We start from the raw sequence: 72,089 nt of genomic DNA, 5'->3' as shown, positions 1-72,089 counted from the left end.
CCATTTATGTGCCCCATTGACTTTGGCACAGCTATCCATTTGGCCTTCATAGCAATGATGGATGGGTCCTGATTCTTAGTTGTAGCAGTAAGGTGAGACGTAGCCTTAACAAACTGTGCCGTCATTTCCATCAAAACTTTAGTGACTTCCTTGATGCTGCCACACTCTTATTCAAGTACCGTATAACGTCCGGCACATAAACGGCCCATTTTTATTCCACCACAACGTACTGCATATAAGCGGCCCTTCAATCGCCATTAAGCGTGACAAATTCTGCGGTGACGGATTGGGCCCGCTATATGCGGCCGCGAGCGGTCGCAACGCTTATATGGAGCCCGAGGCGGAAATGGCTCGAGCGGACGCAACGCTTATATGGGGCTCGACGCGAAAGGCGGACGCAACGCTTATGTACAGAGCCCCGCCTCCCTGACCTTCGCCTGTGTGAAAAGCCACAAATACGTTTTATTTTTAATAAAAATTATGGCCTGTAGCATATCACGACACTGCTGCCACCTACATTCTTTTTGGTTTAGACTGTAAGCTAACAGTTGCAACAGGTCTCGTACTGCCGGAGCACCACCAGCTTCCCGTGAACACATGTGTGCCGCGCTTACATGTTTATCGTGTATTGTGTGCGTTTATTGCGTGCTTATCGTACGCGACATTCGTCGACTGGGCATTTTCCGCGTGTTGGGGCGTTCTCCTGCCTTGATCCAGTGGCGGATGATGGTCGTTGTTCGTTGCCACTCAACACAGCCTCACGGGACGCACAGCTTTGTGTCCGCGCTCAAAAGTGCTTTCTTGCTTCGTTCATCGATTACTCACGTTGATCGAGTGATCGAGTGTACTTCCGAAGACAATCCGCGTCCGAGTGTTTTGACAAGCGGCGACCGCGGTTCCACAGGAGCGGAAGCTTGAGCCTTTTGACGAGCGACTGTGCCAAACTTGGGTAAGTTGAAGAAGGTCGCTGAACTACGTAACTTTGTTACTTCATTGCATGACAACTGTTTGCAGTAACCGTCGTGTTGGCACAGCGAGGATGATCAACAGATACCCGATAGGCAGGTATGTTTTGTGCTTTGGGTGCTCTTATATACACCACCATAAATGACATGTTTGAAGGATGCGCATTGCGCTACGCAATCTTATGCTTCGATCATGCACGCCTCGTGTCGTTGTGCTGTTATTCCTTGACTGTTTACTGTACGAGGTCATCGCTTGAGAGTGTTTCTAGAATCCCTTGTCGCCGTTAGAAAGTGTGTGCTTTTAAACACATGGGGTCGTCCCATAATGTTTTCACTGTAGTGATGCGAGAGTTCACCAAACTCGGCAATAACACGCAAAATTATCACAAGACTGGGGACGTGATACAGGGGCGTAGCCAAGGGGGGTGTTGGAGGGGTTCAACCACCCCCCCGAAATTTTTCAGTTTTGCTTGCGTATATAGGCACGCACACATACAAACGCACGCACGAACATACATAAAGTATGGTTGACCCCCCCCCCCCCCCCCGAAAAAAATTTCTGGCTACGCCCCTGACGTGATAGCAAAACACACAGCCCTGACACGCGCACACGATGATGGATATGTTTTCGTGGTTGCGTCCCCGAGCTTTTCGCCAGAAATCCATGCAGTTGTTTTGTGGTTAGGATTTTAACCTAGCTGCCTCATAAATGTTTTAAAGGAGCTCACTCGAAGTAATGTATTTGAGTGAATTACGTTACGTACTGGTACTAAGTGCACACTCCAAATGCTTACTTAATGTGAAGAAGCACATGTTTATATCAAATAGTGTTAGTAGACGAATATGTCAATTCAATTAGGTTAATTAAGCTAACACATGCTACTCTTTGTTTCAATATTGTGTGTTTGAGAAAATATGCGTGAGCTCATGTTCTGCCATTATATATTTTTTCTTAGCATCTTTAAGCACACGAGGTTCTCTATCACAAATAACTTAGACTGTGCTCATGTTGCGAGAATGTTGCTTTATTGTGTGGTGCTTTAAGTTATTGTATTTTCACGCTTTTTTTTTACTTAGCATAGTACCAATATTGCTCTCTTACTTAAATGCATAACCAAGGTTTAGTATGCAGTGATTTAGGGTTTATTGAGCTTTGTAAGGTCATAAATTAAAAGAAAAAGATCTCAATTCTCATATATGTTTCCAGAAGTTCACAGAAAGTTGGAAAATATTATCGGTTTTGTGAAGGCCTTACATAACTTAAAATGAAATCAAATTGACAGCTCAACTCTACAAGACAAACTACACGGGAATTCGCTTTAGAGAACCAAAAGTTTGTTCCCTGAATGGCTTACATTCATGATGCAATACAATATGCATGGCTCATTCCCACCTCACACCAAGTGCACATGGACCACGCACGCTCTTTCATTTTTTTTTATATTTCGATAAAAGTGTGCATATCGTTATTTTCATGTGGATCGCCCATAGGGCTATGTGCATATTTCGGGTATTCCTTACAGTCTTGGGCAATAACTAGTTACTAGTAACGCATTACCGGTAACTAGTTACTTTTTTCGGTAACTTGTAACTGTAACTAGTTACTTTTAATTTATAGGAACTTGTAACGGTAACACTGTTACTTTTTTACAGAGTAACTGTAATGGGAAATACCGTTACAGTTACTTTCCCATATCCTTTCCACCTTTCATCTTTCCACAGCACGGCTCCCCTACCAATTTAGGGGTGGAGGTCGCTTAGAGAATTATCTACCCTGCAGAAGACCGAGGTCAGCAGTCAGTCTTTAACACAACTTAAGTTTACTTGTAAACTACATGTCGTAAGTCAATCATGTTGGAACTGAACAACTTGCTAAATTCAAGTAGTTTTTTTTTTTTTCCGGCGTATATATATCCTTTTTGTCACTTGAGCTTCGAGCTCGGTTCTTGGTGTACCGGTGGAACATCACAACGCCAAGTTTATATTCTCCTTCGTCCGAGGCTGCGCAATAATCGTGTTTGACTGACGGCTAGAAAGCAGCAGAGCGCGAAACGGTTGAGAGGCACAAATACTGTGAACTAAGTAATTTTTCAAAACCTCTTTGAAACTAATTGTAAAAGGTTTACTCCAACTTAATACAACAACTATTAACAAAATCACATGGACGTTTTGCCTCCTATGCATGTGACATCCTCAGTATGCACTGGCAACAAGAAAAAGAAAAGGAAAGAAGGAAAAAATTTGCGGAGATCGACCAGTGTCCCATACGTCCGTGTAAACCAGTAGGGGAATGTGGTTGTTGCATGTTATAGTCGGATACAACTTTAGAAGTCAGCGGCATTTTCTCCTCAAAGGCAGATGAACACAAGCCTGCACCAATGGGCGCGCACTCGGGACGGACATCATGAGCGGGATGGCGGTGGCTTCGCCTTTGGAGAACATCGGCGCGTGCATGAGCGGGACTATTTCTTTTCTTTAGTCTCTCCTGACTTCTTAAGTTGTATCCGACTATAGTTACTATATATGCTACGACATGGCTCCTAAAGGTGCCATATGCAGTAACTATATTTCAAGCCGACGCGTCGCGGCGAATGAACCGCGATTCCAGGAGTTCCTTCCCCTCACCTTCGTTCACGAGCCAGCGTCGTCACAGTGTTTACGTCAAAGCTATGCCCTGTTCTCCGGAAGTGTTAAACAAGCTCCATCTTAGAATGCGTTGCATGAGTTGCTTTAACAACATCCCGTTTGCCTTCTTTAAGCCTCGTTGATTCTTTCCTTCCGATTTCGCCGATGCAAGTCGTGTCGCAATGCCCGCATCGGGCTTGTATATCACCCTACTCTGATCGTCTGCAGGTGTGCAATCTTTGGGTTTCGCGAACACATGCCCCAGAGTATAACGGGACTTAGAAACGGTTTGTATGCCCAGCGGACGCAAAGCTAACCTAACAGGGTCTGATACACCTTGAACATATATATGGAACAGACACAATGGACGTCGTCTTCATTCGTCACACACTCTCCGTTGCTATTTGCATGCGCTTCTGGGTGTCGTTAATAAACATCCTATGATACTGCTGTCGTTCTAGTGCATCAACCACATTTTCCATTTTGAGTATCAGAGGACATTTGTTATTATTATTTGCAAATAAATTCCCTTTTTCACCAACGGTGCATGAACAACAAAATTGATGCAACAAAATGAGGTGTACACAACAAATGCTTGTGTTTGGCCCCCTATTAGGTTTACTTCGTCTAGGGTTTTACCACGTGCAATTTTGACTGCCCGCATGCCTTCATACATATTTAATAAATGAATTCTATCGTTTGGTTTGTAATCTATTATTTATTTTATACAGTAACGGAAAAGTAGCGACGTTACTTTGTCACAGTAACTGCAACAAAGTAACGACGTTACTTGTCACAGTAAGTGTAACTGTAACAGGTTACTTTTGGAAACTCTGTCACTGTAACTGTAACAGTTACTTTAACAGAGCCAATGACTTCACCCATCAAGCACTTCCCCGCCTGTAGTTGCCTTACCCACCATCTTCTGCAGCCCTTTGTGAGGGCTAGACATGCCTCCCTTCTGCAGCCTTTCCAAGTGGCTTTCATACTCCACTCTTTTTTTTTTTTGCCTTTGACGGCTCTCGCTCAGTAGACCCCCCCCCTTTTCCATTTTTTTTTCTTTTTTTCTCTCCTTTTTCTTGCTTTTTTTTTCCTTCTTTGCAGCTCCCCTTACTTCTGAGATGAGAGGCCTGAGCGCCGTTGCAAACTTTCTTGAAATGATGTGGCAAGGGCTACACTCCTCTCTCTAGTTTTCTCTTTCCAGGCAGCAATTACCAACAGCGACAAGCACCACCGCTAGACATGACGTCAACACTAACCCTTTAAAACTAACGCGCCAAGGATGACAAGGTGCCTTCGATAAAGATAGGTCCCCCTATGGAAACGTCGGCCAGCCTGTCTGAGGCACTTTCTCCTGTTTGAAACCTATCCCACTTTTTTGGCTTAGGTAACTGTAACACTGTTACATTTTACTGGTAACGTGCCCATGACTGATTGCTTACTGTGTACATGTGTGAATGTTGAACACGCAATGGCACTCTTTCAATAGTCTGCAAGTGGCTGGTCCACTAATACCTGTTCTTATTGCACCCTGATCCCTTCATTCAAGGATCGATCTCTTTAATATATGAATATAGACTTGCCTGAGGACATGTTTGGTACTCACTATCTGTGTGTGGTTGGGTTTGTCTTGAGTGAAAATCAACATTTCCTTGTGGTATCTATTATGCATGTATCAGCGATGAGAGCTGTTCATGGCACCGACACAGAGGACATATTGCAGTACAAGATAGGAGCATACTTCCTGCAAGCCCGGGCAAGCCATAATGAGTGGTAGGCATTTCTTTTCATCACTAGATTGCGACACTTTGGACACATAGCACCTATAGACCTTATGCAAAATCTGCTGCCATCTAGCGGCCGCTGTGTGCATTTCCGCCATGTTGAAGGCTAAGCGCGCTCCGCATGTAGACAAGGAGCGTACATATCAACGTGTGGCGGCTGATAAGAACGAAAATGCCAACATATTTTCGAGTGCTGTGTTGCTGAGATTGAGGAAATTGGGATGCTGAAAGAAGGTTTGCAGGAACCAAGCCTCCATGTTAGTACATTTCCTCGTGGCCGACGAGAATCAGCAGATCGTTCCGTTGCTTCGGTTACTGCTTACGACTAACGCCGTGTTTCCGTTCGCCGTTAATATATGTGGTATGTGACAGCATCGGCACTCATCAGAGAACACTCTTTCATGTCATGCCAGAACAAGAAAGTTTTCGCACCGTGTGCCCTTGCTGCAGGCACAAACCCGCTTCGTGTACGAGCTTCAAAGCTGCATCGCGGCTACTCGCGCATGCCTGCGCTGCTGTTGATATTAGCTTGTTTATTAAATTGCGATAACAATTACATGTTAGACAGATAGCTCGTGCGCGTCATTGATTTGCAGCGGACGGACCGATTGTGCTGGAGCGTGTTGTTTGCAGTTTGTTTTCGATGGTGGAGTTTAACAAGGTAGCGTCTGGTGGGATGCTTTGCGTGCGTATTTCTTCACTATGCGTATTTTTCAAGCATTTCATGTGGTATCACTGCCAGGTTCAGACGGGTTGGACGGATGTCCTGACCGCCCCCACCCCTTACTTTTTTTTGTTTAACTTATACCCCAGGAAGAGCAAATCAGGTTCTCCCAAAAGCTGATCCCCCCTTCGGAAAAATCCTCTGTACACTCCAGTTTGCTATGAAATGTTAACAGGTGCTTCAAGTGCGCGGTACTTTTCTTATGAAACTAAATAAAATGCTGTTCCGGGAAATGTGCTACATTCTACCGTGGGTGCGCTACCGCTGGTTACGCGCTGAGGCGGTTTCAGTCGGCGAAGCAAAACTGCCTTGCCGCAACGGGTTTAAATTGTAAAGCACCAGTAGGCCCCTAAAGCGACAATGTGAACACGAATATTCTTGGCGTTTCCTGTTATATAGGATCACATATCGGAAGGATATTCAATAAAATACCAGCTGATCGGCATCTACTTCTAGGAGACACTACACTTTTCATGTTCACTTTCCACGTGCATGAGATGCGCAATTTTCTGCATTTTAATCGCACGGTAATTCTGTACATAACATAGGTCGGATGACTACAACAGCGAAATAATATTATTTCAAAGATAAAAAGAGGACAACGTTTTATTTAAAATTAGATGGACACTACGTCGGCTCGACATAGGCTGTCATGAAATATGCTTTGAATTGGGTCAACTGCACTTTCGTACCGTCATCGCTGCGCCTAGCCGCGCTAAATAAAGCCTCTTCCCAACCATCCTACATTATACAAGCATGATATTCAGATAGCTAACAACGCTTTATTCGCTACACTGAAAACAGACAGGCCAATTTGTAACCTAGCGCAGAGCTTCATTATCGACGACGACAGGCCTGCACGTGACTCGCAGTGTCAAACTTGTACCTTCTTCTCGCTGTGAGGCGGTTCTTTACACGTAATAACCGTCAACGTAAAAACTAGGAAATGCCGGTAACGTGTACAGGCCCGCCTGACATTTTTATGCCCTGATTGCCGACTACCAAAGCGGATACAAGCAAGAAGTGATAGCGGCGACAGCAATAGAATTCGGGCACAAGCCTCCAACATGGCGCCGAATCGTTAGCTTCGTCAAACCTCCAACAGATGGCAGCAATTTTGCATAAGGTCTATTGATATACAGCATATACTGGCCTTTAGCTTAGGAGTGAGAAACGTACCTTCTGCACTTCAGTGCAATGCATATTATTTAGTTTGCATTCCTTGAACATGGAACGTCGAATAGTTTGTATTGTTGAGCTTGTAATCTTTGAACATGGGATGTCGCCAGAGCCAACGTTTTGAAACTTGGAGTTGTCTTCATAAAGGGAGCAACTGTTAATTCTTGATGTTGCCATCTTGATGAAGGCAAGTCTACTCGTACAAGAGTTGGCTGCAGTGACATACCGTTTGAAGATTTTTTTCGTCTCTTCAAGCCTCCTCCATCTTCCATCGAACATCTGTGATGTTTGTGCTGCCATGAAACTGTGGTGAAACTGTGTGGTGCTGCCGTGAAGAAAAAATTGGGCGTGCGCAGGCACAGCACCATCGAAGAAAAATAATTATTTCTTTGTTAAAGATAGTGAAGGCACACTAATGCAATCTCAGCCAAGATTATTAATAGTTGCCGACTCAATTTTAATGTAGTAGTTTCGTTGCTGTGCATACGCACGATGAAACTCTCATCAAAAAGTGGGAAGCAACCACACATGCTCCAGTGTTCAGCTAACCAGTCATCACTGCCTTTCTTTATGTTTCAGTCTTCCATGAGCCTTTCTTTGATACACTGCCCCATTTGCCCCACATAATGCTTATCCCATCATCTGATAAACGATGCCTTCTTTACAGAGCACATAATGTGTCCTGTGATTCCTATTGCAGCCAAGTGAGTGTCTGGGTTGCAACCTTTTCATAGTTTAGCATGCTTATTTGAGGCCGTGAACACTATGCTGATGATTGCCCGACCACCAACCGTTCTTATATTGTCGGATATCCCGTGCAGGTATGACATAGTGGCAAACATATTTTGGCCATCACGATTAGCCATTTCTTTGGCCTGGCAGCTGGAAGGTGTTTGTTTAGTAGGGCTTCTGCAGCCAATACAGCAAGGGGAGCAGGATATCCTGCTTGCATCCAGCGAGTTCTTGAAATCAAGCCTCGTCCACAAGAAATAGGAACATGATTATTTAGTACAATATGCAAGCACATAAGTTTTTAAATGTTTTAGATATGAGGATGACTGCGTCTTTCTTTATTAAATACCACAAAGGTTCTTTCGAATCTGAAGCCACTAACATATTAACACTGGCACATGATTACTAACACCCACTGGTGCTTACCCACGAGCATCCGGGCAAGGATTGTACCATATCAGGTTCCTGAATGTACAATTTCATTTGCATAAAAAGTGCATGAGCTAGTTATACGAACTGATGGGAAACAAGCCATTGCTGCCTCTTAGTTTCTCCCACTCAATAATGGTAGAAAGGTGCATTGTCCGACACTGCTTGGACAGTGGCGTAGCGAGGGGGTAGCAGACCGGGCCCATGCCCCCACTTGCCCTCTTCCCCGAAATGAATTTCTGTTCCTATTACTTGTGGACAAGCCTTAATTTCCAAAGAACTCCCCTGACACAAGCAGGATATCCTGTTCACCTTGCTGTATCGTTTGCATATGCCCTACCCAGAAAACCACCTTCCAGTTGCCAAGCAAAAAAAAAAAGCCAAATCTTGATGGCCGAAAAATGTTTGCCACGATGCCATATCTGCACGGAATATTCAACAATATAGAAACTGTTGGTGCTCGGAATCATCAGCATAATGTTCATGGCCTCAAATAAGCATGTTAAACTATGGAAAAGCAGCAACCCAGATACTCAGAGGAGAGGCTTGGCTGCAATAAGAATCACAGGACACGTTACGTGCCCTGCATATAAGGTACCGTTTATCAGATACTCCTATCATTGGGTAAGCATTATAGAGGGCAAATGGGGCAACATCTCAAGGAAAGGTTCAGGGAACATTGCAACAATGTAAAGAAACGCAGCGATTGCCTGTTTGCCAAACAGTAAAGAAACTATACTACATTGATTATTGAGTCAGCAAGTATTCATAATCTTGGCCGAGATTGCGTTAGTGTGTCATTACACTACTTGTCAAAGAAATAACTATTTTTCCTGGACGCAGCTGTGCCTGCGCATGTTGAAGTTTTTTTTTTTTAATTATAAATATGTGTGATCTGAGTCCAAAAAACACTTAAAAGATAGCGCCTATCTGTGTCCCTTCTTGTCCTGTCTTCACTTCTCTCTGCAATAAACGTAATGGTTAAAAGGGAGCCGTTCGGCGACCTAACAGCTTGTCACTATTAGTGGGTTAGTAGGCCTTGAGGCGCTCCACGTTGACTATGTCGCGCCCTCGACGGCGCATGTCCAAAGCTGGTTCGATGGGTTCGATCAGGTAGTTGACCGGTGATGTGCGCTCGATGACCCGGTAGGGGCCTTCGTATTTCGGCAGTAGTTTTGAAGAGAGGCCAGTTGCAGTGGTAGGGACCGAGAGCCATACGAGCGCTCCGGCGACTAACGTGGACTCAGAAGTGGTGGTGCCACCGTGAAGGCTCTTCTGCCGCTCTTGTTCGTGCGTTGTAAAGGTCTTTGCAAGCTTGCGACACTCTTCAGCAAGCCTGGCTGTGTCAGAAATAGGCGCACACTCAGATGGATCCGGCTTGTAGGGTAGTATCGTGTCAATGGTGTGCGACGGGTGCCTTCCGTACAACAGGAAGAAGGGTGAAAAACCAGTAGTGTTCTGAGGGGCGGTATTATAGGCGTAGGTGACGAAGGGCAGAATGGCATCCCAATTTGTGTGATCGGCGGCGACATACATTGAGAGCATGTCGCCGAGCGTGTGGTTAAAGTGTTCGGTTAGGCCATTCGTCTGCGGGTTGTAAGCAGTAGTTTTGCGGTGAACAGCATGGCACTCTTTGAGAATGGCTTCGACGACTTCCGACAAGAAGACACGGCCTCGATCGCTGCGAAGCTTCTAGGGTGGACCGTGACGCAGCATGAATCGGTGTAGCAGGAAGGAGGCAACATCGCACGCTGTAGCCGCTGTGAGGGCAGCGGTTTCGGCAGATCGCGTTAGATGGTCAACGGCGATGATGGCCCAACGGTTACCAGCCGAGGTCAGAGGAAGTGGTCCATACAAATCGATGCCCACGTGCCCAAACGGATGGTTAGGGCAAGGTAATGGTTGTAGACCGACTGGTGACACGTGCGTTGAAGGTTTTCGGTGTTGGCAATCGAGGCAGGAGCGGACGAACTTCTGCACGTAACGGTACATCCCTCGCCAGAAGTATCGTTGTCGAATGCGGTGGTAAGTTTTGGATACCCCAGAGTGCGCGCATTGCGGATCAGAGTGGAAGGACTCGCATATTTCAGCACGCAGACTTCGGGGTATCACAAGTAGCCACTGGCGGCCGTTGGCGTTGTAATTGCGTCGGTGCAGTAGGTTGTCACGAATGGCGAAATTGTGGGCTTGACGACGCAACGGGCGAGTGGTTGGTGTTGCCGACGGATCAGTGAGCAAGTCTATCAGCGAGGTGATCCATTTATCCTTGCGCTGCTCGGTAGTGATGGTGTGAACGTCGATGGAAGAAACAGCAATGTGAGATACTGAGCAGGAGGCATTGGCGTCAGGCAAGGGGGAGCGCGAGAGGGCGTCGGCATCAGCATGCTGGCGTCCGTTGCGGTACAGCACGCGGATGTCGTAGTCTTGCAGGCAAAGTGCCCAGCGGGCGAGACGGCCCGAGGGATCCTTCAATGATGACAGCCAGCATAGTGCATGATGATCGGTGACGACATCAAATGGGCGACCATACAAATAATACATGAAAATTTACTACTTTGAAAATTATTAGAGAAATACAAATGCAGAGGTTCATTATTCACATAAAGGCCTATTCATAGAGCAAATATGAACAAACTAAGATGTTCACAGAAGTAACCATAGCGTCCCAAATTTGACTAATTTTCACTAACGCAGCGTTTGTCGTGAATTTTTAAAAATGCATAATTTGCTCAGAATTCCATCAAATTATAAGAGCTATTTCTTCTTCACTTCTACTTATGCTAAATAGAAAGATATTTGTAATGTATAGCTTCAGTAGCTGCCAGCATGGTTGCGAATTTACGAAAACGCACTCTTCGTAAGATGGTCGTCGTCAACCGGCGACGCTCGTCGAATTTTCCTGTGTTGAAAAAAATTTTTATGTGAAAACAAATTGCGATTTCGTGCTGTGCAGTCATATGTGCACAACATACAAAATTATCAGGAAAATCGGAAACATCAAGTATACACCTTTTTTTTATCTTTCGTGGAATCGACCATTGTAAATGATGTTATCTCTGTGAAAACACTTGGGTTCAGGTGATATCTTAAGTATCTGCGTGATTTCTAGAAAAGTTAGTCGTGAGTTCAGCACTGCTATGTGCTCTTTTCTTGAGTAGCTGTGCTATCCTGTCAAGATGTTTAACAAGTAACAACGCACTTGAATGTGGATTCTTCTTTGTGGCAAAAGAGCGCAGACAACGGGACGAAGAACATACAGGGCACAGAGCTGACTATGAACTGATTTCCTTATTGGAAAGTCTGAGAATCTGTAGGCAGGCGAGCAAAAATCGAAAAATGGCACAAATGCTATCAAGTGACTCGGCCGCCCGGCTTTTTTTTTTTTGGATAGGGTTTACAAGATGCGGCAGAAGCCGATTTCATTAAAACATAAACACAAGCAAAAAATGGCAAAAAAGAACAATGACATGGTGGTCAATACCAAACTGATTAAAGCCGCTAAAAGTCTGACATTCATAAATCAACAAAAACGAAGAACCAGGGTCTGAAAAAAAAAGGTTTTTAAGCAAGTGACAGCAAGGCTAGAAAACTGCAACCACTAACAATAAAACAGAAAACAAAACAAGAAAACAAAACATGTGACAACAAGCTTAGTGATCACAATTGAGGCTCATGGCAGCTAATTTCTTCGTCAAATAGTGCTAGTGATAGCGCGCTAACGCAAGCTGCTCCCCTTTTGTGAATTATGTGCGCCTCACAAATTTTGTGAGCACATTACTCCCGATATTTCATGAGAACTTTCACATTGTCAAGCAATGGGGAGCAGCCGCATGATGTACAATGCCAGGTTCCTGCCTGTTGTTGCTTTTAAAGATGTGGCATGTTCACGCATTTTGTAATTTATGCATCGTCCGGTTTGTCCTACATATGATTTTCTGCATGGTAATGGAATGTCATAAACGACGTTCTTCACGCATTCAATGAAATGATTTCTGTGCTTCTTGTCACAGCAAAATGATACTGTTTCATCCCTGTTAACTAGCCTGCATAGGGAGGCCAGATGGTTTGGGATGGAGCACAAAACTCTTATGCCTACTCTGCCTGCAGTCTTCTTCAACCTATGAGAGAAACCGTGAATGTAGGGAACGTCAGCCAAGGGAGAGCGAGTGTGCTTGTTTGGCCTGTTATTTCTGGTCGTTCTAAGAGTGACGAGCATCTTTTCAGCTAGGGAGCTCAAAAGAGCACTAGGGAACCCCGCGCTCCTTGAGCGTTCCACTTGAATCGTAAAACTTGTTTCCGTCCACTGAGGGCATGATCGGATGAGGGCGTTTCTCATGGCAGAATAGCCTATTCCTGGAGTCATCCAGGAGTCATGCATGGAGTACCATTTGAGTAGCGAAAGGATGCTGTTATGCAACGTTACATCAAAGAAGCTGACCGAGCTAATTGGCCTGTATATGATAGCTGGCCTATCTATGACACCACAGCCCTCAGAAGTGCTGTATAGCGGTTTGTTTTCTTATGTTTTTGATCAAAGCAGCATTAAGCCAAGGCTATGGGGTTGGGCATTGAATACACGTGGATTATTTAAGTAAAATGGTAAAAATGATATCACTATTTCGAAACAGAAAGTCATCAATCATAAATTGCAGCATCTGTTGATGTGTTGCGCTAAGCTGTTCGCTTCAATGCCAAACTACATTTTCACACTCTCTCTTGCAGGTTTCAAATACAGCAACTGTACCACCACAACAGTGCAGCACAGGAGAGCCTATCGTCAGTGCCGCGTCGAGAAATTAAATAAAAAAGCACTTACTCCTGGAAACTTCTCGTATCATCTTATTGGTTTGTTTGTGATTATAAAACTGCACTTTCATGGGAATTGAACCAACTAGCCCCATTTATTGTCCCATTGAAACTAAATAAATTGACAATGTAGAGCTTGTTTCCAAATGCCTGCATCATAGGCCTACAAGATTACTTATTGCCTTCAAAATACTCTTACATGTAAAGAACGCTGTTGATATAGTCATTGCTGGAAATGTTCTGCTGATATTTTTGTTACAATCCTCTAAAGCCTACACACTTTCGTATTGTTAACCACAAAAAGATTTATTGACCTGTGTGCAGCAAACATGCTGTTGCAGGCATAAGGCTGCAATACGCTGAAACTCATACATCAGAATTCTACACACTAACAGCAGCCAATTCCTTGTAGACCCTCATTAGGTGTGCATGAGAAAGCGCATTAGACTGGCAAAAGACAGTCTAATGATTCTGATAATAATAATAATATCTGGGGTTTAACGTCCCAAAAGCACGCTATGATTATGAGAGACGCCGTAGTGGAGGGCTCCGGAAATTTTGACCACCTGGGGTTCTTTAACGTGCACCTAAATCTAAGTACACGGGCCTCAAACATTTTCGCCTCCATCGAAAATGCAGCCGCCGCGGCCGGGATTCGATCCCGCGACCTTCAGGTCAGCAGTCGAGCGCCATAACCACTAGACCACCGTGGCGGGGCAATGATTCTGATGTCTAAAGACATTAGTCTCTTTATTGAAATACACTAATTTTTTTTTCTGTGAGATTAGCTGATGCATGCTCCTTGTGTTAAGTAAGATGCAATTTTTCTAGTTCATGAAGTTGACTGACGTTATCAAATGATGTAGCAAATTTTCATCAATAGTTGCTGCAAATAGCTAACATGCACGGTGGAAATTTGCTAACTTACAAATACTATTTTCCTGCATTTAGTAACTAAGTAATAACCGTCGTGGTAGTAATGTTACTAGCTTAGCTTACTACCTTCCAATAAGTAGTAACAGGAACTAGTAACTGTCATGGTAGTAAATTTACTAACTTTCTGTTACTACCTTTGGTATGTAATAGCTGCAGGTAGTAAATGACATGGTAGTAACTTTACTACCTTGCCGTTTACTACCTGCAGTTACTACTTAGGTAGTGAATGTTGTGACAGCAATTTACTACCTCAAAATTAGTAAGTAGCACTACCTTTTCTTTTAAGAGTGTAGAATGATGTGTCTTGTAGTTAATATTGTTTGGGACACAATTGCAAGGAAAGTGCACACGTTCAAAGCCAAATTGCTAAGGTAGCTTGCTAGAAAATAACAAGTGGGCTGCCCCCTTATTTGTTTTGAAAGGATAAGTTCATGAGATTCAATTAGCTTAATCTAATCCAATAGCAGCTTTGAAAACCACTTCAGAGAAACTACTGCCGAGATCCTTTAGGGGGCCATTATGTGCACAGGTGCTGAAGTGGAACACGTGGAGGTTGAAAATTGAGCAATAAAGAATATGGCATGTATTTTAGGGTGATTTTATTTTTACCTTCGTTATTTTGTTCACACAATGCCCTATTACTCCAACAAGAGAGCATATAGGTGAAGAACCCTTGCAATGCATCCTATTGTATATGTAGTGATGCGTGTGCTCTGCAGGTGAGAAAGACAATGGGGACATCAATGAACATCAATGTCTAGTGGGTCTTTGGGATTTTGCCGAAGACATCATGTTTGCCCATGATGAACCGGCAGTGCAACCACACACGGACATAGGAAAGAAGGCACATAATACAGTGCTGTGTTTCGTGTACCTTTCCTCTGTGTGTGGTTGTGCTGCTGGTTCATCATGAAGGACAACCAACTAGCCCAAGTTTCAGTCTTGCTAGACATGTTTGTGCCTGCTATTTTTTTTGTGTCAACAAGCTGTCCTCCTACTCTTGTAGAACTTCTCACTGTCTTGTGTTTGCGTTGTAGCGTGACAATATTCTCTATATTTTCTCTCATGGCTCTAATTCATTTCATTGTTCTGCTCAGTATGCAGCTGCGCAGCAGCATAACATGTTCCTTCATTCACTTAGTGCACTAAATACTGGCATGGGTACTCGAAGAAATGGCACAAAATGTAACAACAATTAGCGGTGCCAGATGGAACACCTAAATGCCACAGTTCTACAGTAATGGGTGAAGGGAAGGGCTTGAAGCAGAGAATGGAAATAAGGGACCCATGCATACATAATTAAGTGCGAGGCTGGCACAGTGATGGATTTGGACTCGATGCCTGACTAACTTATTGCAAATATATGTCTCAACACTGCAAGGGAAAGGTCATGTTTTGAAATGGTACCAGAAAAATAACAAATACATTTCAGGTCTCATCATTTAGTGAAGGACAAATCTTGTACTATATGCAAATACCCTTTATGTGGCACAATGTCTGACAGATGGTGTGCCGTGGTAACTGCACGTAAAGGGGGCTGCACGTAAAGGATAATATTGAAGAATTGATCGCTGGGCAAGTTGGTAATCCATGACTACAAAGAACTGCGCGAAATAAACTGGCACAAGGAAGACGCTTGTCCGTGCGTCTCCTTGTGCCAGTTTATTTCACGCAGTTCTTCGTAAAAAAGAATAATAGCTGCACATTTAGACGTGTATGTCTGCATGCTTATGTGAGCGCTATATGAGCTGCTAATTCTGAAAAAAAAGCTGCAACACTTGCGCTTGAACTACTACAGAATGTTATTGTGTATAGCTAGTGTTGGTACTGGCAATAAATCTTGGATTCTCAAGCACAGTTTGTATTAGCTGCTGTACCAGCCAAAGCTAAGGATGTTGCATGACAGCTTATATTTAAATAAAGGTGCACGTAAAGCTACATGGTATGGAACAGGGGCGTAGCCAGGGTGGGGGGGGGGGGGCATTGGAGGGCGTTCAACCCCCCCCCCAAAAAAAAAAAAATTTCAATTTTGCTTGTGTATATATACACACAGACATGCAAACGTATGCACAAACATACATAAAGCATGGATGACACCCCCCCACCCTGAAAAAAATTTCTGGCTACGCCCCGGGTATTGAACATGAGGGAGGTTGACTGGGACACGTAAAGCTCAACATTTATGGGTGTGCTATTAGTGTGAAAGCGTGCTTTTTATTTGCAGCTGTTATTTGCAATTATGACACCTACTGAGTAAAAGAATTGTTCCTCTATATCTACTATTTAGTATTTTACATTTGCATGTCGTGTCCCATGATCCGAATCAAGCAGGATGCTACTGACTGCACATTTTTAAGACAGGTGAACATTTATTCCTAGAAGTCAAGATTACTGCCCGAGTTCAGCCACTTCTAGCATTCTGCTAGTTTATACGTTTAAGCGTTGTTAAGCTCAAAGCATACTCGACTGGATGACGTGGAGTGAAGTAATACTGGCCCTTGTCGCTCCGATCACATCTCGTAGCCAAGGAAAGAATCACTTTCACTCGTCGACAATGGGTGGAATACGAAAACAACCTTCAACCTGCTATGTTTCCCAACACAGGGCCTCCACCAGATCGCTGTTCGGCGCTGACATGTGGTCAACTGAGGCATGTTATAGAGCTTAACGTTCATGAAGCTTCAAGGTGCAAAACAAGTGCATATTTAATTTGGGGTTATTATTTAGATTTAACAGCACCTATTAAATATTAGAATGTTTCAAGTTAATCTTTGCATCATTCAGTATAATTGTTCACATGATCCTTCTGAATCCTTCAAGCCACTTCTGACTTTTGAAGAAATAGCATGGTTTTATCCTCGAAAGCTGGATCATATTGTGACTTCATTCGATTTCAAGCATTGCTATTTTTGATGCGACGCTTGGCAGGAAACATATGTTCTAACGGGTGATGCAAGCGATTTCATGCGTGCTCTTTCCGCGCCAGTCATGCACTATACGTTTCATCGTTTGTGGAAGCCAAGGGGAGCATCACTTCCAACTGTCAACAACGAACGAACCACGAGAACGAACAACCTCAGACCCGCCGTCCTCCCCAGCATGACAATCCCACGACATCGCTCGTCCGCGCCGTCAGCCTCGAGCTCGGGAGACTGCATTCTTTTTCTGCGAAGGCTCGTTGTTCTTTCGACTCAACAACAACGTTTCTTCATCGCCTATGCTACACTCGAGAGAGAAATGAGCGCGCCCGTTCTGAAAGCTGGTCCGTCGCCTCGTACGCGCTGCACTACACCAAACCCATCAGTTGCGCGAATAAGCGATTATGTGTTTTAATCCGATTCTCTGAGATGAACCTCTACATAATACTGTCCGTATAAACGCACCGACATCAACGCGATGCTCGCGAAGGACGTGGGAGACTGTACTTCGCCAAGTAGAGATGAGATCAGCTGACTTCCACCGCCTGTACTGCGTCAAACATCGCAGAAAACATTTCTTTGGCGGCTGGTTGCACATCAGGGCACGTTCGGCTGCTGTATGATGCCGGCAAATGGAAATGCACTCGGAAACGCATCGTTCATTGTTCACCTCTGTCTCCGTGCGGGATGCGCAAGCCGTCGGACGAGAAACATAATTCCACACACAAACTGACTGTGACTGCCCGCGAGGGTTCGCTTAAGGTCGTGCACACGTATACACGCGCATTATACGCGAACGATGCCTCTCATATATGCAAAATTATAGCGTTGTAGCCGATCGTAAAATCGTCCAAGATAACGTGAAGTGCATATATAAAGCCGCGGAAGTCCACCCAGATCGTGTGGTGCGGTGGCGTAGTGGTTACAGTGTCTGCTTGTCACGCGGTTGGCCTGGGTTCAAATCCCCGTGGTGGAGTGTGTGTGTGTTGATACATGGTTTGTGACTCTCTGTGCAGTGTTCTTGTGATGTGTAAATGCTTATTCATGAGTTGAAAGGCTGAAGAGAACAAAAGAAAAAAAAGAGGTACACTGCACGATCAACTACAACGTAGAAGAATTTCTTTTTTTTTCTAAAAATTTGCGAAAAGTACCGCATATATTTCGACCGCATATTGAGCCGTATATAAGCCGGACAGATTTGACCTGAAATACCGCTTAACCACATCGACGGTATGCGTTACTTTAAGCGGTCACTTTTAAACGGCCTTCTGGCAACGAGATGGCCGCGCATAGGGAAGAGCCGCATAAATTTAGGCCGCATAAGAAAGAGCCGCTTAGCCAGAGGCCGTATAAAGAAGGGCCGCATGAAAGAGCCGTATAAGTAGGCCGCTTAGAGAGCCATTTATAAGCGTCGAAAATTTGACCTACTTTCCGCCTTATATGCGTTGTTTTAAGCGGTCGTTTGCTAAGAGTGCAGGGGGTTTGTCGGCACGGGACTCTGCAAAGTCAGACAAAGCAGCTGTTGCACATGTCATGATTGCGCAACAAAGACAATCGGCAAAATGTGCTTTTTAAGAGCGGTCCTGCAGCTACAAAATAAAAAAGTAAATATTAAGGGTAAATGTGTATGTCCCTACCTGAAATGACGTAAATCAATGGCTTAGCAGTCGTGAAGTACGGGGTACGGCTGCCAGAGTCGCTCTGCACTGCAGAAGCCAGCTGCGTGGTTTCTTTTATAGGCGACAATGATGCCGCCACTCGATGAACTCCAGAACGGTGATGCAATCTTGCTTGTTCGTCGAGTATAGGGTCTGTCAGGATGCGCATGCGTCCGATGAAGGCCTGGTGGCTCGTGCCACCAGGCCTTCATCGTGTCTATGGTATTGGTACATCTCATCATGTATCTATGGTATTGGTACATCTTTTCGATCTAAAGCACTTCCCTGAGCTAGAGTTGAGAAATATTTCTCACAATGCCTCACAGATGGAAGCACATTATCTAATGTTTGCGGCACGTTGGTTTGCGGTGTGCTTGATAAACGCCTCCTCTAGAAAGGCGTTGGCCTGATATGTTTTCCGCTAGATTGGCATAGCTGTCCATTTTTGGAGCTGTTTGAAAGTTTGTGTATGTTTATAGCGGCGATGGCTGCACTATCCCGGCTTTTCAAAAAATGTAGTTTGATGGCCTCGCCAATGCGCCGAATCGTCGAATGGGCTCATTTTCTTCATGACACCTGCCGAACAAAATACGGCGAGAGTCCTTCCACTACATGGCATTTATGTAGTGTTTTTTTTTTTTTTCAAAGCAGATGCAAGTAACATTGTGGCTTTGAGGTAGAACACCTGGTTGCCACGCAAACGGTCCGGGTTCGATCCTTAATGTGGCCGAGGATTTTTATTCTTTATTTCATTTGCATCTTTCTCGATTTTTCGGTCAAGGACAATTTTTCGCTCAAAAGCGATGCCGACATCGACGGCGGAATTTCTGCGAAACGAGCTCTCTAACGCTATCGCGTTAAAAAAGTACATTGCTAGTTGAATTGATGAAATTATGCGATGGGAACGGGCTCAACTCACGGTATTCACTCCGGTATCTTTATGTATATTTTTAGAGTTCATTGGTCTTGATAACAGGCGGTAAGTCGAGGAGAAAGGACGTTAGTCACATATTTTTATGCTTCTCTGTATAAGAGCTAAATAGATAGATGAAACATTTTAATAAGAACGCCCACTACGATATATATACTCTGGGACGAATAATTGAATTCTTGGGGTTTTACTTACCAAAATCGCGATGTGATTACGAGATACGCCATAGTGGAGGGCTCCTCAAATTTCCACCACTTGGGGTCCTTTAAGATGGACCTAAATCTAAGCACACGGGCCTCTAGGATTTTGCTCCATCGAAACTGGCCGCCGCGGCCGGGATTCGATGCCGCGATCCGAAGATCGCGATTCTTTGAAAGCCTCTTTCAAAAGAGAACGTGTGAATTTTTTGTGCGGAGCAACTTTTGTATAGGAGAATTCGTCCACTTGCGTTATGAGGCGTTGATAAAGTTCGTATTATTGGCATGAAGACAGACACAAATAAAAGAAATTTGAGCAGAAGTTTATTCTTTTTCAACATAATCTCCTCTCAGAGCGAAGCGGTTCTGCCAATGATGCATGAGCTTCCCGCAGGCCATTTCGGAGAAACTTTTTATTTTGAGAGTTCAGGAAGGGCTCAACATGAGCGATGACTTCGTCGTCCCGAAACTTTCCGGTGCAGTGTGCTCCTCGTGACAGAAAACAACAAGAAGGCACTTGGTACAAGGTCAGGTGAACATGGCGGGTGAGGCAAGAGTTCGTAGCCGAAGGTAGGCTCCATGCGTCACCGTCACCTGTGCTGACTGAGCCGGACTTTCCCGACCGGTGCTGTCGTTTTTTATACCGTATATGTATAAGTATGTATATATATAAAAAAGCCCCAAAGAAAAAGAATTCAGAAAAATGCTTCCGAAGCGCGGAATCGAACCAGGGACCTCTTGCTCCGCAGCGAGCGACGCTATCCACTACGCCACGAAACGCAGATCCTCCACGTAGCTAACGGCGAGCGTTATATACACCTATTCCACCGGACATACGTCACGAAGATGCGGTGGCGCTGTCGTCGGGCGTTTAGTTTCGCGCGGTAGGCAAAAGCCGCCGTGCCTACCGCAGTTGCTGCTGTGTTTTCGCTGGTGCGTGCGCTGTTTGTCGTCGTGTAAAGAAGAAAAAACGGTGTAACGACGAGCAGTGCCACAATTATTTGCGCAGGAAGGCACGAGAAGGATGGAGTAAGCTTTTTTTTTTCATTAGCTGTTTACGAAGACCATCGCAAGAAATTACGGCAGCTGTAATACGCGAAAACTTGTCTCCGACGCCGGCTCATCGGTTATGTTTTCGGGTGGCTTACCCAGCAGAAAGGATTAGCTTAGTGAAGCGGTTGATATTGTAATGTGCAGCACCGCATTTGTTGGCATAAGCCTTGTGTGGAGGCATAGCGAGCACGTTTACCTCAAAGCACGTTAGCGTTGTGGATAGCACAGTGTTGTACGGAACGGCGTTCCAAGGAACGACGTTCCAGGAACTAGTTCCTTTTTGGAGGAACGGGGGAACGCCACCGTTCCATTTAGTATCGGTGGAACTGTAACGGTAACTCGTTACGTTTACATTGGAACGGCAGAGGGAACGGCGTTCCTTCTGTAAACGTTCCTCGGCATTGAACAGGCTCACGAACGCAGCACATCGTGCAGAACAGAGCGGATGGGCGACCGCGTGAGGCGCAAGAATATAGCGCTCGCCTGTCACTTGACTATGCTGCATCTTGATTTTCACATTAAGGCGCCCGCCGGGGGCGCAGGGAAGCGCACGATACGAATGCCGACCATGTGCGGGAGGAACAGCAGATTTTTTTCTTTTTGTGTGAGCCAGTGTGACAGCAATCAAGGGCCGTTCTGGAGTGTATAGACACACCTTGCAGAAAATTTACTTGACATTCGAGACTCATCGAAACCCATTGCAAAGCCGCTGCCAGGAAACGGCGCGCTATATTTTTTTACCTAGGTTACTTTTTGTTCGGCCAACTCGAACAATATGTGTGTGCGTGCGTGCGTGCGTGTGGGTGAGAGTATGTGTGCCTGTATGTGCGTGTGCGTGGGGGGGGGGGGGGAGGCTGCAGTGGCGCCTGGAATACCTTCAACATGCGAGTTATCTCCGCGGCTACTGGTCGATATGTTGCTTATAGTTCAGTTTGACAGCCGCCTCACCGATAACGTCTGTCCCGCAATAAACGATATTTGTACTACATCTAGAGCTGCATTCTTGTTGCACCCACTGAGCCTGCCCTCGGCCCTACGACCTCTGTCGACTTTGTTCCTATGTGTGTACAACACGGCAGTTCCCTCAAGCGCTTTATGAAACGGCTCTTCAACATTGGCAATGAAGTGCTGACGAGAAAACAGGTTCGTCTGACGGATACCAACATCTAGATGCTAGTCTTGCTGAGTGCGAACGAGAGACTTCACTAAGTTGCGAATACGTAATCCTGGACATTATTTTCTACTCGCAGTGCAATATTGAATCAGCACTTGTTAAGCGCCATGTATTGTTCCTTTCGATGCCGTTTCCTGTGCAAGACTTATTTATAACTTAATTATATTGATGCATGTCTGGAAATTTTTGGTTGAATATCTGAAGAGCACTGTTCTGACTGCGCATTTGAAGATTTACGTAGAAATTGCCCCATGTGTTGCACTTGTGATAGACGAGCACGAAATTGTAGTTTAGTGTGGCCGGGGGTCTAAAAAAATTCGTCTAGGAGCGTTTCTTTAGATCCCTATTATCTACATATAACCTGCTTCCGGCGATGTCAAATTAGTAAAATATGTGTAGCTTGATGTGAGAATTATAATGCTGACCTAACTTCGCCTCAGGATTATCCGGCAGTGACCGGCACTATATTTTCAATAAAAATTCAAATGTAACGGTAATGTAACGACACGTTCCAATTTTCGAAATGTAACTGGAACGAGTTCCTTTCTCATTAGAGGAACTTGTAACGGGAACTCGTTCCAATATTGGGAAGGAACGAGGAACGAGCTTACGTTCCTGTTTTAGAGGAACGTGTACAACACTGGGATAGCATTGTCATATGCGGAGAATTCTTCACGGTTGCCATTGTTGATATATTTTTCCATTGTTGATATAAGTCTTAAACGCGCCAAAAGGATTTCGTTGTACTCGCGTGAACTAAAGTGTGGCTCGGTCATGGCGCATATGTTTCTGCTTGGGCACGGTTCATTAACGCAGCCGCGACTTCGACCATGCTTTTCCAAATCTTATGCGGCTGCGATGAGACACCTGACAAAAGTGTATCGTGCAAGGCTGTTCTGGCAGCGGTGCGCTTCACGATATGTCCATGGCTGTCAGATTTCACACAAAGACAACACTCGGGAAACTTGCAGAGTCTGTTTTCGGGCTGTACGCATTGCGCGGTCTCGACTTGATCGTACGGACGGAGCCGCGCCCCGCGGTTGGCAGACCTGACAGGTACGTAACCACCTTGTCCGCATGGTGTAGTTGAAGCATCATCGCAAGTGTGTCACGGATGAAAGTGTCGCCGAGATCGCCGTTGCATTAGTTAACAAATAAAACGTACACGTGTGACCTAGAGTGTCGCAATGGCGATGATCATTCGCAAATGAGTCACATTCCCGCCGTCAAGCTACCTCATGTTTCTATGAGGTTCTCAGAGCAAGAGCAGCACGTCAACATGATGCTCATTTCAGAGTCCCTCTTACAGCCATTGCAACTTCCTCTGTTTCGTCCGCCGCTTGTAAGCATGCGGGAGGCGGCACCGCGGCCCGACGCGCGCTGCTCGGAGGCAGATTTTGTACCTGCTGCGCCAGTTGTCACGTGATCATAGAGGGCGGTAGCGCGCTTCAAGCTGGACCGGCTGGGCGGAGCCTACGCGCCGTGACGTCGCTACAAGGGCGCTAAATATATCGACGGCGCCTACCGCTGTTTACAAACATGGAGTAGGTCTATACCATGGAGGAAGGAAAAATAAGGAGAGGCCCTGATGTCACATTCGTGAAGCCTCCACATCGCAAACACCCGCATCGCCTCCTAGCGAAGGAGCCTCGAAACATTTCGCGACTTCCGTCGTGTCGTTTGCAAGCGCATGCGCGATTCGAGCTATTTTTTTTTTCGCCGTGCAAGCGGCGCCGCGGCGCAGTCGATTCACGCATGCTGCTCCTTGTGTTTGTTCTTTAGGAAAGCTACGCAATGCCCAGCTGTTGCGTATGGTTGCGTATACCCGGTGCAAATCGCGTGCACTGCGGAAAGTACCGGGTGTCACTTTTCATGTGTACGTACACGTTCGCTTCATTGCTGATCACTAATGTATGGTATTTGCATGCGAAGCTCTCGGATGTGCGCTCTGTTGCTTCTTACTCATTGTGTCAACTCAAAACACACGTGAACTTTTGTTTTTGGCGTCTGACGCGCCGTACGTAACATGCGCCGAAGGCATCGTACGTTTTGAGAGGCTGTGTCGTTGAACGAAAGGGCAATAAACTTATGTTGTTGTTATCGGACTACGTGATGTATGTATTGTGCGGTGTGCGCTCGCTGCGTGCTTGTTGTTGTGTGCGTACTGGAATTACAAACTTTACGCGCACGATCGCGTATACAATATAGCGGTGTCCTTTTCGACGTGAAGTTACGTCAACTATATAGGTTGGCGTACTACGCGCTCACTCCATCTACACGAAGAAAGAACCGCTAATCCGGCAACTGATCGGGAAATCGGGCTACGAGAAAGGGAAGATCTAACGCCCAGCAAAAAGCGTAAGTCACTGCTAGGTGAGTTCGAATACGATGATGCAGGGGCTGAACGTTTTTGATCACGGCACGTACCGGTATTCTGCACTGTTGCACAAAAACGCTCCACGAAGAATTTCAGCACGCAGCGCTTGGGCCTGCCACGCACGAACAGCCTGGTAAACGTCTGCTTGCAAGATTTTACTGCGTGCGAACCGCACAATACGCGCTAAGTTTACGCCGGTACTACAAATCTGCGCAGAAGCAAACCACCGCGGAGAGCACGCCGCGGGGCGTCTGCTGTTTTGTTTGCCCCATACCGGTTTGTTTGCCCCATAAATCTGACGTCACTTCCGCCACACTTTTCGCAATGCATTGAAATACGATAGGGCCTCTCCTTAGTATTCCTTCCTCCATGGTCTATACACACGCTTTACCGCTGGACGGACTCAGAGACGGCAGGCGATAATAAGCGTTTCTTCATTACCAGCGAGATGGCGCTAGGAGCCCGACGGGCGCATTTAAAAGTCGTCGGCGAGCTCGCTCGCTTCTTATATTTGCGCATGGGAGAACCTTGCCCTTCCCCTGTCTGCTCGCGCGGTTTTCTCGTGGTGAGGGGAAGATGAATGTTTGAAGCTTTCACCGTGATGTCCGCGCTCATGTTACGGCGCGTACGAATGTCACTCGAGCTCAGGGACGCCGCTAAACGAACAAACAGAAGATGAGCGCGAACTATCAAGTGTCACAGCTCGGCACTTGAAGCACGATAATTTCCTTCGCTGCTTCGGCCGCCTTTGCAACAGGAGCGCTGTTCAAACTGAGAGTATTCATTGGCGAGCCTCACTTCGTATAGCATTTACTTCTTGCTATCGCATTCATTGCTTCGCCCTTGTTCTGGCATGCTTTCACGTATGCTTTAACGTCTCATTGCAATGGGGCGAAGAGCCGCGCGGCCGTAAGAATAGCCAAGTAAATTGAAAGGACCTAGATATATATTTCAGAATGTAGAAATGCTTAACGATGTTTATAACACCGAATGTCGCGTGATCGAATCCCGGCCATGGCGGCGGCATTTTCGATGGAGGCGAAAATGCTTGAGGCCCGTGTACTTAGATTTAGGTGCACATTAAGGAACCGAGCGCAGAGCGACTCGAGTGCGGCGTTTTGGAGCGCATGCTGGCTTCTACACAGTGGCCAGGCTTGTCTGCGGCCACTTGAAATATAGGACGTGTTGAAAATGCTTTCAACGCTATTATTTGTGCAATTCTTTATTGCACAGTATAATATTTAAAGAATGCAACTTTGCGTGAAATGTATCTTCTTTAAGCATTTAACACGGCGTACTCAAAGGGTTAAGCTGTAGTGTGCCACCGCTGCGACATTGTCTCAACATCTCACCATGTTGCCGGCGCGCGATAAGCCACGCAAACAACGCACGATTCATGAACGTTCAAACAACGAAAAAATACGCGCTGGCAAAGAACAAGTACTGAAAACACCCTAAGGTAATGCTTGCTGAAAGCTTCAGCGTAAAAAATGCTGCGCACATCTACCGAGGATTGAATACCAGAAGCTACCGTCTGTGTCACTGAGATGCTAGACTTCACCACCAACCGACGGCGGTAAGGTGTGTTCGTTTACGGAAGCCGCGCGGATGGCGCCCTCACTAGTTGGGCCCTCATTTTTCCGGTTTTGCTCAATGGCCAGTCAGCGAACACCAAAGGCGATACTTTTGTGACTGTCGCCTTTTGCGATCGTTTGAGAATACGGACCCTGCGGCTAGGCGCTCCGGCATTTGTACATGTGGCATATCGAACGTTCGAGTCTTATCGCTGGTGGCTGCGCTAGTTCCAGAACAAACTCGACTGTTCGCGTTTGCGCGCTCAAACCTATCAGAAGATTCTAAAATAATCTGGAAGCTTCCCAGGCATTCGGACGCGGTTTGCGAAAGGCAGTGGCTATACGTGTAATGGATCGGTTGCATAGAAATACAAAAAGGAGTGCACGTGGCAATATTACATCGTGGCTTTGGGACGTGAAATCCCGACAATTATTATTATTATTATTATTATTATTATTATTATTATTATTATTATTATTATTATTATTATTATTATTATTATTATTATTATTATTATTATTATTATTATTATCATCATCTCGTTTCATGATGTCATGTCTGCTATTGAACTTGTGATATCTTCTCATAGTGGGCACAGAATTATGGTTCTTGGGAATGCACCTGGAATTGACCGGAGCACGCTTACCTTTTCTCATTACAATCATTTCATAGAGAAAAAGTGCAGCCTGCTCTTGTACTTTCTGGCGTTTAATTCCCTACTGCAACATAACTCAGTCGTCAATTCCAATCGCAACGTCTTAGACCTGTGTGTGTAAAACGATCAACCCCTTGAAGTTTCCCGCTCCAACACCTCACTTGTACGTCCGGACAAATTCTACCCACCACTTAACGTAAGATTATCTGCATCAGCCGAAACAACGAGCTACAGCCGTTACGTAAACAAATCTCCAAGATTTGCTTTCAAGCGAGGTGATTACACGGGCCTGCATCATTACTTGTCCACCGTACAGTGGTCACAGGTTACTGACAAACCTAATGTTGATGAGCAGGTTGATCGGTTTACGGAGCTTGTACTGAGCAGCATGCTTAATTTTATTCCCCAGTATACACCTCACCAACGTAAATATCCCCACTGGTTCTTACCTGAACTTATCAGTGCACTGAAGCATAAAGATCGCGCACACAGGAAATGTAAATGTTCTCAATCCAGCGAGTGGAAGGAAGAGTTCAGCTTTTTTCGAATTCTCTCTAGACGCCTATATAAACGGGATCATAGTTCGTATATTGAATTCTAAGAAGAAAGCGCCGCTGACAGGCCGGCTGAGTTTTGGAACTATGTACGCAAACGGTCTAGCAAAAGCGGAGACTCCTTCAGACTACTTCACTGAAATGGGGTAGAAGTGCATGCCGTCGCTTCTCATCCGTTTATAAGGCCTCATACTCCAGCACTGATATCGGACAACATCTCAAGGCAGTTAGCTCATCCAGTACTTTGTCGCTGGATGAAAATCTTATCTGCGAATGCATTAAGCGCTTAAAACCATCCCTATCATGTGGCCCAGATGGCATCCCCTCCGCCATAATAATAGCTTATGGTAGTATATTTGTCCAAGTACTGACCACGAAATTTAATAACTGTCTGGACACTTCCACATTTTCAAGCATGTAAAAAACTGCTCGTGTTTTTCCAGTATTTAAGTCGGGCTCTAAAACAGAGGTTTCTAATTATCACCCGATTTCTCTGTGTCACATCAAAGATCTTAGAAATGGCTCTTCACAAAATATTGTCCTTTAGTGTGAAAAACTCATTGATTCCAAATCAACATGGTTTTCTTGCTGGCCGCTCAAATGTCACAAATCTTGCTAGTTTCGTGACGCAGATCTCCACACCTATTTCTCAGAGAGGACAGGTTGACGTAATCTACTGTGACCTGAGCAAAACGTTTGACCTAGTCAGCCACAGACTGATTATGATTAAACTTGCGAACTTTGACGTTGACTTGCCGATTGCTAATCTCTTGCACAGCTATCTGCTCAATAGATCTTGTTATGTTGCCGTAAATGGCCAAACCTCTTCTTTGTATTAAGTGACTAGTGGGGTCCCTCAAGGGTCGGTATTAGGCCCACTCCTATTTTCAATTTACGTTAATGATGTTTATTTTGCCATTCGTAATTCTTCTTTCCTCTTGTATGCCGATGACATCAAGATTTTCAAGGAAATTCATTCAGTTAACGACTGTCGCTTGCTGCAGTCAGACTTGCGCTCGTTTTCCGAATGGTGCGACGGTAATAACCTTTCTCTGAATACCTCGAAGACAAAATTCATGTCTATCACTCGCAAAACATCTGGCGTGTCATTTCAATACTCTGTCTATTCTGTGTCGTTATGCAAGGTTTATGAAATCAGCGATCTTGGTGTTGTTGTTGACAGCGCGTTAAACTTTTCTTCTCACGTTAAGCGTGCTACTATGCGGGGCCTTCGTTCTCTCGGATGTGTTTGTCGAATATCTCGAGAATTCAGGTCTCCCATGGCCCTACACGAATTGTACACGACAACTTGAGTAGGCGTCCGTGATATGGAATGGCATTGCTCAATCCACCGGTAACACCATTGAACGAGTCCAGAAAAAATTCCTGAGCATATATAACCATCGCTTTGCTAAAAATGACTCTGGATCTCGTTCAAATACTGCTGAATCATTATCACTGCCATCACTTCACTGCCGACGAAATCGTTCTGATCTCCTATTTCTTTACAAGCTAGTCCACGGTATCATATCCTGCCCTGTACTTCTCAATTGTGTTAATTTTCGAATTCCGCGTAAGTTAACCAGAGAGAAAAGACCGTTTCATATACCCGCCTACTTCTTCCAACACTCTACAGTTCACAGAATACAAAGTCTTTATAATATTAATTTTCTTGATCTTGACGTTTTTCATAGTCCACAATCACTTTTTATCCGAGCTTTGCACTGTTTTGACATAGTATGGCAAAATGTACAAAGTCTTCCCTTCTCCGTCTTTCCGCATAGTTGTATATATGCAATGTAATTTTTCATTCCCCTTCAATATTTCTCATGTTGTCTTATTTTACTCCTCCCCTTTCGTGTTTATTTTTCTTTGTCTTTTGAGGGCAGGCTCAGCGGGCGCAACAAGAATGTATAGCGCTGGACGTACGCGTATCGTTTATAGCATGACAGACGTTATCGGTGCGGCGGCTGTCGAAATGAACCATAATAAAAGTTGCAGATCGGTGCTTCAGGTATTTTCTGCGGCCTCTGGCGTTGTGATTGGCTCCTCTGTCCCATGCGCGTCAAACACCAGATTCGCGACGATGATTCGCGCCGTTCGAAAACTCCGCGGAACCACGCGTACTATAGGCGCCTCGACTACGGTGAGTCGGCTCCCCTACTTTTCCCTATGCCAACAAGGCCATGGGGACGCGCAGCAAAACCGCCCAAATGCGCAGCCCCCCCCCCCCCCCCCCACACACACACACACAAAAAAAAAGCTACTTTTGTGTTGGCAGAACAACAAGTTCGCCGAGGTCAAACAATCGTGTTCCCTTTCCTCGCGGCAGCCTTACGATGGGGTTCGATGATTCTCGAATATCAAGTAAAAGTTCTCCAAGGTGTGTATACACTCAAGAACGGTCCGTGATTGCTGTCAGACTGGCTCAGACAAAAAGGAAAGAAAAATAAGCTGTTCCTCCCGCGCGTGGTCGCTCTTGACATCACGAGCTTCCCTGCGCCCCCGGCGGGCGCCTTAAAGTGAAAACCAAGATGCAGCATAGTCAAGTGACAGGCGAGCGATAGATTCTCGCGTCTCACGCGGTCGCCCATTTAACCTGTTCTGCATGATTTGCTGTGTGCGGGCGCCTGCTCAATGCCGAGGAACTTTTACAGAAGAAACGCCGTTCCCTATGCCGTTCCTACGTAAACGTAACGAGTTACCGTTACAGTTCCACCGATCCTCAATGGAACGGTAGCGTTCCTGCGTTCCTCCCACAAGGAACTAGTTCCTGGAACGTCGTTCCTTGGAAGCCGTTCCGTACAACATAGTTCAAAAGTATTCATCTATATCAACTTGCACAACTTTATGCCTTACTACAGTCTGGTTGTACGTTCGAAATGAATAACGCTGACAACGCGGTGTTCACCGGTGGTGTTCATATCTGTTCACCGCGGTGTTCATATCTCACACTGGTTTGAGCAGCGGAACTTAAAACGAGGGACAAAACGAAAACAGACAAGGACGTCGCTGCTGCTGTCTGTCTTCTTTTTGTCCCTCTCTTTAAGTTCCGCTGCTCAAACCAGTGTTAAATAACACCGTGTTCGCCTGGTCTGATATACAATGGAAGAATGAATGGTTGGGCGAGTTGGTAATTCATAATGCACTAATGCAGCTCCCAGCAAGAGAGAACAAGGAATAAGAAGGTGACAACACGAGCGCTTACTGTTCCTTCAAAAAACATAATTTAATGTAGAGAGGCCCGGAGGACCACGGGTTAAAACGAGAGCAAAAAGAAAGATTCGACGCACTATTAGGCAGGTATTTCAGGTGACCTTCCAAGTGACCTTTTTCTGCTTTAGCCTTAATGGATTATCCGGAAGGTCACCCGAATTAATTGTTTAACTTTCTCACTGCGAGTTTTATGGGTTGCACGTCATCGCCTGAGAAATTTTATATGATATCCTCTTTCCTAAATAAAATTTCAGCTGTCAGTACGCTCTCTTTTTATTATTTTTGGAACTCTTTTTGAACTCTTTATATCCGAGATGCTCATCTGGCCGTCACGAACGATAAGTGTCCGAGAAAATCCAGTTGATATGTGTCTCAGTGCGCTGAGAGCATCCCCTCTCACTTTATAGATTGCTTGGGCGAACACACGACATACACAAGCCATGCGGTGGCTCTAGGCGGTGAAAACAAAAATAAAAAAAAAACGACTATGTCACGAGGCCTTGCAAGCAAGGAAGTAATGAATTCATGGAAGGCTTTCAAAGCCGTTTCAAACTGAACGTGGATTTTGCTAAAGCTAGATATCTCTACAGACTTGATGCGACGCAGGTGCACTGTGATGTGCAAAACTTTCGCCTTGTTTCCTGCTGAGGCTTGTTTGTGCTGAGAACGGACACTGGTCGAGTCTGTCCTCAGCACATACGGCTTTGAAAGCGATAGTGCGTTTCCTGCGGACAACTGGTCTGAGAGGCAGACTTTAAGCAGTATCGTATACTCCTTTCTCTTTTCACTTCTTCGCTCTTCTTTCCTGTTTTGATTTTGTTTTTCTCTATCACCTTTTATCCCCTTACCCATTTCCCCAGCACAGGGCAGCCAGCCGGCCTAAACCGGCTAACCTCCCTATCTTTATGCTTGTTCCTTCCTTCCTTCTTTTCGCCTGAAGAATTATTAGCAAAATAACTCAGCAGTAGTGATACAAATTCATGTTTCATGTGGGCGTTTTGGGAACGCGTTTTGGGAATGTGTAGTGATGGTGTGCTCGACATGCAACCTGTACACACATTTCCGTCCTCACAGGTTGATCCTAACGACCTGGGCGATCCTGAAGATCTGCGAGAGCTGTTCGACGCGGCACGGCAGATAATGAAGGTATTTTGGAGGAGACGTTCGGTAATCTGGCCCCGGGGCATGACGATATCACCGAGAACCTATTTGCGGAGAAACCAGCTCGGGCCTTCACCAATCCCCGAGCCGCTACGAACACTGCAGGAGACAAGCCAACTCCCACTGTCCTGCCTTACGCAACAATTCTGAATTATTAGACATAGAATAGAAGAAGGTATACGCCACTACATAAGAATCTTGCAGCAGTAGAGTACCGTGCGCTACGCAGACTCCAGAGTAAAGTATACACACAAGTAAACAGGCTATATGTACCCACCCCATAGCATACGAAGATATATGCCCGTGTGTGGAGCCGCACACTCTTCCACATCACGTGGGGGTGTGCATAAGATAGCGAAGAGCATCACATCATGAATAAGACAACGGAACAATTGGAGGCACTTCTGTCCCGTCCGCCCCTTCAATACCAGCTTTTAGCCTGATCCCAAAAAAAGAGAGGGCAGCCTGGGCCAGCGGAGCATTCGCGACGTCCCACGATCAGGTGCAACACATCTTCTACGTGTGCAATTAAAGTTCAATCTCTCTCTCTCTCCAGCTCACGACATTCACCGGCAACCAATTTGAATTCATTATTGTCCTTGTAAATAAATCACGAATGGGAAAAGTATTTGCGTTGCCGATTCTGAGTGACTTTAGCTTACATGCCGTTAATGAAACATTTTGGGCAAAGTGCTGCGTCCCTAAGGCGCCTCAAAGAGGACGCGTAGCCTTTTCTTCTCTCGACTGGGAGCGCTCGTTATTGCAGGCCGGAAATGGGCATAGATTAGTTAGGTATGCAGTGTTTGATTTCTTGCAATGGCGGCAGCTGCGTTAGACAAGAAAGCAATTAAATTGCTTACTTGTCTTTGAGCTTCATTTGCCGCCCATATATGACTCATCTACTAACCAAGCGCAGTGGCATTAGGAACTCATCATAACATGGCACATGATGGACGGAACAAATTAATGTGGTGCTGTCTCCCGGTGGTGTCCTGTTCTATCATATTCTTGAGAAGGTACACAAATACAACGGCACTATTCCTTCGGTATTTTCCTTTTTCCTGACAGATGCGGATCGAACTGGCGGAGCTTGCATCAGAGAAGTCTACGGGTCTGCACCACAGAACGCAGGTACGCAGGCAGCATGTACTTGCATAGATCATTTTCAAATGCGAAGCAGCTTTCGCGCTGGGCTGTGTCTATAGTTACATTGGCGACCGTCCCACCTGGCATAGCCATCTGAGCGCGCACTCGCGCCAAGGAGAAGTCTTCTTCCTCTTGCTCTTCGACCACCTTGATGATGATACGTGCAGAACACTTAAGGGGCCCGGGCTGCCGTATGCTGTCCTAGCTTGGCGTAACGCAGACAAAACCATGTGTGCTGGCACGCGCTAGCGCGATGCAAAAAACACCACGCTTGCTGCGAGGAGACGCTTAGTAAGCAAGAAAACGCGCAAAAACAAAATGTGAGTGGCGATGCCACCTTAAGTTTCCGCACCATTCGCCGTGACGTCACATGTTTTGACGGCGCCGACTAGGGACTACGTAGTTCCTAATCGGTAAACATGAAGTACATTGTCCATTGAGGGGATCATAGACTTAACATAACAAGTTTTGGGTAATTTTGTTGAGCCAATTGCGCCAAAATACGATAACTACACTTTGAAATCCGTGACGTCACGCGGGGAGATTATGGCGCGAAATTTGAAAATGAATGTTCGAACTTCATTTTCTTCTCTATTCATAAACCTATGACGGCGAAATTCACGACATCAGAGTTCTCATAGCACAATTTATTGATCTAAACCGATTCATTGTTTCTCTTTAGTGTCCCTTTAAACTGTGCCTAATAGAAAAATGCATATAAAATCTATTTTTGTGGGTTGAGCTTAGAAACTGCGCTTGCGATGCTACAGAGATTCTGTTGCACTGTACTATTTAATAATTCCGAAATATTTGTGTTTAACTGCCAGCTACGTATCTTCAAAAACAACAAAATCTTCAAAGTTCGCGCTTTTTTCTTAAGCTAAGGGGCACTTCCCCCAACCAATCTTAATATTAGTATGGTTTTCAAGAAGGGTTATTTTCGTACAAAAATGTTTAGGGGTGAAATACGCTTCAAATCTTCCCGAAAGAAAAATGTGAAATCAAAGGAAATATGCGATTTGTTGCATATTTGACCGTATTTTTTCTGCTGATCCGGTGCAAGTAAAAATCCTCGTGATGCGGCTTTTGATAGAAGACTTCATTGCTAAGTAGCGAAGAAAGTCTAATCACATCATTTTTTTTTGTTTTAAGAAAGAAAATATTTTTTTAATTTGGCTCTCCGAGCGCATCCTGCGTTTTTGTTGCCACTCGCCGCAAAACACGTGGTCGCTCTTGCAGCTGAAACTCCGCACAGGCGGCCGCAAGGTGCGGGATGTATGTCAACGGCTCGTTTGTGCTGGAAAGCTTTAGCTTGCTTGGCGGGCATAATGGGAAGCATGGGAGCCGAGGAGCAGCTCTCGGTATCGTTGGAACATTGTGCTACAGGGCCGTCTGCATGACTAGTGTACAAAAGAAAAGATGTATACATTGTGAGTTAATAAATGCGATGCATCTTAGCGAACTTCTGCAACTTTGAGCGTATCTATCTATCTATCTATCTATCTATCTATCTATCTATCTATCTATCTATCTATCTATCTATCTATCTATCTATCTATCTATCTATCTATCTATCTATCTATCTATCTATTCTATCTATCTATCTATCTATCTATCTATCTATCTATCTATCTATCTATCTATCTATCTATCTATCTATCTATCTATCTATCTATCTATCTATCTATCTATCTATCTATCTATCTATCTATCTATCTATCTATCTATCTAGCCGCCTACGACTTTGTGCTCTCCAGCTCGTTTCGTTATTCGAATATATATACGCCAAAACTGGTAGCGCATAACATGACTGTATGACGAACATGAATGACGATTCATAACATGGCCCGCCACGGTGGTCTAGTGGTTATGGCGCTCGACTGCTGACCCTTACGTCGCGGGATTGAATCCCGGCCGCGGCGGCTGCATTTTCGATGGCGGCGAAAATGTTTGAGGCCCGTGTACTTAGATTTAGGTGCACGTTAAAGAACCCCACGCGGTCGAAATTTCCGGAGCCCTCCTTACGGCGTCTCTCATAATCATATCGTGGTTTTGGGACGTTAAACCCCAGATATTATTATTATTACGATTCATAACATGAAAATCGTGACATGAACGACATGATATACATGCCACAGTCTTAGTGCTCTTACGGCCGTTTCGTTAACTTGATACATACCAAAATTGAAACGGCGTAACAAGAGTATATGACGAACATAACTGAGAGGTCCTAATGTGCAAATCATGACACGCATGTCATGTACAGCATGATATACATGCCACGCTTATGGTGCGCTTGCGGCCGTTTCGCTAGCTTTATATATACTAACATCGGTACTGCGCGACGTTACTGTGTAACGAACATATATAGCATGAGTTGACAGGAAAATCATGACACGCATGTCATGTACAGCATGACTTACGTGCCACGCTCATGGTGCGCTGGCGGCCGTTTCGCTAGCTTCATATATACCAAAATTGGTATCTTGCGACATGACTGTATGACGAACTTAAATAGCACGAGTTAACATGAAAACCATCACACCCATGCATGACTTATGACTCATCACACCCAAGCATGACTTATGTGCCACGCTCATGGTGCGCTGGCGGCCGTTTCGCTAGCTTTGTCTACCCCGAAATTGGTATTGCGCGACGTTACTGTGTAGCGAACATAAATAACATGAGTGACACGCATTTTCCTCTATGATAGAGAAGACGATGTATGCAGCTCATTGCTGACTGCTTCGCATTACATCGATTCCCACAATACGTGGGATCTGGCGGCTTTTTCTTTCGGTATGTGCGTACTAGTGCAGATGGCCCTGTAGCACAAATTGAGAACGATTCCGTGAGGTGCTCTCCTGCGACCATACTTTTCATTGGGCCTGCCAAACAAGCTCACATTAAAACGGTATTTGCCGCAGCTAGTTGGTTCATAGGTAACACTGGTTTGAGCAGCAGAACTTCAAACGAGGGACAAGAAAGAAGGCAGGCGCCCTTGTCTCTCTGTTTAGTTGTCCCTCGTTCCGCTGCTCAAACCAGTGTAAGCTCACATTTTAACGCGAATTCATTACTTGTAACCTTGACATCAAGGCGACAAGACTTTCCAGCTCCCACTGAGCCACTGATATACATCGTGCATGTTGCGGTCGCCTGTGCCGAGTGACAGCTGCAAGAGCGACCACGTGCTTTGCGGCGAAGTGGCAGCAAAAAAAAAAAAAAAAAGGAAGCACGCGCTTGGAGGGTCAAATTCATAAACTATTTTTTTTCTTAAACAAAAAAATGATTTGATTACGCTTTCGTCGTTATGTAGAAGTGACATATTCTATCACAAGCCGCATCACGAGGATTTTTACGTGCACCGCATCAGTACAAAAAATACGGTCAAGTATGGGACAAATCGCATATTTCCTCTGGTTCCACAATTTTTTTCGCGAATATTTGAAGTGTATTTCACCCTTAAAGATTTCTGTACAAAACTAAACCTCCTTGAAAACCATACTCATATTAAGGTTGGCTAGGGAGAGTGCCAGTTACCTTAAGGAAAAACGGCGAACTTTGAAGATTTTTGTTGTTTTTAAAGATACGTAGCTGGTAGTTAAATACAACCATTTCGGAATTATTAAATACTACAGCTGAACAGAACCTTTGTAGTAGCGCAAGCGCAGGTTCTAAGCTCAACCCACAAAAATAGATTTTCTATAATTTTTCTTTTAGGCACAGTTCAACTAAAGGAAGCGAACTGTGAGAGGGCGCCACGGTCGTGAAAAATTTTTTCGAGCATAAATGTTTTGCCACAGTACACCATGTGATACAAGAAAAAAGCATACATATTATCAGCAAAATCTCCGATGTGCTAGCGCCACGTCTGGGACACATGCATGGAATCACCCAAGTAGATTCCTGGTGGAGGTATGATGACGCTCACTCTGGATATCTTGCAAGATACGGTAGTTGCGCTCTTCGGCGTATCGTGGGCATCTACCTTCTGAGAAGTATGTAGTTGGAATTCCTTCCATATTGCCCGTGAACACGCACAAATGATGACAGAGAAAGAGACTCTGTCGTCCTTTGTGCGTGTTCGCTAGCAATATGGAAGCATAGCATCAATACCAACTAGCCCAGCTAAATGCTTTAACGAAGTGTAGTAGGAAAACTTTTTGTGCATATAGGCGCGCGTCTTGGGTTTGGCGCCCAACTTCAAGCTTCAGAGATTCCTACACACTGTCCGCATAACTACGACTATATTAAACCACAGATAAGGATATACGATTGTTCAACTTCAAACTCTGCGAATATTGGAGATATGCAAGAAGTGAACTGAAAAAAGGAAACGTCACTTTCTTTTCTTGCAGGAGGAAGAAGACGAGTTGGCCGAACTGAGGGAAAAACTTGCGTCAGCTCAAAAAGTAGGTGCAGCTCCATTTGAGAACGTGAACTGAATTTAAGTCATTTGCGAAATGTGTTTTTTGTTTTCTTGTGCAGCAAGCGTCTCAGGTGCCTCGGCTGAAAGAGGAGAACCGAGCACTCGGGAAGCAGGTACGTGGCAGCGTTTCATCGTCGATTCCATAGCATGCACTCGTTCTCAGCCACGGATGTTTCGGAGACCCCTTGCAGTGAGAGGGAAAACATCGCTGATCCCTCCTTCATAAGAATCGGTATAACAATGAAACTAAGTTTGTTCATCTTAATCTTAGCAATCTCATCTTGCTTCTTTAGGCGATATGCCTCGAGTAGGACTATTTCTTCTGATGATAATTGTGATAGGGAACGCAACTGTCGTTCAGTGTTAGACAAAGATTTTGCAGAGTGCTCATAGTGATTTAGGACGATGCGGGTCTCTCTTTTGTTTGTTCTCCCTCAGTGGTAACATCAGCTATCAATACCTGCTTCTTTCCTTCTCTATTTTTCTTGCGTGTGTATGATTGCGACATGAGCCTTACGACTATGATGACATTGTTAGTTTATTATTTATTATTTAGTTTTCCGCAAGTATCTATTGTATCACTGTGTAATCAATGTGACCGCTGGCATATAAGTGACCGTTCCAGTGTCCTCGTTTCATTCTGACGAAGGCCGGGCCCACGGTCGAAACGTCAAATAAAGCTTCTTTTCACTTGTGCGTCAACACCTTGCTCCTGCTATTACTCCCGGATCCGGCGACACCTTTCCTCGAATATATATATATATATATATATATATATATATATATATATATATATATATATCAGCCACAAAGGAAATTATTTCAGAACAATGTTTTTCGACGCGCGGACTCCAACCGGTGACCTCTCGCTCCACGGCGCGCGGCGTTAGACGGCTAGGCCACGAAGTGTACGTCTTTCAGTATTAAGAAGTTGAAATACCTCCAGCCACAAATTCTTGGAGGAAACCCGACGTTTCGAGACCGGCTTGGTCTCTTCTTCAGGGGTGACTGTGCTGATCAGGGGGGCTTCGTCGCAGCTTGTTTTTGGCTCCGCCTTTCTCTTTCCCTCACATTCCGGAGGCCGTGCACGTAGATCGGAGGCATTGTTCCGAGGGACCGGTTCACATTCGCAGGTGTGTTCTGGATGTGCCACGACACATCCCGACGTTTCGAGACCAAGCCGGTCTCGAAACGTCGGGTTTCCTCCAAGAATTTGTGGCTGGACGTATTTCAACTTCTTAATTCTTCCACCCAGCCAGACAGACTTCTGTCGAAATGTTTACATTTAAGTCTTTCAGTATGCTCGCGGCGAGCTATTTACATATACAATTTACTTCAGCGTGCTTTCTTGGTCACCTGCGAGATGGCGCGAGGGGAGCCATCGCGCCATCTCTGGGAGATGCGGGTCGAAGACACTTTTTTTTATTATTCATTCTAGAGCAATGAAACTTGGGGTATTTATAAAGATATATATGCTGATTTCAAATATATAATTAGTTTTCTTGTAAGTTGCATACTTTTTGTTGGGTACCATGACAAATGTGTAAAACATAGGCCTTTTAGCCTCCCTATTTCGATCCTTAAACTTCTATACATTTTGACAATTAATGGCTCATATTGTTCCACTTGAACTGTAGAGTGCCGAAAACTATCCAGAAAGTGCATAGAAAATATTTGCTAGACGAGAAAAATTCAAACATGGGAAATTCATTATTACCCAGACCCCGGTAAATGTTTACTTGCGAATTTTCTAATATGCATAAATTATATTGAGATTTGGAGGAGATAACTGCACTCCTCACACCTTAGAGAAAATTTGGGCAAGATTTCTTGCAGATCCGAGCACCAGAAGTACCAAAAACAAGAGGGGCACGCTGAAAAAGTTGTCAAAAGGTACGTTTTGAGAAAAACGAAGTTTAAAGTTAAAATTGGATGTTTATTTATGAAAGAGGTAACGAAATCCGATCAAAATTGCCCACAAAAGAGGTAAGTTGTTCTTCTAGTAGCCACTGCCACTAAAATGAGCCAGTGCCATAAGTTTCTCCTTCACAGCTCTTTCGAGCAGAGTAGCTATTGCGCGAGCTCCCGCTGCCGTAGGTTCTGCTTGTGATCGATCCGTCACTCGCCGCCCCTACGCTGGCCTCCTCGCTCGAAGCAACTCGCCGAAACGTATACGTCATCGAAAGAATACTTTCGGGGCACTCGCTGTTCTCGCATTGTAGTTCCAGAAACAACGCTTTTACGTTTGTAAGCTGGATCTCGGAAGCGTATTCCCGAACGATGACACGTTGCACACACTGCACCGTCACGAGGATGTTCAATGCTGTTATGTCAGCGATCAAGGAAGACTCTTTCTACCGTGATCTTTCTTCGTCGTCGAAGAGTTCGATGTTCTCTTTGAGAGGCCCTGACATACTCGAACGCCGCGGCAATCTCGTCGGAAGCATCGCCGTCGCCGTCGCTGGGCCTCGCGGCAGCGGACGCACTTGCCGTTCGGCAAGTGTTTGGCTTCAATTTGCGCCGGCGTCCTCAAAATTTGTTCACCGAGCGATACTTCACTGGCTGGTGACGGCGCCTGCTACGGTTCTCTTCGTCCATGATGAAAATAAATACGCTAGAGAAACGTTCAGCTGCGCAGCTCGATGAAACACGGACCCTGCAAGCAGGCTTCACAACACGCAAGGCGTGCAGCGGCCAATGGCGGTCCCCGATCCGTACCACGTGAATTAAAGCCACTCGCAGCGCTCGAAAAGCGCGGCAAAAGCATGCTTTCTTCAATATTTCTTGCGCTTTTGTAGCGCGGGAAACCGCGGTTATTTGAAGATCTCCTCATGCGATCCCCAATGGCGAGCGGCTGCGCGTTATCGGCCGCGAGGCACTAAAAGACGTCACACTTTCGGTCAAGATTAACAGCCACCTTGTGCTCTTAGAGGCAATTTTAACGCATTTCCAGTTAAGTGTCGACTTTGATTTTTATTTTCGGAACAGCAGAGATACTAACCTTAACAAAATAGGTTAAAACGAAAAATCGATAATTTTTGAAAAAACTCGCGTTTTCCGACCCGCATCAGGTCGTCGCCCCGCTCGTTGCGATGCCCGCGCGCTTCCTGCCGCGCGAGGTACACTTTGCGCTACAGGACGTGGTCGGCTGCGCGCGCGCTTAGATTGTGAGGGGGTTGGTTTGTACGTCTTGTGCTTTCACCGTGACGTCCGCGCTTAAGTTACAGAGCGTAAGAAGGTCACTTCGCTCGGAGCAGCGGCCGAGTTTGCGAAAGGAGCGCGCTGTTCAAACAGACAGAGGTAATAACTGTGACTGCTGTTAGTTCGCACTCGTCCTGTATATACCTGCGCGGTCGTTTTGTGCGTCCTACTTTACGTTTGAGCAGCGTGCTTCAAGTGTCGAGCTGTGACACTTTATAGTTCGCGCTCGTCCTGTGTGTGTTCTTTTCGTGCGTCCTTTGAGCTTAAGCGACGCGCTGGAATTTTCGTGCTGCTTTCCGTTATCCTCGTTACATTTCAATTTGCTGCTATCGCATTCATCGCTTCGCTGTTGCGGCGAAACTGTGACTTTTTTAAAATAATCTCCAAGCGGTCTGCTGGCATTGGGCGCAGGTGAGCGCAGCGGCTACGGTCGAGAGTAATCCGGCTCACTAATGCTAGGACACCGTCCGTCGTGTGGATGCGCCTGCTGGCGCAGTATCCGCGGATTAGCCGTTCGTGTCCACGACAAATCTGGATTCTGTCCTTCGTCTGAATGCACCATTAAGAGCGTTGTTGTTGCAGATGAGGCGTCCTGCCGAATATGACGTCCCTGAGTTCACTCAGCATCTCAAAAGCCCTACGCCCGCAGCCACTGCTTTTTGCCAAAAAAAAAAAGGCTATTTGCGCTTACTTTGGGAACTATCCCATCGCTTTTCGAATTAAGCAAGGATCAAACTGTGAATACCCACTCTAAAATCACTTTTGTTTAAAAAGGCTTCAGCTTCCCTTAACTCACTGAGTGGATCCACAATTCACTACTTTTGTTAGTTAACTGAAACAAACTACATTTTGAAGTTAAAGTGCCAAAAGCGAGATACATTGTTGGGGCAGGTCGTAGGGGTGGGTTCATAGGTAATGTTGCCCACTTTGGTTATTTAACTTGCGCCTGAATTTAAGCAAGAAGGTGTTCTAGCATTTCGCCCTCATTGAAATGCGCGACCATGCCTCCGTAATTACACATTCTACTTTTGTTTTCCCGCAGTAATTTGGAGCGCAAGTTTCCCCGTGCAGAGTTAGGTACGCGCCTTGTCCTTATTTCGTAAGCCTGATGTGCTGTCGCAGTCCACTGTACAAAATACAGCTTGTTTGATCCAGGTGTAAACAATCAAGTCGTAATTTAATGAAATTGGGTGCAAAATAGTGCCTGCACATCAGACATATTAATACACACGCTTCGTCGAACATTGTTTCCTTTCTTGAGAATCATAGCATTGAATGGGGAATATTGCAAGTGGTCTCATTAGCAAATTGTGTGTCGATATTTGACTTAGCGTACATGTTGAAAAACCGATGTCGGTTTTTCTTAACGCTCTCGCATTTTAATTACCAGTGTCTGTTCTCGCCATTCCTGGGAAGATATTAACTGTCCATCACCTGTGGCGCATACCCGCACACCGCGGCCCGTGGTAAACGGGTATGTACCACACGTGTCTGGAGGAATGAGTTTGACGACGTACGCAAAAGGATTTTCACTTTATTCATGTTATGACCTGACAGTCATATTCGTCAAATCCTCTTACCTTTGCATGCCAATTTTCCATACAAAACGAGCGCTTACTCACAACTGATTTATTTTTTGAAAGGGACTAAACATAGAAGCACAAATAATCATCACAAAGCATGCACGGAGCAAGTCATGGGGTATATTAGCAGATTACAAGAAACCACAGTTCAAAAAAGACATTTCTTTATCAGTAAGCGCCACCGATGGTTGACTGATACATGTTTTCCCATCGTTGGCGCTTAATAATAAAGAAATGTCTTTTTTGAACTGTCGTTCACTTTTTGTAATCTGCTAATATGCCTCATGACTTGCTCCGCGCATGCTTTGTGATGATTATTTGTGCTTCTATGTTTAGTCCCTTTCAAAAAATAAATCAATTGTGAGTAAGCGCTCGTTTTGTATGGAAAATTGGCATGGAAAGGTAAGAGGATTTGATGAATATGACTGTCGGGTCATAACATGAATAAAGTGAAAATCCTTTTGCGTACGTCGTCAAACTCTTTCCTCCAGACACGTGTGGTACATACCCGTTTACCACGGGCCGCGGTGTGCGGGTATGCGCCACAGGTGATGGACAGTTTATATCTTCCCAGGAATGGCGAGAACAGACACTCGTAATTAAAATGCGAGAGCGTTCAGAAAAACCGACATCGGCAGCGTTGACCCGACGGATGGAAAGAATAAAAATTAGGATCCCAGCAGGAATCGAACCCAAGCATTCTGCGTGGCAATCAGGCATTCTACCACAGAGCCACTCCAGGTCTATAAACTAGTTTGTAAAAACAGCCTCTGCAGGCTTAATGGCGGCGCAACGTCAATTGTGGTTGTGGCTCTGGCTATTTAATTTTACAGGAAACCAATAAACACTACATATGCACTCCTACGATACATGTGTCATATCAGATTAATGTATGTGGTTCCAGTGTTGGCTCCACTTATACCAGTGTGTACAGAAGCATTAGAACGCTGTAATGGGCCGCCCTCTTGAGCGCCTTCTAGTGGGTCGCCCTCTTCACCTCTTCTCGGGGAGCACGCCCTTCGTGCGCTTGCTCGTGAGAGTCTGCGAGTCTGCGCTCTGTCGTTACTGTCGTCGCTGCGCATCGTCGCCATCGATCCCGCCGTCAATAAACGCCTTTACAAAGTGGTGGAGAGTGCTGTACCGTCCCCACAACTTCGGTCTCCATCTGATGCCCCTGGAGCTTCGATCCCGTACCGTGCCATCTACCATGCCGCAAGACGCCGCTCAGCAAACGCCGCCTCCTGCCCCGACCGCTTGTCCCGGTGTCCCCCGTATCCCCGACCCTCCTGTCTTCACCGGCGCGGATGGCACCGACGTGGAGGACATGGAGGAAATGGGACGAAGCCGGCAAGCTGAGCAACTTGGTTTTCTACCTCGCGGGTGTGGCAGGCATGTGGTACAACAACCATGCATCCGATTTCCCGACGTGGTCCGCTTTCAAGGCCGCCATCGTCGACGTGTTTGGCCGCCCTGCCGTTCGTAAGCTGCAGGCCGAACAGCGTTTGCGAGAACGAGCTCAGCAGGCCGGCGAAACCTTTACCAGCTACATTGAAGACGTCCTCGATTTGTGTAAGAAAGCCGAGGCCACCATGTCGGAATCTGACAAGATGAGGCACATTATGAAAGGCATCGACGACGACGCCTTCACGATGCTGCTCGCCAAAAACCCCAGCACAGTGGCCGAGGTCATCACGCTCTGCCAGAGCTACGAGGAGCTGCGCCGGCAGCGGTCGATGACCCGTCGCTCTCCCTCCCGCGACGCCGCTCTCGCTGGCTTGTCGACCATATCCGACCACTCCGCCTTGCTCGCAGAGGTGAAGTCATTCGTGCGCGAGGAAATCGCGGGCCAGTTCTCACTGCTGGACTTTGCTCAACCTCCGTACGTTCACCAGCCGTCAACCACCCTTCTCCCTCCCCTCCGTCGAGCGATTGAGCAGGAAATCGCGGAGGTCATGCCTGAGTACCACCAGCACCATCCGGCTCCTGCGCCACTGAGTTACGCCCAAGATGTCGCAAGGACGTCCCCAGTAATACCGACGGCAGCCCCACACGGTTACGCCGAAGCCGCCGCTAGGCATCTAGGCATCAGTCCTTCGAAGCGGCTGTGCCGGCCACCTACACCGACGTAATGCAGAGGCCACGACCGCAGCCCACGATGCAGTCATATCAGTCGCTGCCCCGTCAATCACGTCCTGCGCCATGGGCGGGCCTTGCTCCAGCAAACCGATGGCGCACTCCTGACAACCGCCCCATATGCTTCGCATGCGGTTACGCCGGCCACGTGGCGCGTTATTGCAATCGCGTCCAGCCGCCTCAAGTCCTGACGCCCGCCACCAGCCAGTCAAACCGCACATTTTACGCCCCACCTACGCCTCTGTCACCGACGTCACGCCAAGCTCCATCTACTCGGCGCTCTCCGTCTCCCCGACGTCGCTCACTGTCGCCGATGCGCCCACGTCCGGTCGCACGCGACCAGGAAAACTAGCCGTCGCAGTCCACGAGGCAAGGGCTGCGACGCTATCGAACTGCGAAAGCCCTCGAAGCCCATCGAACGTGATAGACGTTTTTGTGGACAGTGTTCGCGCATCTGCCCTTATCGACACTGGAGCCGCCGTATCCGTTATGGACGCTAAACTAAGCCGCCTGCTACGAAAAGTGACGACGCCACTTTCCGGTCTTTCCCTCCGTACAGCCAGCGCCCAATGTATTCACCCGACGGCGGTATGCACAGCCCGTGTCATCATTCAGGACGCTCTGTACGCCGTCGAATTCATCATAATTCCTGCATGCTCTCACGACGTCATCCTCGGATGGGATTTTCTCTCCCGCCACGACGCCGTAATTCATTGCGCACCCGCCAAAATAGAGCTCTCACCATTCTCTAATTTGACGCCGGCAGACAGTCCATCGGCTGCGAGCAAGGTACTCGTCAAAGACGACGTCAAAGTGCCTGCAAACTCGTCAACGGCGGTGTCAGTCTACTGCGCCAGTCTATCCGACACCGTTGCACTCTTGTCGCCATATGACCGTGTTTGCACGAGGAAAGGCTTGCTGGTGCCTTTCGCGACCGTTCAAATCACTCAGGGCAGCACCTCTATTTTTGTAATCAACCCCTCTTCGTACAGTGTTACGTTGGTGCGAGGGGAATGTCTCGGCAGCGTGGAACCCCTCGAAGACGCACAAGTTATAGACGAGCCCGATCACTCGCACGGCCGAAGTTCCAGTACGCTCAGTGCTGTTTCGACGTCTGGTTCATCACCCGCTGACATATTTGGTTCCTCCATAGCTGACAGCCTTACGCAGGTCCAGCGTTCTCAGCTTCTGGACCTGTTGGAAGAATTTCGCCCGTCTTTCGATGTCGCTCAAACTTCTCTCGGCCGCACGTCGGCCGTTACGCATGGCATCGACACTGGCGACAACCTGCCACTGCGGCAACGTCCATATCGCGTATCTCCCGCAGAACGCCGTGTAATCACCGAGCAAGTCGACGACATGCTTCGACGCGATGTCATTCGACCCTCTAACAGCCCCTGGGCGTCTCCTGTCGTTCTTGTTGCGAAGAAGGATGGTTCTGTGCGGTTCTGTGTGGACTACAGACGACTCAACAAGATCACTCGTAAGGACGTGTATCCACTGCCGCGAATAGACGACGCGATTGACAGCCTGCAAGGCGCCGAATTCTTTTCATCTCTCGATTTGCGCTCAGGGTACTGGCAAGTAGCTATGGCTGATGACGCTCGACCGAAGACCGCCTTTGTCACGCCCCACGGCCTGTACGAATTCAACGTCATGCCGTTTGGGCTGTGTAATGCGCCCGCCACCTTTGAGCGCATGATGGATACCGTTCTGCGCAACCTGAAATGGCACACGTGCTTGTGCTACCTCGACGACGTCGTCGTGTTTGCTCCGGACTTCTCCACGCATCTTCAACGCCTACGGCATGTTTTGACGCGTTTGAGCGACGCCGGTCTGCAACTCAATCTAAAGAAGTGCCGATTCGCAGTACGACAGCTGACAATCCTCGGCTACGTCGTGTCGAAGGACGGAATTCTTCCCGATCCAGCCAAGCTTCGGGCCGTGACCGAGTTCCCCAAACCTACGTCCGTCAAAGAACTGCGCAGTTTCGTAGGACTGTGTTCCTACTTTCGGCGCTTCATTCGAAATTTCGCGACTATCATATCGCCACTGACGAAGCTCCTCAAAAGTAACGGGCCCCTCCATTCGTGGTCGTCAGAGTGCGACGACGCTTTCGCAAAGCTCCGTCGTTTGTTGACGTCGCCTCCCATACTACGCCACTACGATCCTACGGCCCCAACGGAGGTACACACGGACGCCAGCGGTGTAGGCCTCGGCGCTGTCCTTGCGCAGCGCAAACCAGGGTTCCCCGAATATGTCGTGGCATACGCAAGCCGTACGCTTACCAGAGCCGAGACCAATTACACAGTCACGGAAAAAGAGTGCCTGGCGATCATCTGGGCCCTTACAAAGTCTCGACCTTATTTGTATGGTCGCCCATTTGATGTCGTCACCGACCATCATGCACTATGCTGGCTGTCGTCACTGTAGGATCCCTCAGGGCGTCTCGCCCGCTGGGCACTTCGCCTGCAAGACTACGACATCCGCGTGCTGTACCGCAACGGACGCCAGCATGCTGACGCCGACGCCCTCTCGCGCTCTCCCTTGCCTGACGACAATGCCCCCTGCTCAGTATCTCACATAGCTGTTGCTTCAATCGACATTCACACCATCGCTACCGAACAGCGCAAGGATAAATGGATCACCTCGCTGATCGACTTGCTGGCGGATCCGTCGGCAACACCATCCACTCGCGCGTTGCGTCGTCAAGCCCACCATTTCGCCATTCGTGACGACCTACTGCACCGACGCAATTACAACGCCGACGGCCGCCAGTGGCTACTAGTGATACCCCGCAGTCTGCGGTCTGAAATATGCGAGGCCTTCCAAAACTTACCACCGCATTCGACAACGATACTTCTGGCGAGGGATGTACCGCTACGTGCAGAAGTTTGTTCGCTCCTGCCTCGATTGCCAACGCCGAAAACCTGCAACGCACGTGTCGCCAGCAGGTCTACAACCATTACCTTGCCCTAACCGTCCGTTTGGGCGCGTGGGCATCGATTTGTATGGACCACTTCCTCTGACTTCGGCTGGTAACCGCTGGGCCATCGTCGCTGTTGACCATCTAACGCGATACGCCGAAACCGCCGCCCTCCCAGCGGCTACAGCGCGCGATGTGGCCTCCTTCCTGCTCCACCGATTCATGCTGCGTCACGGTCCGCCCCAGGAGCTGCTCAGTGATCGAGGCCGTGTCTTCTTGTCGGAAGTCGTCGAAGCCATTCTCAAAGAGTGCAACGTCGTTCACCACAAAACTACTGCTTACCACCCGCAGACGAATGGCCTCACCGAACGCTTTAACCGCACGCTCGGCGACATGCTCTCAATGTACGTCGCAGCCGACCACACAAATTGGGATGCCATTCTGCCCTTCGTCACGTACGCCTACAATACCGCCTCTCAGAGCACTACTGGTTTCTCGCCATTTTTCTTATTGTACGGCAGGCACCCGTCGCACACCATCGACACCATCCTTCCCTACAGGCCGGATCGATCTGAATGTGCGCCTATTTCGGACACAGCCAGGCTTGCTGAAGAATGTCGCGAACTTGCGAAGACCTTTACAACGCACGAACAAGAGCGGCAGAAGAGCATTCGCAGTGGCACCACCACTTCTGACTGCACGTTCCTCCCTGGAGCGCTCGTGTGGCTCTCGGTCCCGACCGCTGCAACTGGCCTCTCTTCCAAACTACTGCCCAAATACGAAGGCCCCTACCGTGTCGTCGAACGCACGTCCCCGGTCAACTACCTGATTGAACCCATTGAGCCATCTTCGGACATGCGCCGTCGAGGGCGCGACATTGTGAACGTGGAGTGCCTCAAGCACTACCATGACCCGCTCATAGTGACCAGCTGTTAGGTCGCCAGACGGCTCCCTTTGTGTACCCGGGGTAATTGTACAGAAGCATTAGAACGCTGTAATGGGCCGCCCTCTTGAGCGCCTTCTAGTGGGTCGCCCTCTTCACCTCTTCTCGGGGAGCACGCCCTTCGTGCGCTTGCTCGTGAGAGTCTGCGAGTCTGCGCTCTGTCGTTACTGTCGTCGCTGCGCATCGTCGCCATCGATCCCGCCGTCAATAAACGCCTTTACAAGTGTAATAAACATTACATTTGAATACCTATGACTAAGCAAGCTACAGGTTGAGGGATTACTCGACCCCACAGGAATACATTGACGAAAGTTACGTGTGATATTCACATGAGTGCACAATAAAGTGCACTTAGTTTTCATAATATCGACCTATGTACTCTAACGTGAGGGCTAACATTAAGTCGCACCATAAGTTACCCTTTAAACGCCAGTGTTGTCGGCGTTCCTGTTAAGCCCACGATGTGCACAGAGCTACTACACTTAACTAAACACGTCGATCCACCTCGTACCGCTTGGCTCAACGCGATAAAATACAGCATAGAAGTACTCGCTGACTGCTTCACATAAAACCAATTCCCACAACGCGTGGGATCTGCGGAATTTTTAGAGATACCCGTAAGTTTAAATATTTGCAGCAAAGCTTCTTTGCAGACTGATTGGTTCATACTTGTGAACTCGACTTGCTGCGCAGCCAGCAGGAAAGAAGGAGGGAGACAGAAGAGAGCGCACACTCCCAACTTTTTATTGTCAGCTCACGAAACCAATATGTAGGCGCACACAGAGCTGCAATAAAAGCACCTTATTTGTAGCAGGCGCCATAATCTTTGATTACCTAATCACAAGGTGTGCACCTCTATTTTTATGTCTTTATTTTACTTTTCATTTCTTTATTACTCAAAAGGAGAAGAAACCTCTACATGTTATCCCATACCTACAAAATATACCGCACAATGTGAAAAGGGTTGCTCATAGGTACGGTGTTGATGTAGTGTTTTCTGCGCCTAGAACTTTAGGGCAGCTTTGTTCACTAATGACCAAACAGAATAAGGTGGTGTGCTGAAAAAAGCATAGAAATGTTACAAGAAATGTTACAAGAAATACATGGAAATGTGTTGACTCGGTGTGCTTCTGCTGTTGTTTATCACATGCCTTTATCAAGGGGGAGAGCATACATAGGTCAGACGGGGCGATGACTCAGCAAACGCATGCGTGACTACAGTCTGGCTGTAAGGGGTAAAATGGTGGTCATTTGGATTTTCCCTGTACGGCGTGCGACTGTACCGCCCGATTCGAGAATGTCAGCCATGGCAAAGGCACGGTAAAATACTGAAAGGGAGTTTATTGAAGCGTATTTTATAAGACAGTACAATGAAAATGCATAAGCATGCCATGCGATATCGCTTTCGGATAAAGGAATAGTGTTCTTAAATGGCCATGTTTAATTTTGTGGGTAACACCTTGCAAGGGTTTTCTTCTGTTAACATTTTGATTAGGTTTAGTTGCTCTACGCTCTTTCCGCCTGTTTTGTTTTTCATATAACCATTTGTAATGTTCCTTAAAGGTTTTAAGTTTCCACTTTCTTGGTATTGTGCTTCATCCTTGTTGTTGGCTTCGGATGATCTGAGTAGTGCTGTTTTATTGTTTCAGTCGTTTTCCAATGGCTTTATACTTTTTCACTGTCTTTTCATGTGTTGTCCGCGCCATCGCAGACTGTCGGAGTAATAAAAATATGAAAAGTAAAGTGAAGAGATAAAAATAGAGGTGTACACCTTGTGACCATGTAGTAAAAGACTGTGGCGCTTGCTACAAATGAGGTGCTTTTTTCACAGCTCTGTTCGCAGTACAGTTTTGTAAAGGAATCTTGATGCTGTGCGCATCGTGATGGCGCAGTGTGGCATGCCTATATATTGGCTTCGTGAACTGACAATAAACACTTGGTAGTCTGTGCTCTTTCCTGTCGCCCGCCTTCTTTCCTGTTGGTTGCGCAGCAAGTCGACTTTAAATGTTTGGGTGTAGCCATGAACGCTATCCTCTTCCGAGCAAATCTACTTAAAAAAACAAAGCATGCTTGGTTTTTTAAAGATAACCGTTCAAACATTCGCCTCGCTATCTAGCTGGTATAGGAGTTGCGAGCATTGCACCCTCGCGCAATCATAACGTAGTGACCTTATTCCCTGCCTTTGTGCGCGCACATGGATAGTGTGGTAAGTGAAGCGTTTTGCCTCACGGATAAATTCATGCGTCCTGAACAAGAACAATGCACAGAAGTAACAAGAATATGGAAGGTCATTATTCAGTTCGTTCGATGTGCAACACTGAGATGCAGAACAACCTGAAGAATAGGATAAGAATATTTAGTTGCAAGTTTTATTTCACGCGAAGTGTTTCAAATATAGAACTGATCAAGATTAATAACTCATGTTCAGCCAGTTCTCCTTACTGTTCTTGGTTGTGTTCACGGAGTGCTCAGTGGTGCAGCGTACATGGACTACTTCCATTGGCGCAGGTGTCACAGCTGGAGAACGAGCTGGACGAGTTGTCCAACCAGCTGCACCGCTCGCAACAGGAAACTGATCGCCAGCTGAGCGCCAAGCTACGTGACAAAAACACCCATGTGGCTCAACTACTGGCAGACTTGCAGGTAATCTTTCATGTTCCGAATATCTCAAAGCCTCCTTCTTTCCTGTATAAGCTATATGCAATAAGAGAGTGGTAAGCTGGGCTAGTCGGTATGTGTCCATAGTCATAAACAGCGCAAAAAACTAGAGACAAAAGGGAAGAACAGCGCTCGTCCCGTGTTGTTGTTCTCTTTTGTTTCTAGTTTTTCGCCCTGTTTATTACGCTGTATATGCAATAAAACTTTTTGTTGTGCTAGTTGGTTATTGTCGTGTCGTGTGTGTTCCTCGGGTGGATGAGTGAGTGTTTGCGGGAGTCAAGGTTGCGCTGATCATCCTACACTATGTCAATATGCAATAAGCTCGATCTATTTCACTTAGTACGACACTTTTATGCTAGAAAGTCGTGGGATTCAAACGTCTCCAGCAATTTATTTGTACTATTTTGTTAAATCTTCTGCATTTGATGTCCGATAAATACCTGGAATGAATTCAAAGAGGGAATTTGCAGGCAAGGAGGTAGCCGAATGTTACTTCAGGGTTTTTCATGCAGCGTGGGTGTTTGCGAAACGGTTTTAGAACATTTGGAGAAAGAGGACGAAGGGACTGTTAATAATAAAAAACGAATATTAGAAACGTACGACTACATTACAGAAATCTCTGTAATTCTGGCTCGGACATGGTTTATATGAAGCGGTCAACTTCAAGCAAATCGAATTTCATTTTTAAATGAAGGAATTCTGCTATATACACAATGTAGGCTAATATAACCCTCGTTCAGCAGCTAGAACTCAAATTCTCTAGGTGGTCAATATGTTGGCGAAAAGGAGATATATAGAGAGTGTCTAGTCCGGATTATTGACTATTAGTATAACTATAACTGAACTATTACAACTCTTGGTAGTTTTATGACGCAGGTCTCCACGCTTGCATTCCAGAGAGCGCAGATTGACATTATATACAAGGACCTTACCAAGGACTTCGACGTAGTCAGTCACTCACTGCTTATTGTTAAACTACAGCTATCCTGTTGAAAGGCCGTGCTATGATGCCGTAAATGGCTAAACGTCATCTTTGAACACGGCAACTGGTGGGCCATTTAAAGGGGTCATGAAGCACCCCTTGGGCTTGTTGAAAAAACACATCCTGCGGAAAGGTGACACGGCTATGAACTGATCAGCCAAATATCGCAGTCGTGCGCGCCGCGTAAAGGCTACAAGCGGAGCGCGAAGGTGCTGTTTTCTCAGGCGCCGTCTTTTCAAACAGAGGCCACTTCTCACTCTCGTCGTTGGGCGGGGCGTTTGCCAGTTGACTTCACGGATCGGTTTTTCCGCGTCGCAAGAGATATAGCATCCTTATTGGCCAATAGCCGACATAAATCAAGAGCGGTGTTTGGATCAGATGCGTTTGTTGCCGTTGACACTGTGTACAATAGTTGTAGTCAAAGAAACAGGCTGAAATTTGGAAAACATTTGTTGCTAGTTTTCAAAGATATGACTAACTTCCGGTAGAGACCAACTGCCGTCTGCTCAACTCAGCGCGCCCGCGCACGTTCGAGCGTAACCTAAATATGGCCATGCTACCTTTTCGGTATAGCAGCCTCTTGTCCCTCGCTTGTTTCGATTAGTTTTGAATGTCATAACTGACCTCATTGAACTTTTGGATGATACACTTCACGTCAAAGATATCCCGAAGATAGATTCAGCGGTAAAGTCGAAATAATACAACCTGAATTCCACTGTCAACCACTGAGAGTACTTTTGCGACCAGTCGTCTTCAAAGAACAACTATCGCCCTATGTTTCCCCGTGCCACATTAGCTTGCTTCTTTTCTCCTTTATTAATGTGTGTAATAAGTAGCCCGATTATTAAATGCAGTGCATTGTTTTGAATGTCGATTTCTGTTTGTGTAAACAGCGAGAAGAACATGTCTGTTACCAATGCAAACATTTTGCATGAAAACCATGGTGACGTATAATGTTAAAGGGACGCTAAAGAAAAACAATGAATTGGTTTAGATCGATATATTGTGCTCTGATAACTGTAATGTCGTTAATTCCGCCATCATAGGATCTTTAATAGAGGAGAAAATGAAGTTCAAAATTTCTTTTAAATTTTGCGCTGAAATCTCTCAGCGTGACGTGACGGATTTCAAAGTGTATTTCGCGTATTTTGGCGCCATTGGTTGAACAATATTACCCCAAACTTGGTATGTTAAGTCTATGGCCCCTCAAAGGACAGTGTACTTCACTTTTACCGATTACTAACTACGTAGTCTCTAGTAGGCGCCGTCAAAACATGTGACATCACGGTGAATGGTGCGGAAACTTGAAGGTGGCGTCGCCACCCACACTTTGTTTTTGCGCGTTTTCTCGCTTACTAAGCGCCTTCTCCTAGCAAGCTTGTTGTTTTTGGTATCGTGAAAGAGTACTTTAATAATATGAGGAAAATCGTCTTGCTCTTTAGTGCCCCTTTAAAAAAGCGAAAGCGCGGGGACCAGCTAGCAAAGTGGTACTGCTCATTGCTTCGCATATCGAACTGTAGAGCGGTTTTAAGTTGTAACATTGAACTTTATTTCTATTACACCTTTATTTGTATTTCCCCATCCTGTGGCTGCCATGAACTGCCAACGCTTCCTGAACTCCAAGAGCTGCTGCCGCTAGAGCTTCCTCCCAGTGTGTTGCCAGACCCACCGTATGCACCGCTTGTTAATCCACCGAGTCCACCGTAGGAACCTCCACCATAGCTTCCTCCTTGTGAAGACCCGGAGCTTGCCACAGGTGTTCCCCAGGTGTAGTACGTTGGCTGTGATCTCCAGAAAAAGAAAGTTCCGCCATTTCCTTGCTGCCCTCCATTACCCTGTGTACCGCCATATGGAAATCCTCCGTAGCTGCCACCGAGGTATCCATATCGCCTCAAGTATGTGGGAAAACTGCATCTGATACCGCTTCTTCTGTACTTCCTATAAAGGCGGCGCAACTTCCATGGCGAGAGACCAGTGACGCGGCATAGCCATCTCAGATAGGGACTGCCGAGACTGCCCAAACTGTCATATCCACTTCGTCCTCCCGCTAGTCCAAAACCACCAAGTCGGCTGAGCAGTCCACTTAGACCTCCACTAAGGCCGCCGAGCGGTCCCACAGACTCGCCTGTTCCCGAGAGGCTGCTGAGACTGCGGTAACTACCACTTCCTCCTGACCCTCTGCTCAGACCGTAGTACGTGTCATCATCGCCACCAATCTGGCTAACACTGCCGCCAAATCCGGTTGGAAGGCCGCTGGTCCCAACCAAGCTGCCGTAGCTTCCGCTTCCGCCAAATCCAGAACCGCCATTTTGGCTACTCCAACTGGATGGACTACTGCTACCAGAGGAACTGCTGTCGTCGTAAGTGTTATCGTAGACGCTTGGTCCGACTCCGCTCAGGCCTCCATTCCCTCCAAGCACAGGTAATCATAGAATCCGCCTGAAGGACCTTGACCGCCGAGATTACCTGACGTGAACGAGGTGGCCGGTGAACTTATTCTGCGCGGACCCCACAGTCCAGTGCCAGGCTGACTGACTCCAAGCGGTCCGGAAAACCATACATTGTATGGAGAGCTCCATGGCCTCCAGTATCCGAGAGGGTTATTTCCGTACCAGCCACCGTTGCTTCCCCAGAGACTGCCACTTCCGCTTGGCAGAACGACGGGATAAAGGAGCATCCTTGGAACTACGTAGGGGCTGCCGTAACTGTTGCTCCAGAAACCGCCATTTCCACCAAATCCACTCAGGCCACTTCCGCTGCCAAATGCACTGCCTAAACCGCTGCCGTATCCCGCACCGAAGTCGCTGCTGAAGCCGCTCAGTACACCACCGCTTCCGTATCCACTGCCGTATCCGCCACCAAGGCCATTCCCAAAGCCGTAATCATCATCAGCCTGTCTACGCCCACTGCAGGGCAAAGGCCTCTCCCATGTTCCACCAATCAACTCGGTCCTGTGCTTTCTGCTGCCACGTTATACCTGCAAACTTCTTAATCTCATCTACCCACCTAATTTTTTGTCTCCCCCTCACGCGTTTGCCATCTCTTGGAATCCAGTCAGTTACCCTTAATGACCACCGGTTATCCTGCCGACGTGCTACGTGGCCGGCCCATATCCATTTCTTCTTCTTAATTTCAACTATGATATCCTTAACCCCCGTTTGTTCCCTGACCCACTCTGCTCTCTTCCTGTCTCTTAAGGTTACACCTATCATTTTCCTTTCCATCGCTCGCTGCGTCGTCCTCAATTTAAGTTGAACCCTCTTTGTAAGTCTCCAGGTTTCTGCTCCGTAGGTAAGTACCGGTAAGATGCAGCTGTTATATACCTTCCTCTTGAGAGATAGTGGTAGACTACCATTCATGATTTGATAGTGCTTGCCGAATGAGCCCCATCCCATCCTTATTCTCCTAGTTATTTCACTCTCATGGTTCGGCTCCGCGGTTACTACCTGTCCTAAGTAGACGTACTCCTTTACAACTTCCAGCGTCTCGCCACCTATCGCAAAGCGCTGTTCTCTGCCAAGATTATTCCACATTACTTTAGTTTTATGCATATTAATTTTCAGACCTACTCTTCTACTTTCCGTATCCAGTTCAGTAATCATGAGCTGTAATTCGTCTCCCGCGTTACTCATCAATGCAATGTCATCAGCGAATCGCAGGTTACTGAGATACTCTCCATTAACTCTTATCCCTAATTCTTCCCAATCTAGGGCCCTGAAAACCTCCTGTAAACACGCGGTGGAGAGATCGTGTCTCCCTGTCGTACGCCCTTTATTGGGATTCTGTCGCTTTCTTTATGAAGGACTATAGTGGCTGTGGATGCGCTGTAGATGTCTTCCATTATGTTTATATAGGCTTCGTCGATGCCCTGATTCCGCAGTGCTTGCATGACTGCTGATGTCTCCACCGAATCAAATGCCTTCTCGTAATCTATGAAGGCTATGTATAGGGGTTGGTTGTATTCCGCGCATTTCTCTATCACCTGATTGATAGTATGAATATGGTCTATTGTTGAGAAGCCTGTACGAAATCCTGCCTGGTCCCTTGGTTGATTAAACTCTAATGTCCTATTAATTCTGTTAGCAATTACTTTTGTGAATACCTTGTAGACAACGGACAGTAAGCTGATGGGCCTGTAATTTTTCAGGTCCTTGACGTCCCCTTTCTTATGGATCAAGATGATGTTGGCATTCCTCCAAGATTCTGGTATCCTCCCTGTCGAGAGACACTTCGTATACAGGGTGGCCAGTTTCTCTAACATAATCTCTCCACCGTCTTTCAGCAGGTCTGATGTTATCTGATCCTCACCAGCGGCTTTGCCTCTTTGCATTCCCTTTAGGGCTTTCTTTACTTCTCCTGTTAATACTGGTGGGATGTCAGATTCCTCTGGGATATTACTGCTTCTTACATTATCATCCTGACTGTCTCGGCTGCTGTACAGATCTCTGTAGAACTCTTCCGCTACCTCAACTATTCTATCCATATTGGTTGTGACCTTGCCATCCTTGTCCCTTAATGCATACATCTGATTTTTGCCTATGCACAGTTTTGTCTTCGTAGCTTTGAGGCTTCTTCCGTTCTTTAGAGCATGCTCAATTCTCTCCATATTATACTTTCTTATGTCGGCTACTTTACGCCTATTGATCAACTTCGAAAGCTCCGCCAGCTCTATTTTGTCTGTTGCATTTGAGGCTTTCATAGCTTGACGTTTCTTAATGAGGTTTTTCGTCTCTTGGGATAGCTTACCAGTGTCCTGTCTAACGACTGTACCCCCGACTTCCACTGCACACTCCTTAATGATACTAGTCAGATTATCATTCATTGCGTCAACGCTAAGGTCGGTTTCCTCGGTTAAAGCCGCGTACCTATTCTGAAGTGAAACTCTGAATTCTTGTACTTTCCCTCGCAGAGCTAGTTCATTAATCGGCTTCTTCTTGCGTATCAGTTTCTGCCGTTCCTTCCTCACGTCTAGTTGAATTCTAGATCTTACCATTCTATGGTCACTGCATCGGATCTTGTTAACTACTTCCACATCCTGTATAATGCCCGGGTGGTCGCACATTATGAAGTCTATTTCATTTTTAGTTTCGCCATTAGGACTCCTCCACGTCCACTTACGAGTAGTCCGTTTTCTGCCGTAATAGATGCCTCCAAATCCGCCTGCGGTGACTTGCTGACCTGGAAATAGCGTATATAAAACATGAAGTATTCAAGTTTAACACCTGTGCTCTAGGACTTGGGGTTATTGCAGATTTTACTTCAAACCGTCGATTTAATGTTTAGTATCTGGTAGGGGTGTGCGAATGATTATTGGAAACTTTTGAATAACGAATCGATTCTGTACTCCAATCGAATTGTGAATATCAGAAATACCGTATTTTCTGAATATTTTTCGAATAACAAGCACCTATGAAAAAATTTGAAACGACCGAAAAGTTTAAGCAGAGCGAGGTAACGTTTCTCGTTTTAATCATCGAATGATCAAGATGCATGCAGTCCAAGGTTGTACGGGACTATCGACGCGATATCGACTACAGGATAAAGACGTTTTTGCTTCAAACTCCAGTGTCACCGAAGCAAGAAAAGTCATCAATTCATAGCTTCATCATTACATTGATGATGACGTTGACTCATAAATATTGTCGAATATTTATACATCAGTTTCATTTAAGAGCTCTTGGAAAAGTACCATTTTTAATACTATAGTCACTCCTGCACTTCAACTTGCAGTTACAAAATATTTCTAAGGCTCTAGTTGCTGCTGTATACGAGCTTGCCTCTGTTTAAACAATTGTGTTTTTTTTTTGTTGGTTACAGATAATCATCATGTCCTTTTGTTAAATCTAGTGAATATTTGTTCCAACGTAAGGTGTTGTGGAATTCTTGGGCTATTTGAAAAATGGTTACATTACCATTCTTGGGCTACTTTGAAAGTGGCTGCCTTACTATTCGAAAACTATTCGAATAGTATTCGATTCGGAGTCATCAGTATTCGATTTGGTTCTTAAGTTCACTATTCGCACACCACTACAATCTGGAGCTGCTTGGGTGTCTATTAGTGATGCAGAACTATCGATGGTACTATCGATACTGTCGATAGCTGAGTCACTCTCGAACTATCGATGGTAACAAATACTATCGATAGCGCTATCGATAGTAGAAAATGCGATGGTACTATCGATAGTATAAAATCAACAGAACGATTTCATTGCAGAATAAACTTAGTTCCCCGCGCGCGTGGTACATAGGGGAGCCGGAGGACCAGGCTGAAGTTGACATGCTTCTGTTCTTCACCTGAGTGTTTTGCTAGCACATGGTCAAAAAATAAAACTATTCATATTTAGCGGAAAGGAAGGCGTTACATGTACTGGAACTGCGGGGCTTCAAATTTACATTGCATTTTATGATTTCAAAATTAAAAAAAAAACGTCATTGACTAAGGTTGTTAACTGTAAGGTGTAACTGGGTGCTTTTGGATGTGAATTTAGTGACTTATTTATGGACGTATTCCGCCATTTTCACTATGGAAATAATTTATTTCTTTCGCCAAGAATCGCTCATAAATTTAGCGAAGCTGATAGTAGGCTATGGAAAATATTTTGGCAAAACAGCCGGCCCGCTACAGCACCATTATTCACATCACTATAGATAGTACTGTTACGTGGTTGTGACGGTGAAGAATGCTGCGGCGAGACTGGGAAATAATAATAACAATCTTTGGGGTGTAACGTCCCAAAACCAATATATGATGAGAAGCGCCGTAGTGGAGGGCTCCGGAAATTTCGATCACCTGGGGTTCTTTAACGAGCACCTAAATCTAAGTAGACAGGCGTCCAGGATTTTCGCTTCCATCGAAAATGCGGCCGCCGCAGCCGCGATTCGATCCCACGACCTGCGGGTCAGCAGTCGAGACTGGGAAGTACGGAGCTCTTTATTTGGGCTATATTGTGCCCTCAAGATCAAAATTCAAAATAAAAGCGATACAGGCTGCGCACTGATAGCGGCGAGAACAGTCGCCGGCCGTCGAGTAATATGATAATCGGTGGAACACGTCGTCTTTTGTACAGCAGTCATCGAACCTTCCAGCGTTATCGCTGATGCTCGCGTAAGCTCTCGAATAAACTTGACTATTCGCGTCCGGCGCGTAATCTAAACAGAATTATCTCAAACAAGTGTGAAGCTTCTCAAACATTACAGTGCGGTCTGCGTCAAACGTTGCTAACAGTCCTTGTTGGTGAAACCCGAATACATCAAAACAAAGCAATAAACACGTGTGGCAGTAATATCACTAGTATTATTAACCTGGTACTACAGTTTGCACTTATCGATAGTGTGCCGATAGTAGTACTATCGATAGTTTTTCCACACTATCGATAGTTTAAAAAAAAACTATCGATACTATCGATAGTCAATTTACCGATAGTTCTGCATCACTAGTGTCTTTCATAGCAAAGCGATTGTCTGAAATAGCTCAATGTTGTCAGTACAAACGTAAGTTGGGGGGTTTAACTTCGCAAACCACGATGTGATTATGAGGGACGCCGTAGTTGAAAGCTCTGTATATTTCACCATCTGGTTCTCGTTAACGCATCTAGATATAAGTATTCGTGCCCCTAGCACTACGCCTCCATCAAAATGCGTCCACCACGCAGGGATTCGATCCCTCAATCTCCGTGTCAGGAGTCTTAGTGATAGAAGTTTGCTGTGGACAGCAGTGGTCAGCTGATGTACTTAGTGATAAAAGTTGGCTGCAGTGATTGATAAATGGATGCCATGTCCGAGGTTTTCGCAAATTATTGAGAAACTAATTTTCGTTTGAATACAACATACAACTGCAGTTGCCTCCATACTTACTTAGCAGGCCGATGACAAGCGCAGTTAGGCTTCTGGATTTCATGGTGCTGCTTCGCTGCACAAAGCAGTCTAACCTGGTTAGGAAGGACCTGCCCTTTTATATTGATTTTACAGGCTTATTTCACCAATAATTTTGGAAACCGTCTGCACAGAATTGTTTCAGCCTTGTCTCAAGACATTGTCTGTATTTGAACGTAACGCCTGACTAAATAAAAAAAATATGTAACATTGTCTTGCGGCAGCCCGTTACGAACGAATTGTGGTTCCTTAGCTCAGCCTTTCTATATGTGTCTCGGCCTTGCATATGTTTCGAGTCGCTAAGAGACTGAAATGCGACTCTCAGAACACTTGCACTTCCATGCAGAATGACAGCATATTTCGTTTCAACTGAATAAACGCATGTCTGTCCTAGAAAGCGAGTAAGCCAGTGTCTCAATAAGACTAATAAATCACATCTGCCTTGCATGTTCTGTCTTGTCTTGTCTAATTTTGAACGACGCTACTAAAATGGATGGCCCTATGTATATGAATCTGCCACATTTCTCGTTGAACTGTTAGTTTCAGTGGCACCGTATGCTTAAGAAGCAGTCGTTTCGCTGCGTTCAGTTTAGGCAGACCCTACGCATTATGGAGCTCGATGCCATGCGAAGTAGTTAGCAATGAGAATCTTGGTCGCATTGTTTGGTGGGAGCCAACCGTTACGAATATAATTATATTGTTTATAAATTGAGCCGCGATCGTGGTACTTTGGTTGCGGTGCTCAACTGCTGACCGGAAGGTCGCGGGTTCGATTCCGGCCGCGGAAGTCGTACTCTCGATGGCGACCATAAAGTGTGGCCTCTGTGCATATATACAGGTTAAATATGGTTAAAGATTGTTAAAGATGCACGTTAAAAATGCATATTAAAAATGTGCACGGTAAAGATGGTCCAAACTTTTGGAGCCCTCCACTGCGTTGTGCCTCGTAATCATGTCGTCGTTCTGGCACATAAAATTATCGAGAATATTATTATATTCGTCTGAATTGATACCTTTCCTGCGTATGGATTTACAGGCTGTGCACTTCACTGCGACGCCTAAAGAGTACCTAATGGTCCGTCCTAACGTTGGCATTCGCGTTCGAGCGCAGACGTCACGTTTATGGAAAAGAAGCGCACGTCGATGAGCCTGTCATACGCACCGTTGGTTGCGCATACCTTCTGGCTCAAGCGAAGCTGACTGGATTGCTGCTTGCTTAGTCATAGCAGTACATTGTAGATGTATTGTTTATTACATCGCTATAAAAGTGAACAGCTAACACTGCAACCAGAAAAAACACGCGAGGCCTGCGCGGAAAGCGCAGCACAGTCAGAGCGAAAGCTGGAAGAGCGGCACTTCTAGAGGCCGTTATATACTCTCTTGGGGCAAGTACACTCGTAACGTGCCCACTACGCCACACGTAGGAAGTAGGGAAGCACTCACTACGGCATTATTCGTCATACTACGGAGAAGCGAGCTACCATCTGTGAGGTATTATGTGCACTTTGTTGATGCAACGGTTGATGAAGATGAAGAATTGTGGCTGAGCCCTTTGTAATGGGTGGGAAGCTTTAAAAGACAGAAAAGCGGCTAGCCGCTTTCCTGTCTCCTTCACCGTTTCCTGTGTTCGTCTGTTTTCGGCTGCTATAATTCCTTGATGAAATGCACCAACTATCCCAACAACGAGTTCTACTAGAACAAGCTTTAAAAGGACGGCTATTTACTTTATATTGGGGGAAAACAGCGCGAAAGACGAAAGACCAGTCAGAGAAAGACACATACAACAGCGCTGTCTTTCTCTGACTGGTCGTTCGTCTTTCGCGCTGTTTCCCTTCAATTTCTTGTACGAACACGCCTAAGCAACCACTTTAGCCTCTAGTTACGTAATTCGAAATGTGACGCCCGGTCGTTATTTAACTCTCCCACCACGCTTTATAACATACCTTAGCGTGAGAAAGAGAGAGAGCGAGAGAAAGGGAAATAATTTTATTGAGACCCCGAGGAAATAGATCATGGGAGCCTTATAGGCTTCCTTGGCAACCAATACAAGTGCACTTGCGAGGAGCCCACTACGCTATAAATCATAAAACTTTTTGTGAAGCAGTGAAGCAGCCACTATTGCAATTTTTGGTCATTCTGCGGAGAACCGTGGTGCCTGCTAGACACATGTAAGGCATTATGTGCACTTTGTTGATGCTGTGGTATCACGATGAACAATTATGGAAGAGCCCTTTGTAATGGGTTGGAAGCATTCAACAAACGCCTCGTTGCGCAATTCGCATGGTGTGACGCCTGGTTACAGAATTCGCGTTATGTGACGCCTAGTAGTTATTTTACTCTTCTACCATACTACATTACATATGTTAATGCGGTTCCTTCCCGACATGAAGCCTGTATAGGGTCCTTTTGCGAAACAGTTTCAAGTACCGCCATTGCTCTGAGGTAGAATACTGGGCTCCCACGCAGAGGGCCCAGGTTCGAACCTCGTTCCATCCCCTATATTTTTTCTTAGGTTTTTTTTATTATTTCGCGCGATAGTGGTTACGGACGCCGGCGGCGGCGGCGGCGCACAACTACGGCGCCAAAAAGGGCCCTTCTTGTGATCTCTTAACAGCTTTCGCTGTAAAACTGCACTGGCACCGCCACCACAGGCACTGCCACCAGCATCACTACAGTTGCTGATGTAAAAATTCGGCAGATCCCACGTACCGTGGGAATCGATGTTGTGCGAAGCATGCGCAGGATAGTGACTGTGGCGTAATTTTTCACACTGAGCGAACCGTTACGGAATGACGCCAGAGAAATGTGGAATTGGTATACGTACACTCATATGTTGAAGAGTAGCATATGTATTATATAGGCAGTTGTTCACAGTTGCGTAACGATGCCGCACTACTAGTCAGCGATAGTTACATTGTGACGCACCACAGATGCATTCCGAGAGCTCTGCGCGTGCGCGGAAGTGGGGGCGGCAGTGTTGTGGCCGCGGATGCCCCCTGTTGCGATAAGAACTGCAGCGCCGCTCGACGTTGCTTTGGAAGCCTATGCTTCTCTGTTATGACGGAGAACGCACGCACTTTTCACGAACCCGTGTGCATGTGTAGATGGTGTTCTTGACAGTTCTTCAACAAGGTCATCATCACCGTGATCAGTGAGCACTAGCAGCTTGACCGGACTTGTCAATCGGATCCGCTCGTGATCGTGGCCATGAGGAGTCTAAGTGCAGTGAATTGCGAGGTATAGGCTTCCCAAGCAACGCTTAGCGGCGCTGCTGCTCTTGACAGGCAGCGCCATCTCTGGCAGAAAAAGAGAAAGTGGGGTGTAAGCAGCGAGCGTTTTCCCTTCTCTCCACCGCGTTGCCGCTCGCTTCTGTGCCCGTGCAGAGCTCTCGCGGCGCCTCGCAATGTACCGCATGCAGTGCGGGTTCAAAAAGATCTCACAGTTAGACAAGCACTTCCGAAAAGCGAACTTGCTAAAAGGAGAAAAGCTCGTCAATCACGTTAACGGTGAAGAGCAGACGATCGACGACAACGACGCCCGACTCAAAGCGAAATGCATTTCCCAAGTCGCGATTGCACCATGTAGGACGTATACCTGGAGATAAGTCTCATTCTGTCGCGTTGAAGATGAATAATGGTCCACATGCACTCCGAAATGAAGCCGTACACGCTGTGGATGTTCTGCGGTATGGACTACGAATCACATGATTGTTTTTTTTATATGGCATGCTTAACAGTAGCAGCCCTCTACTTTCGTGAGCAAACGTTTGCGGCGTGCGAAAAAAAGAAATTACATGGCCATGGCCTTGTTTCCAGAGAAGGTTAGACTGAAGTCCTCCGTGCAGCTGGAGAATCACCCGCCGATTAAGACGCGAGGCAGCTACCTGAGCTTTAACCACTGTGAAGCAAGATGAACTACTCGCCTCGCTTTTTCGGCTCTCGTGTCATGCTTGCAGTCTCTTTTTATGATATCGACTTGACAGGCGTATAAATCCTGCTGCGCGAACGCGGCTACAAAATCGCACAAAGTCAGAAGGTGAGAGAAGGTCACTTCAAGGTTGCAATTGCAAAGCATGTATTAAGCGCCAGTTGTATTTAGCGGCTTCAATATATATCACACTAATAAAGTGACAAAAACAAAGCAAACCTGCAGAACGATGTCAAAGGTTGCTGAAAATGCACGGACGTCCGTTCCGGCGTGATAAAGCAGCCTTCCTGACGCGTGAATTGCAGGCGCCGAACTTCTGACAATGTGCCGAGTTCAGTTGAATTCAACCAACCGCGCAAAGCTAACGGTATAGCGCGAATGTGAACGTTCAACAACGACGGGTAGGTCTCACGAACACGGGGAATCAAAACACAAGGTTGTTTCACGTACAACCATAACTGGACTTTCACAATGCGAGAAGACAGCGAGTAATCATTACTGTAGTCGCTGCGCGCATGCGCCGCGTCACTTACCGACTCATGTAGTCGAAACGAACGAAAGCGATGAACTCAAGACATTTTCACACGTGAATCGTGTGCCTTGGTGTTGTCTGCACTGTTGTGGCAGGCCACTAAACCGTAATACTGCGGACCTCGCTTGCGCTCGCTTCCCCCATCGCGGAAATGCGCAGCTTCGCACAGCAAGCCTCTCGGTTCAACGTGCCGAGCTGACGCCCCCTCCCCCCCTCCCCCCCAGTTACCCGCACCAACAGAAGAACGCGTGCGCACGTGCGCTACCGCTACCGTGAAAGGGGCTGAGTCGGCCGCGCATAAGGCGCATAAGGTTCAGAGCTTTCCGACAGATCCGCAGCGCGGCCGGCGCGGCGCGGCGCTGTCGTCGGGCCGCAAACTTGAGCTTGGGTTCCCTATAGTGCAGCTGGTGAAAATCCTGGATGCCTCTTACGATGAAATGATCTATGATGCCTCCTGTCGTGGACGTGACAGAGAGATCGTTTGATGCCCTTTACACGTCCAAGCCATCTTTCACGCAGTATAAGGACCAAGCGTTGTTGGGTCTTGATAACTCAATTTTGAAGTCACCGGTAATGATGAGAGGCCTTTGTGGCGTTTGTGGTGTCCTGACTTCTTTCTTGTGTCCTTGTTTGCACGCCCTGTCTTTTTAGAATGAGAGGCCTGGTTCTCTCAGCAGATATATTGTAGGAAGCATTTACCCTGGTTTTAGGGCAATCCACGTCGTTTACGTTGCGGACCACGTGGACGAGTGGATAGTAGTTGAGCGTCCTTCAGAGGTGTTCTGTCGGCAGCTTCCTCACTTTCCTTGCGTCCGCCGCTGTGGTGTAGCGGTTACGGTGCTAGGCTGCTGACCCGAAGGTCGCGGTTTCGACCCCGGCTGCGGTGGTCGCATTTCGATGGAGGCAAAATGCTAGATGCCCGTGTACTGTGCGATCTGGGTAGACGTTAAAGAATACCCGATGGTCAAAATTTCCGGAGCCCTTCGGTACGGCGTCTCTCATAATCATATCGTGGTTTTGGGACATAAAACCCCAACACATATTATTATAACTTTCCTTGCGTGTCAATGTGCGTGTTCGCGGTTACTGTGTTGGCTGGGACTCTGTATCGCCTGTTGCACACACCCGCAAACATGAACACTTGTATGCGTGTATGTGCCACACGTGACTGAGAGAAAGGGTTTCATGACGTACGCGACATGTATTTTGCGTTATTCATGCCATGACCAGTGCATCGTGTTCGTCATACACTGATCCCCTTCTCTGCCAATTTTGGTATATTACAAGTTATGGAGACGACCAGGAGAGCGCCCAGACGTAGGCGGCTAGATAGATAGATACGTAGATAGAAACGCCCAAAGTGCCTGAGGTTCTCTAAGAAATGCTTCGCATTTAATACATGTGTTTAGTTGTACCACTAGGTTGGTTACTGATGGGGATCAAAGCATGTTTGCTGCGCTTGCTGTTTACTGTAACAAGCACATTGTCGTCCGCTTTGTTAATCCACGCAGAGTGTGCTCATAAAATCATATGTTTTAGGAGCTGGCTCGCCAGGTTCTTAAGCTGGGGCAAAATCCCGCGCCGTAAGCGCTACCTTAGTTCGAGAGGCGACCGCAAAAGGCGCAGCTCGCGCGAAAGAGAAGTCTTCTTCCTCTTTGAGCGCCTTGATGATGATATTAACGCAGGCAAAACCCCATGTAGCGTAGTTAACTGTAGTATGCGCACGCTCGCGGGAAAGAGAAGTCTTCTTCCTCTTGCTCTTCGAGAGCCTTGATGATGATAATAGCTCAGGCAAAACCACATATAGCATTGCCAACTGTAGCATGCGGTGCTCGCTCCACTCCGGCAGTGCGCTTCGATACTAATAACATGAAGGACGAAGACACGGCGGCGGAGCGGAGGGCTCACAAGGCAGCAGTAGCGCGCGATCGCCGCCAAGACCCTGCGGTGAGAGCTCGAGAGGCTGCAGAGAAACGTCAGCGTCATGCGGACCCCGAGATACAATCCCGCGAAGCCGAAGCTGCGCGGAAGCGCCGGCAAGAGATCCTCGAAGAGGTACGGGCGAGGGACGCAGCGGCCCAGTGGAAAAAGCGGTCGCTACCTGATGTTAGTGGCGCCGACGCGCGCTTCAAGCGCGATTTCCTCGACCACACGTTCGGCCACAGACGCAAGGTCTGCCACCGCTTGTGATTGGACAACAACCTGACCACAGTCGCTACTATAACAACGTGTGACCTCTTTATATGACCGTAGAGGAATTGTGCGGAGCATTCACGGTTTTCCCGATTAATCCGAGCCAGCTCCTCAATCATCATTCACTTCGTGGATATGGCGTGATTTTTTAGATGCAAAGCATCTTATGGCGGAGTGCAATCCGGTGGTGATGGTATGCGGTGTGACCTTCCTTACAGCGCAGGCGCAAGCTCTCTCCACACACCTCCTCTCCACTGCACCTCTCCACTCCCCCTTCCGCTTCTCCACTCCCCCTCTCCATTCGCCCTCCCCATCGCCACTCGCCCTCCTCGTTTAGATAAAATGCTCGCGTTAGGTCGTACACACGCTCAGTCATTGCGCCGGCTGCGCTGGTGTCATGAGTTCCAGCGTCAACTTCGGCGCCAGTTGCAGTTATACATTAACGCCTGAAGAGATCACGGAGCAGCGGGTGGAGCAGCGGAAGGCTCGACGCGCCGAAGCGCACCGTAAACGTCGGCAAGCGGACCCAGAGCTCCAGGCTAGGGAAGCCCAGCGCAAACGGCAACGTCGGCGGGGAACTGCGACGGAGGAAACGCGGGCTCGACATGCCGAAACGCTGCTTCGCATCGCCTCATGGTCCCCTTTAGCCGGAGATGGCACAAATTCTTTAATTTTAGCGGTTCCTGGGTTGATAAAGAATGTAAATATTGACATTCAATCATGTCCCGCGGCCCACGTGACAGGAGGAAATGATTTCATGAAGTAAATGAGAGTTATGCTCTGCTGTTTATACCTTCAACTTTCGCTTATGTTTGTCATATTATCCCAATTTTGTTATACGCCAAGGAAAAGAACGAGAGTACCTAGACGATGGTGGCTAGACAGATAGGTATATATAGAGACATGCCGAAGCGAAGCACGAGGAAAACAGGACCTGGTAAGGAACACACAGGACACTGTGTCCTGTTTTCCTCGCGCTTCGCTTTGACATGAATCTATACCAACTCGCCCAGTACGCTACGTTACTTCAGATATAGAGATACGGTGAAAGTGCCTTAGGTTCTCCAAGAAATTCTTCGCATTTAAAATCCTCGTTGCTTAATAATATTGATAGGAACGCTGGTTGTAAACGTCGACAGATGTCGCACTTATATTGTACCTAATAGGACTTTTTGACGGTCTAGATGGTGCATACTGGCAAATCCCTCTGTCATAGGAATCGGTTAACACGAAAGTGAAACGTGTCGTCACAGAAGTAGTTGATTGTTCATAGAGCATTGGTATATGAGAGCTTGCACAATGTCTGCCGTTGTTTGGCAGATATAGCACCGCTTGATGTGGACGCACTCACGTTGACGCCTAGTGGCACATCTCCATACCGACGACTAATGCCCATGATCATGATTTAACCCTTGCAGTAGCTGAAGTTCTTCACATATACGCGGACACCGAATATGGTGAATCCCGCGCAAATGTGGCATCAACAAGCACATAGTAAACACTTATACTTGATATACACTCCTTCAAAGCGTCGTGAAACGCGAAGACTAACACTACGCGCGTCGTGTCTTCCCTCCAGCCTGGCCGTTAATTATCACAGGACGAGCGGGGAACGCGGTGCTACAGCCAGGCGAGCACCGGAGAGCTATTTTTTGATATGGATGGATGCTATGAGCGAGGCTTGGGCAAAAGCCAGCACCTCGCGGTGTGTTAAAGCGCTGACAAAATTACACGTTATTATAAACGCGCCGAATCGGACGGTCGTAGCAACGGCACGTTTCTTCTGTTTTTTTTTTCGAACCTGGTGGAACACGTGTCACCGCCCCGTCATAAATGGGACGCTCATAGCATCCATACAGCCATCCAAGAGCACCGAGAGGAAGGTGTGAAAGATAAAAGGCGCGTCCTTGTAGCATCCGTTATGTGTTTGGCGGTAGCTCTTTAACTATCAAACGAGTTGAACAATCACTGTAGCATAGTTTTATACCTTTGAGTATAGTGGAACCAACGTTAGCATGGCCTAGAAGAGAAAATAGAAAAGGATTACTAACCCGATCAAACGTCTTGGCTCAATCTACTGGCATCATCGCGGTGTCATTTCATTCAAATGGCTCTTCGGCTAAAATTCAAATGGCTCTTCGGTATTTCCGGGACGCAAATACGTCATAAAAGTCTTGGTGGAGCCCGGCATCAAACACTTTCGTGTTAAAAATTACTTAGCGCAAGAAAAATGGAGCACACAAAGAAGATACACGAGGAACAAGCGCTACTTTGGACAGTGTACGCCACCATGTAGTCACGAAATATATATATATATATTTCGTGACTGTGGGGGCAACGAAAATATGCCGAAGGTGCGGCGCAAATGTATCCCAATCGGGCAGATCTGGTTGATGGTTCCAGTACCAGGTTTTAGCCACATCAGACAGACAGAAGGGGACGTTGCGCAACTTCTGTGGGTTGTCCCACCTGTTCAAGTCGCTCACGAGGTCGTAGTTCTGGATCCAGTCTTCTATATCATCCCCTCGAAGACCAGAGAACACAGGTGGATCACGCAGACGGTTGGTTATGGGTAGAGCGGGCGGTGGAGGCTCCTGTGGGCCGTCGGGGTCGGACGAGCCAGAATTTTCTTGACCGGGCATGGCTTATTGAGCGAAGCGACAATTGCGTTAGCATGCCTTCGCTGACGTTGCTCCCGAAGGAGCAGCAATTTTTAGATGGTTTTATGTAATCAGACGTTCATTTGTTTGTTATTTTCTTGTTTGCTACTTCAGCGCATGTTACTGATCATACTCTACCCACATATCACTATCATCACATGTTTGCAGGTTGGCGTCTGCGCGGTGGACCTTAGATAGGGTTTCAAATTTTTCTTGCTCTTAGTTTTCCGCTTTTCTTGGTTCTTATATTTGTTCGGTTTTTTAGGCACGTGTCAGGCAGATGTTGATTTTTAACTTTTTAACGGCTTTGGCCTTCCGTTTATTCAATTGAAGTTTTGCGCCCGTCCTGTCCAGTTCCCTTCGTCCTTGTTCTTTCGCGCAACCCTACACTATGTGTTCACCTGTGCACCAACTAGCCGAAATGAGAACTTTACCTATTGAGCCATTATTTTACTTCAAAGCTATATAATATATGGGTGATTCCACGTAAGATCGAACAAACGATGGCTGGTCGACCTCTCAAATTTATTTCAAAATTTTATATACTATTGCCTGATGAGTGGAAAGAAGAGATCCGCAATTTGTTTTGCCGCAAAAAATTTTTTCGAAGCACAGGAAATCAATAAGGACGAAGAGGTGGAGTGGAGCGCTCATCCGCTCTGCTGTTTCGGCCAACTTTCGTTATGAATTGCACAAAATATATTAAAGATAGGTAGCTGAAATTTCCTTACCTAAATATATGCATGTTTTTGCTTCTGCTCAGGTATTTTTAGTTTTTATGTGTAGTGTTGATGTTTTTATAAAAAACCTCGAAAATGGCTCAATTCGCAAAATCGTTGTCTATTGCACCACGAGCAGATGACGGATTTCCCGCTAGTACGTCGCGAGTTTCTGTATCTCCGTGAAGTCAAACTGCTATGAAACGACACTGAGAAGCCACCCCCTCGATATCGAAACCGAAAGTGTCTTTTTAAGGTGGCGCTAATTAAAATATATAGGATGCCTTCCCAGGCACCACAATAGTCGTTTTAGGTTTCTCGACACCAGTATTTTTATTTAGAGCAACAATCCGAATTTTTTTAAAATTCGTGTCAGTACTCCTTTAAGCTTCTTGTGCTTCGAAAGGTAGTCTCCACAATAGACACATTCAGAGCTATACTTTCTCGTCATGAGACGCACAGGAGGTGTAGAGTAAGAGCTTAGCACAAGACCTATCCGCGCCGAATGAAGTCTGAACAGCGCACCGAACGCGCGGCCAGTTCAGGCCGTCTGCTGCCGACATCTAATATAGGGAAGCGCATCCGGTTACCGATAGTTTTGATTTTCTTTCCTTTGACAATCCATATTTTGCTTTGCCACTGGAGCGCCACGTTCATGCTTTCCACTGATCGCAACTGGCGCAGCGCAGTTTCTGTGGCAGCAGCGTGCGTGAAGCGAGCGCTCATAGCTCCTTTATAGAGTTTTCATCTTGCTTCCATCTCCGCCGTGTTATCAGCACCTAGCTGAGATGTGAACAGAGGGCGGATAGAACAGCCAAGCTCCAGTGCACGTGCGTTCAAGTCACCCGAGAGTTGTAGCTGTTTCGAACTTAGTTGCTCTGAGGACGCGAGAACGAGCTCTGACTGCGCCGTCTCTTACAACGAGCATCTCGGGTGCGCGCGCGCCTGCTCGGTAGCTCCGCGCTCGTGGCCGCTGCAGTGACCAAATAATTTCAAAATTAACGTCTTCAGTGCCGGCGACACCTTTTTCGGTACTGTTGGCCTTTTATTAAAAAGAAATTCAATCCTGCCTGCATTTTATACACTTTCTGGACAAGAAGTCGGAATTGCCCATCCTTGCCTAAGGGTCTCATTGGAGGGGCCGTAACTGTTAGTGCAACGACATTATGCAACATGTTTTTAATGATTGTGAAAGCTGATGTAGAGGAGAATAAGTGGACAAAGTTCAAAAAATTTAAAAAATGGGGTTTTGTTTTAATTGTCGTCAGAAGTTTCCATTGTTCGGTGTTTTCTTGAAATAGCCCGTTCATATCTCTTTACTCAAAAGTTATATAAATACAAGATTTGGCAGTTTGCTAGATAAGCATGCGAAGAACGAAATGCGGAACTTTTGTCGCTCTGCTACAAGGCTTTTTTGAGATAAAGACCTTCAAAATAAAGAAAGTTTTGCCAATTGGGCCATTTTTGTGGTTTTTTATAAAAACATCTACACTACACATAAAAACTAAAATACCTGAGCAGAAAAAAAACATGCATATATTTGGATAAATAAATTTCAGCTGCCTAACTTTAATATATTTTGTGGAATTCATATCGAAAGTTGGCCAAAACAGCAGAGCGGATGAGCGCTCCACTCCACCTCTTCGTCGTTATTGAATTCCTGTGCTTCTAAAAAAATTTTTCGCGGCAAAACAAATTGCGGATCTCTTCTTTCCACTCATCAGGCAATAATATGCAAAATTTTGAAATAAGTTTGAGAGGTCGACCAGCCATCGATTGTTCACCCATATATATATATATATATATATATATATATATATATATATATATATATATATATATATATATATATATATATATATATATATGTGACGTATGAAGCCATGGTAGGAGAAGCCGAGGATGAAGAAGTGTGCGTGAATGGAATAAAAGTATGGCGTATGAGCCACGGCCCGTCTCTCATTCATAGCGTCACACAAGTCGACAGGATGGAGACCTGGCAGCCGACTCATCATCCGCACATCAGCAGCAAAGCCATCAGCAAGACACGTTGACCGCATGTAGACCACCGAAGCAGATCCTGCTGCACACAGCGACACCATCATGACAAAACCATCGGCTGACCTTGACATCCCCAAGTACACCGGATCAGCGGACGATGGACCCGTGCAGGAGTGGTTCGACCTATTCGAGCTCCACGCTACCGCTGCATCATGGTCGGAAAAGGAGATGGTCACCAACTTTAATGACTACGTCACCGGTGAGGCATTCCGATTTTACCTCGCACACATATTTGAAAACAATGAATCATGGGCAAAAATCAAAGAAGAAATGACCACCCGTTTTAAAAACTACGACGAAGACTCGATTATAGCCCACCATCTGGATAGATTCGAAGTCAGTCGTCACAATCACAGGGAGTCTTCACGTATTCGAGAGCCGAGCGTGAATTTACCATCTTCAACATGCAAAGTAAAGCCTCAGCTCTCTGAGATGCATTCAAGCAATTATCACAAAAAACTCAACGTTCCACCAG

General features: G+C 46.3%; 2 protein-coding genes across 3 annotated transcripts; one reads left to right on the top strand and one right to left on the bottom strand.

Moving 5' to 3' along the window:
• The first annotated feature begins 31,456 nt into the window (after positions 1-31,456).
• On the top strand, positions 31,457-51,107 carry LOC119377305 (uncharacterized). The gene is made up of 5 exons (XM_037646837.2): positions 31,457-31,634; positions 32,718-32,780; positions 37,154-37,207; positions 37,284-37,337; positions 50,519-51,107. The coding sequence occupies exons 1-5, from the start codon at positions 31,476-31,478 to the stop codon at positions 50,726-50,728; spliced, it is 540 nt and encodes a 179-aa protein (XP_037502765.1). The 5' UTR covers positions 31,457-31,475; the 3' UTR covers positions 50,729-51,107.
• Positions 51,108-54,333: 3,226 nt separating this feature from the next.
• On the bottom strand, positions 54,334-59,723 carry LOC119377304 (probable RNA-directed DNA polymerase from transposon BS). Of its 2 annotated transcripts, XR_007414675.1 has the most exons (3): positions 59,505-59,723; positions 56,769-56,828; positions 54,334-54,627 (listed from the first exon to the last, which is right to left on the bottom strand). XR_007414675.1 is itself a non-coding variant. In XM_049411566.1 (2 exons), exons 1-2 carry the CDS (start codon positions 56,710-56,712, stop codon positions 54,622-54,624), a joined length of 966 nt encoding a protein of 321 aa, XP_049267523.1. In that variant the 5' UTR covers positions 56,713-56,755; the 3' UTR covers positions 54,334-54,621. The 2 variants fall into 2 exon arrangements, 1 of the variants encoding a protein (XP_049267523.1); XM_049411566.1 differs by lacking the exons at positions 56,769-56,828; positions 59,505-59,723 and adding an exon at positions 55,753-56,755.
• Positions 59,724-72,089: the final 12,366 nt, after the last annotated feature.

Source organism: Rhipicephalus sanguineus, unplaced genomic scaffold (genome assembly GCF_013339695.2).
Source record: "Rhipicephalus sanguineus isolate Rsan-2018 unplaced genomic scaffold, BIME_Rsan_1.4 Seq4304, whole genome shotgun sequence".
Lineage (NCBI taxonomy): Eukaryota > Metazoa > Arthropoda > Arachnida > Ixodida > Ixodidae > Rhipicephalus > Rhipicephalus sanguineus.
Note: the sequence above shows the minus strand (reverse complement) of the source record. Positions and strands in the feature narration are given on the sequence as shown.

What these genes read in the sequence shown, in the direction of transcription:
- LOC119377305 (XM_037646837.2), top strand. Translation starts at nt 31,476, where the DNA reads ATGTGGGCGTTTTGGGAACGCGTTTTGGGAATGTGTAGTGATGGTGTG. An exon ending in CGGCACGGCAGATAATGAAG is followed by an intron (nt 31,635 to 32,717) that starts GTATTTTGGAGG and finishes TTTTCCTGACAG; the next exon opens with ATGCGGATCGAACTGGCGGA. An exon ending in AACTTGCGTCAGCTCAAAAA is followed by an intron (nt 37,208 to 37,283) that starts GTAGGTGCAGCT and finishes TTTCTTGTGCAG; the next exon opens with CAAGCGTCTCAGGTGCCTCG.
- LOC119377304 (XM_049411566.1), bottom strand. Translation starts at nt 56,712, where the DNA reads ATGTGCGACCACCCGGGCATTATACAGGATGTGGAAGTAGTTAACAAG.